At 48.2% G+C, this 71510-nt stretch overlaps 1 protein-coding gene and 1 pseudogene across 3 annotated transcripts; one reads left to right on the top strand and one right to left on the bottom strand.

The window, feature by feature from the left end:
* Positions 1-12358: 12358 nt before the first annotated feature.
* LOC144148831 (farnesyl pyrophosphate synthase-like) lies at positions 12359-33379 on the top strand (annotated as a pseudogene). Its single transcript, XR_013318074.1, has 4 exons — positions 12359-13439; positions 14334-14686; positions 17027-17239; positions 32928-33379. The product of XR_013318074.1 is annotated as a farnesyl pyrophosphate synthase-like (transcript).
* Positions 33380-42323: 8944 nt separating this feature from the next.
* LOC144149174 (farnesyl pyrophosphate synthase-like) lies at positions 42324-62891 on the bottom strand. Of its 2 annotated transcripts, XM_077680707.1 has the most exons (5): positions 62582-62891; positions 55924-56286; positions 49874-50086; positions 43844-44104; positions 42324-42440 (listed from the first exon to the last, which is right to left on the bottom strand). In XM_077680707.1, exons 1-4 carry the CDS (start codon positions 62858-62860, stop codon positions 43889-43891), a joined length of 1071 nt encoding a protein of 356 aa, XP_077536833.1. In that variant the 5' UTR covers positions 62861-62891; the 3' UTR covers positions 42324-42440; positions 43844-43888. The 2 variants fall into 2 exon arrangements, with proteins under 2 accessions (XP_077536833.1, XP_077536832.1); XM_077680706.1 differs by lacking the exon at positions 42324-42440 and having other exon boundaries at positions 42712-44104.
* Between the last annotated feature and the right edge of the window lie 8619 nt (positions 62892-71510).

Raw genomic sequence — 71510 nt, 5'->3', positions numbered from 1 at the left:
GCCTGAACTAAGCATCCCTACCGCTCCCATTGTAAAGCGGGTGACGCGTTAGGCAATGTTTCTGCAGGCGGTGTTGACTGCATTAACCAAACATACCTGTACGTTACGTTGGGAAATACTGTATAGGAAGTGGGAAAGAGGGCGTAGCATATGCAACAGATAAGAAACGTTTTGTTTCTAAAGCACGCGGCTGGCTTCAACGTAACGAATGTGGTTTCCAGTCGTTTATTTAAGCGGTTGAGCACGTGGACTACGCCAATATTTACATTGCCAGAAACACATCGAATCCTCTGCTCTGAAACCGAGAAGCAGCTTTGGACGATGTAGCGAAAATTACTTCATAGCAGCTTCCATGGCTGAACGTTGATTCGCACTTCGTAGGGTCGAATGGCTGACTACCTGATGAACTCCGCTTCATGCAGGCGCTTATCGTGTGACCTCGGACGTTTCGCTATGCAGCTAAGCCACAACAGTGAAAAGAGCCGTCAGATTAGAGACTCTACTATAACTATATACGTGCAGAGTTCGGTACGCGACGCACCAGAAACTAAAAACGAATTCAATGGATTCAACGACTTCACGCTCACGGCTTCCAGTTCCGAAACCCGAGCATGCACAAGAAACACGGCCCGTGCACCACTATAGCATGCGTTTCACGCAACTGAATGCCGTGTGGTGAGAAGCTACTGGACAGGACAAGGTAACCGTGAAGACAATGAAAGATAGCATCGACGTCCAAGCTCCAGTGCTGCAAAGAATTTTTAACTATGCGTTGCAGATGAGTGTTTGCCCCAACATTGTAAATCTTGCTATGGTGGTTCCCGTATTTAAATCCGAAGACGTCAATGACATTGGAAGCTATTGCCCAATTTCGGTATCTACTGTCGTAAACAATGTTTTTGAAAAACTTGTTTAAATTCAATTAAGAAATTATTAAGACCCGAATCTTATAATAATGAGTAACCAGCATGGGAAAATGGGTCGGCGTTCATTGCTGTAGGGTAATTAACCCAAAAAATGCATATCTCTTAGCGCAGTAGCCTTTTTCTTCATCTTAAGAAGGCACTTGATGCTGCGGAACACGCTTTCTTATTAGAGAAATTGCGAATCTATGTACTTAGCAGTTCGACATTTGATCTATTTTTCAGTCATTTATCGTGGAAAAAGCACTGTCTTCTCTTGACAAGTAGGAGTCCTCACTCTCCGCTATTAAAACTGGAGAGGGAAGGAGCGGTGGACCGAAGGTGTCGCTGAGTTTCAGGCGCGCATAAGCACGCAGTCGCAAAGTCGTCTTCATGGTGAGGGGGCTATCAAATGGAGGACACACGCACAATACATGCTTGAACTCTTCACGAACTCTACTAGCGTGACAGGTAGGGGCTGTAATTCGACGTGTCATGTGCAGTTAGTCGTTGGGGAAGCGACGTTGAGGCGTAATCGGCGAACAGTTGCTTCCTCTAACTTGCTAACGGCTTCTCTCTTTTTCGGCCCGCAGGCGCACGTGGGACGTGGTGTGCGGGGCGGAGCCAATGAAGAGGCGGTAAAGGCCGTCTACCAGGAACTGGACCTCCCGGTGCACTACGCCGCGTACCGCGAGGAGGGCATCCGCGATCTGGATGCCCACATCTGCCAGTTGACACCGAAGCTTGCCGGAATGCTACGCACCCAGAGGGACACGCTGCTCGGGTTGGACTCCTCTCCGCCTTCTGCCTTGGACGCTGGATGTACGGGGCTTTCTTATGCGACTCGTTCACCGCGGGGCTGAATCAATCAAGGTGCATGGTCAACAGCTTCGGCAGAACTACTCCCTTCTTGCTTGCCGATCATAATGCGTCTTGCGCGTGGTTTCAATTCCGAAACTATCGGTTTGCTTGGTCCTGAATTCTGAAAGCAGAGGGGAAATAAAATGAAAGATGCGTCCGGAAATGTTCAGTGTCGTTAGAGGGTTTGGCCCCCATCCATAGAACTAATAGCAATCACCTATAAAACGAGGAAGTAGTCCTCAACCTTCGAGAACTTGGACGTCCACTTACGTTATGAAACATATGATAGATATTCAACTCCAAGACTATACGCATTTTGTTACCCCCCTTTTTGTGCGCTGGGTGACCAGTTCAAATTAATAACTAATGAAAAATGGTGGGAAAAGCTACTCCAGGCGTTGCGTGATTTGAAGCAGCAGCTGATTCGGTCAAGAGAGCGAAAGAGAGAGAGATAAAAATGATTGATATGACCAGCGAAGCTTTTAAACGGACACTAAATACTTAATAAAACTTTGGTTTAACTGAAAGATCATGCGTTTCGTAGCTCTCTCGGCTTTTATTAGATGAGCACGGCTGCCTCATTGGTTGAGAAATAAGTAAATAAAGCTGTTATTATTCTCTGCCGTTTGCTTTCATTTTTTTGTGATTTAGCCATGCGTCACTGCCTTTTCATAAGAAATGAATGAATAAGTTTATTATAGAAGGGATGGCACTCTGGCCTGTTGGGGGAAATAGGGGAAGGGGTTCAGGGTCGATAAAGCTTAAGTTCTGTTGACGAGGTAAGCTTCCTTCACGAAGGCCCACAGTCCAAGTAGCACGTTGTTGGCGTTATTCCTTGGATAGAGCCAATCCTGCAGAGATGTGACGCCAGGGGGCTTGTGTCGTGCTCGGATTCCTTCCAGGACCCTACACGACCACAGCAAGTGGCTGATTGTCGGTCTATCTTGTTGGCACAGGGAGCACAGAAGCCGGTCTGGTGGAACTTGTGCGTTCTTGTGTTGGTGGTAGTGTTCCCAGCGAGCTACGATGTCTTCCGTAAGGGCGTAACCCGTGCGGGCCTTTGTTAGAAGAACTTGTGCAGCTCGTGGGATGTTGCGGGGTATCGGGTGCTGTAGCTCGGGAATCGTTGCTCTGAGGTCTTTCTTGCTTTCTTGTCGAAGTGTCTTCCTGCGTTCCTCAGGGGAAGGGTTATGTGAAAGAGAAGGCGCTGCAGACTCCGAGGGGTGGTTGAGAATTGTCTCCCTCGCTAGCCTATGGGCCTCCTCATTCCCGGGGTTACCTGTGTAGCCAGGTATCCACTGCACTTGTACAGTTGAACCTCGATATAACGAACCTCGATTTAACGAAATTCGCGATATAACGAATTTTTTCAAGTTTTCTAACAAAATTTTGCTAAATGCATGTATTTTTGTCTCGATTTTACGAAGTAATTTTGTGCGGCGCTTTCGATTTAACGAAGTCACGGCAAGAAAGGAAGAACGAAATTCCGGTCCAGGCACGTTTTATTTTGCCTCTCAGGCCCTACATTGAAAAAATTCAGTACTCAAATTGACTCTTGAAGGCTAAAATGAAAGAAAAGCGGTGAAATCTACGGTTAACAACAATTAAAAGCGAAGAACGAAGCTGCACAAACCGCTAGCGGTCATAGACGGTTTAATAGTCCACCCACTATTTTGAAGTCTCCATCGTTGCCTACGCCAGCGCCCTCTATGCTTAGGCTACCGAAGCCTACTTCAAGCTTTTTTTTCTACGCGTCATTGCTCACGGTGCTGCTGCGCTAGGTTGTGCTCGCTGATAACCAAATTAATATTTTGTTCGTGCATCGTTAGGTGAGTCTTGTAAGCAGCATGAGCACTCCAAGAGAAAGAAAAGTGTTCCGAACAAGAGCCTGAGGAAGCTCGGTGAAACTGACAGCCACCGAAGTGTGATGGATGCCATCGATGTTCTGCGGAGGCACGCAGGTGCACACGAATGTTTAAGACCTTGTTAGCGCTGTCAGCATACGAGCGTCACGTAAAGCCCGCCCTGGTCAAGAAACGCCAAGCACTGCTTACGGACTTCTTCACTACGGCTTGAACATCGAGTGCTGGTGGCAATAAATTGCTCTCTTTGAACGTGGTCATCTTCGTTTCACCAGCGTTCATTAGACAGCTGCGGTGCGGAGAAATCAGTTTCGTAAGGGCTCAGTGGGCATAAAAGTAATTGCTTAATCGAATTTGGCCGGAAGATTTTTAATGTAAGCTTTCCGCTTTCCGGATCACGTAAGCGCTGCTCCACACAGTGAAGCGGTCCGCGTGTACTCCGCTCAACTCGCAATCATGGTTTTATCTCGAGTGTTGTGGTTGAATCACGCGCCCATACTGCGGAGCCCTTGTACATGAAAAAAGTCTTTCGAAAGTTTCATAGCAGCCTTCCGCTATTGGCCCGCCGCGCCTAAGCCTACCACTGAATGGACGAAAAGAGGCGTAACTTCGAACGAGCACCTCGGCGGGGTGAAGTTCACGGGACATGGACGCGGGTTCAATTGACTAACAGCGGCATTTAGTAGTGACCGAAATGAAAAAAGAAAAAGTGGAAACCTAGTCTGCTATCATATTTAATGAGGCGTTGCGGAAAAAGCACCGGTTTTACGATGACACATGAACTACCGTCGGCTATCCGAATTCCATTGCCCAAGTGTTGAAACTCTTAATTCACACAATTTTCGCGGCCAGTTTTAGTACAAATTTCGCTTTAATTGGAGAGGTAACTACATAGCAGTTGTTGCCTGGCGAGGGCCAAAGTGTTAAAACCCCAATAACTGGTTAAATGAACTGTAAAATCGAAACCTCGATTTTACGAAATTCTCGATTTAACGAAATTTGCGGCCCCAAGTACGACTTCGTTATATCGAGGTTTAACTGTATGTCGATGTTATGGTCACGCTGGAAGGTTTCACAGAGTTCTTTTATACGATGAGGTGTAGTGTGTCGTCGTGGCGGGGTGCGTAACGCATTGATGGCTTCGAGGCTATCCGTGAAGATTATAACTCGAGTTGTATTTTCAGCTATAACGTCTGGGATCATCTGGGCACCTAGGAGGATGGCTTGCAGTTCGAGTTCAGTAGTGGAAATGAGATCATTAATTGAGAAACACTTCGTGCTCGTTCGGCTTAGGTCGGTTGCAGCAAGTGCTATGAGGAGGCGAGTTTCGTCTATGGACCCATCTGTGTAAATAGTAGCTCCTGTTGATTGCACATTACACGTGACAGTCGCTTGTGTCTTTTGTTGATGGGTGTGGCTAGTCTTGTGGGTCTTTGTTGGTAACGGCTTCGAGTGGGTAACCAGTACATCTTCCCATGGAGGTATAGTTGGTTCGAACGCTGTAGCTTTGAAGGAGCGGTCGTCGAGTTCCAACAGACGTTGACCTTGGGGTGTGAGTAGGCGCCTGTCGTGATCCGTTTGTGTCCGGTTAGTTACAATTTTATGGAGTGGAGGAAGCTGGCTGTACCGGTATAGCTCTTCTATTTTAGTATGGTGGGGTAGCCCGGTGATTACCCTCAGGGCCTGCAGGCACAAACGTTCCAATTTCCTCATCTGCACTTGAGTAAGGTGGTAGTGAATGGCTCCGTAACATGCCTTCGATATCAGAACTGCTTGCACTAGTGTACGTGCAACGTAGTTTGTGGCGCCCTCAAACTTGTTAGAGATGCGCTTGATCAAGTGTAGGAGTTTTTTCCACGTTGGTGTCAATTGGTCGAGCCATGTTTTGCCTCCACCTTGCGTATGTATCGGTATGCCAAGGATTCGTATCCAACCGTCAGAGGGTTGTGTTAAGGTGCGACCCTGCAGTGTGAGGGTCACATTTTCTTTTTCGATTGAGTAGCCCCCTACCGTCAGAAAGTGTGTTTTTTCAGGTGAGACTTGCATGCCAGTGGGGCCAGTTGTCTGTTCAACTATGATAAGTGCATTCTGGAGTTCCTCACATGCCCGTTCAGTACTTTCGTAATCGCCTGATTCTGTCCACAGTGTTATATCGTCCGCATATATTGTAAAACGTACAGTGGAATCCTTCTCAAGTGCTGTGGCAATTCGTCTCATGACCACGTTGAATAGGATCGGGGAAATTACCGATCCTTGTGGTACGCCGACATTATTACTGTACACTCGTGAGGTTGAGTTCCCATTATGTACCTCGTATGTACGGCCACATAGGAAGCTTTTAATGAAGTTGACCATTCGTTTCCCTGGGTAGGCATCTTCAAGAGCACTCAGAATGGCTTCATGAGTGACGGTGTCGAATGCCTTCTTCAAATCTACGGCGACCAAAATGTGCGGTATTTTTCTTCTATGTTTGCCCAAAATCCTTCGAAGTAGAAAAAGGCTGTCCGAGGTGCCCATGTTCGGGCGGAACCCGGTTTGTGCAGGGTGAAAGAAGCTGGTGGACTCTTCCAGATGGTGGTTCAAACGATTGACACACATTCTTTCAATGAGTTTGCATATGGTGGGGGTCAAAGAAACTGGCCTCAAGTTAGTTACTGTGCTCGGATCTTTGCCTGGTTTAGGAATCGGAGTGACGACGGCATGCTTCAGGTGTGGTGGCAAGTGGCCAGTGACCCATATGTGATTGATCGATTTAAGAAGAGCTTGTTTACTGTCCTCAGAGAGGTTTCGAAGAGTTGTCCATGTAATACTGTCTTTCCCAGGTGAACTTCTGACCCGGACTTGATCCAAAGCACGGACTAATTCGGCCATCATAAACGGACTCTCTAGAGGGTTAGTTTCATCTACATCAAGGTCCAGAGCATATACAGAGTCAGGAGGGGGCGAAGCGGGTTGAGGGAAGAAGGCTTGTGCGGCCTCGTGCGTTATTTCCATGATAGATTTGTTTTGCTTGAGTGCAATTGTACGAACTAGATTGTGAGTCTTTGTCTTTCCCTGCAAAGCCTTGAAGGTATTCCACAAGGTATGTAGTCCCGTCTTGTTGCTGAACGATGCACAGTGGGTTTGCCAGCGGTCTCTTGCGACCATTTTGGCATGCCGTCTTATCTGTGCAGTTTTTTGGCGCACTTTCAGGAGATCTTTATACCTGCGGCCATTGGCAAGGTATTGCGCATGAAGTTGTTCTCGTGTCTCCCATAAGTTTAGCATGTGTTTGTCTGGAGTGGGAAGTTCTTCGGGAAGGTCTATTTCTTGAGTTGCAAGAATCATCGCTTGCTGCATAGCCTCCACGAGTGCACTGATCTCACTAGAGTTGGAAGAGGGGTCGGCTAGATGCTGCCGAAAAAGATCCCAATCCGTGCAGAGGACTTTGCGTTTACGCTTTTTAAGCCCGTGTTTTAGCGAGACCCATATAGGGTAATGGTCACTGCCCCATGGGTCATTTTCACAGGACCACGAAGAACAGAGATTATGCGAAGTCCACGTGAGATCCGTTGTGGTACCCTTTTGACGAGAGTGCAGTGCCGTCCTAGTGGGAATGTCAAGGTCGTTAACCAAGGTAAGGTTGGCTGCTTGGGCTTCACGCTCCAGCTGAGCTCCCCTGGGGGTATTTCGAGGATATCCCCAGATAACGTTAGACGCGTTAAAATCCCCTCCAATGAGGATGGCGTCACCGGGAAAAAGGGAGCGTAGATGCGTCATCCAAGCGAAATCACCCCTGTTGGAGCGGCCCGTTTCGGGACGTAAGTATACGGGCACTAAAATTATCTTTTGTGGCGAGTTCAAGTCAATGCGTACTGCTACGACTTCCTCGAAGGCCGTGCAGTATGCTGAAGTATCCAGCTGACAGTGCCGAATATTTCTGCTGATAAAAATTGCCGCTTGTGCTGTGGGTTCAAGTTTTCCATCATGAAGAATGCTTGGCTGGAAGTAAGCGCGGTATCCATTTATACTGGGTGTTGTACCCCTGGTTTCTTGAAGTAGAAGTGCCACGGGTGGTGAATGCATGGTCCGTAGCCTTTCGCTCAATTCAGCGCCATTAGCTCGGAGGCTACGGCAATTCCATTGCAGGACTCTATTGGCTGCGGTCATCCTGGCGGCGTCGAGGTGAGCGAGAAAGGCTACCGTATGAACGTCGCCGTTCCCGGCGTTCCAGGGTCGATTTAAGATGGCTGACTTCCGAAGTCAGCGTGCCCAGCTGCGTCATAATAATTTCAAATTTGTTTCCCAAACTGTCAAGTTCTTCCGTTGCCTGTGCTTGCTTCTGGGTAAGATCTTTAAGCACTTGATCATGTTTCTGGACGGTGGTTGACATGCTTTGTACAGTCGGCACCTCAGAATTCAATCGTTCATTCACTATTCCTTCATCGTTTCTGTTTTTTATATTTGTTTCAGGGGCTGCAGGCTGCGATGACGATGACTTTTCATGGCTGTGCCATGATTTCGAACCTGCTGTTTTGGATGCAGGTCGGTTTGGTGTAGAACGCCATGGTTTTGACGATCGTTGTTCGTTTGCACGCACCAGCTGAAGGGGGTCATCTTGAGGGCTCCGTAGTTCGGTGTCCCGGGTTTGGTGAGGTGCTAGTACAGATACTTGCTGTGACAGGAGCTGTGTGAGACGCCGAGGTGCTTCCTCTATCATTTTTCGTAGAGCAGCGATTTCCCCTTCTATGTTGGCATGGAGGCCCATGGAAGCCTTGGAGGCGTAGCTATCTTCGTCGTTCGCGAAGCTGACTGCTTTGGGCGTCACAGGCACCATCGTTCCGGAGAGTACGGGATAGCTATCAAGATCTTGGGAGCCCTGCTGTGCCATTTTGGAATTGGCGGTTCTTCTACAAGAGCGGCTCCGAGAGCGGCGTTCCAGTCGGTCTTTGTTTTCTTTCAAGCGCTTGTCTTTTTCCGGCAAGTGGCGTCTGTCGCCAGGTGACCGTTCTTCTTACACGTGACGCAGTGCTTATCTTGTCTGTCACATTCTTTGTCGGTGTGACCGGTGCCACATCGACTGCATATTTCGTCATTGGGGCAGTACTTTTGCATATGGCCTTCTCCATGGCAACGGTAGCAGATCAGCATGCGTGCAACGTATGGAGTAACTTTGCACAATTTGCTGTAGTATTTGATTCGCTTCGGAAGTACAGGTGAATCAAATGTAAGGAGCGCCCTTCCGCTTTTTCCCATCTGCCTTGCCTCGAGCACATTAGCAGTTTCACATCTCAGCACACTGCGAAGTTCCTCGTTGGTATCATTAGGGTCCGTTGTGATGACGCCTCTTGAGACATTATGGCCATAAAGACGAAAAATTTCGACTTCAAATGTGGTCCCGTCCGTAACTTGGAGGGTGCTTACCTTGCACAAGTTGTCGGCGTGAAGTTCGTTGTACGTGGTCACAGTAACAGTGTTAAACTGGGCGTTGGTTTTACAAGTTGCGTAGTCCGCTACCTTGGCGTCCGGTGCCGTGGCTTGAATCAACTTATGAATCGTCACCTTTGGGATGTCACTTACGGAGCGGTGATCTTTCGGGCGGATGAGGACCGTTGTCCGTTGAAGCTTTGTGCGTTCCGCATCTACCTCGCGGTAGGTCTGCCGGGATCGCCGACGGCTGCGGGAGTGTGCGTCCTGCCAGGGTCCGTCATCTGCTGAATCTTCACCGCGTTTCTCGTTCATTTCTTCGTCGATGGTCGCCTTCTTTTCGTAGACCTTGTCGGTAATCTTTCGTTTCTTTTGCCGTTCTTCAGATTCGCTGCACGTGACGAAGTGCATCGCGGCTGGCGAGCTGAAATCTATGGGGACCGCCACCGGGGCGCCCGCCATCTTAGAGGCACGGCGGTAGGGCTGCCGTACTCGTAGCTAGGCCTACCCCGCTGGGTTAGGCCTAGGCGTGGTCGCTTTGTGCTGCCGGTCGTAGATCTTCTGTTGCTGAAACAGCCACAGTCCACTTTGCAGAATGGAGTCCTTAGGAGCTTAGGAGACACTGAACCAAAAATTACAGTGGCATGAGCTTTAAAACGGCACTTACAGCGTTCGATGCACAGAGCGACGGGGAACCATACGTGCACTGTTCGACGCCAGTGGCGCCACCCCCTCATAAGAAATAAAAATTCTAACGGCCCTCTTTGGAAGAAAGATGGTTAAAAGGCAGAGCTTTTCTACGATACAAGTGCAATAGTCCCAATGTATTCTGCCAAATCCCAAAGCTATGACACAACGCTTAGGTAGCCAAATGTGATGCTATGATTTTGTACCTATTAGATTGTGATTGGGTCATCACTTATCCGGCTATAAAGCGTTGCCAAGCGTGTTGTGTGATCAACGTGCGATCTAAGTGCCTGCTAGAGAAGGCTTCATCGTCATCCTCCCCCAACCAGATGACGCTAAACGGCATTCGTCTGCCACAATGGAACCCGTTATGCACCTTTGGTTATGCGGTGTGTGATTATGTACCCTTTGAGTGAAACGATTGCGTAAAGCTTTTTCAGACACCGCCATACGGGAGGCAGAGGAAAGCTTCGCTTTAACCAAATTGGGCGAAGAAAAATCTGAAGGATGCGGTAGAGTAGCGCAGCGCGAGGGAGAAGAGAAGAGGTTGGAACGGACACGAGGGTGACGGAATTGGGGAGGATGTAGATGGTCGGTGGGGACAAGGAGATTGGGAGAAGGGGGAGGTCAGATTCAGAATGGGAGAGGTTTGAGGTTAGGGGAAGGAACGGACAGGAGGAGGTCGCGAGGAGGAAGACGAATGGAGGAAGGGCGTTTTTTTTATAGAGGGGAAGAGAGGACAGGAGAGGTAGGATTGAGTCAGGTGTAGTAAAGGGAGTAGGGGTAAGGAAAGCGGAAGCGCGTTGGGGAAGAGCGTGAGGGGAAGAAGGGGAAAGAGGAGGTGGCGTTACGTGCAATCCCGGCCGAAACGCTTCTTGTGTCCAGGTAGCCGTTTTCTGCATGTGTATTCGCTTTTCGTTGGTTTTCTAACCATACGGAACTTTGTCGTGGGAACCACGCGCTAGTGTGGGGCATGGGCAGTGTTTCCTGTGCACGCTGGTGTTTGGCAACGGGCGGCATATGTGCGGAGACATTGAATTCTTTTTCAGTTACTGGACAGGCGCGCGGTGCACCTGGGACGAAAATGGAGCTGTTTTTATAGCGAAAGCTACAGTGCACTATCTCGGGCTGTCTTCCCGGGGTGACCAGTTTTGACCTTGAGAGCTAAATGTAAAATGCTTTCGCTTAAATGTAACGCGTATATTCATTTTAATGAAGTAAGAATGGTGGGGTAAGCATGGAAGCTACGAAAGTACACGCAAACATTGAAGTACCAGAGCGTGCTGTTGTTGGTACTGCGCACGCTTGGCTTTTCAAAGCTGCACAGCAGTATGGTGCTTTCTGGTTGTCTGACACGACACATGCCGATTAGGGCATGTCTTACGGGACCATGTTTGTCGAGTATACCCCATGTTTCACAACACGAGTACTTTTTACCGTAATAAAAACAAGCCAGGCGCAAATACGGTCAAAAACAAAGCAAAGCGAGCAAATGTCAGCCACTTTATGGTAGCGCCATCTGGGAGGACGGACGGTAAACACGGCTCTTTATTTCGCCGGATGTCTAGTGCCGCATTCGCGTTCCCTCCAAGGCCTGCTTTTCTGACGTCATCGCGGACGACCTTACGAAACACATGATTTGGCGGGATAATCAAAATTTTAACATGAATTGATTAATTTCTTAGTAAATAAACTATCTGTTGCTGCCGGATTAGCGCTGGGGGAAATCTAAAACACCAAATCTTTCGACTAAAACAAACTTGTACTTTGTCTTCTTGGCTCCATTAAATTAAAGAACGCCGTGCACGTGGCGAAAAAGAGGAAACACGCTACTGTTGCGTCCAGCTTCGCAACCTTCAAGTCTTGCGCGTTAGTGTGTTCCCTTCGTTTTTTATTGCCTAATCTGACGACTCTTTTTACTGCTGTGGCTGGCGGTATAGCAAAACTCCACAGGTCCCACATAAGGCACCTGCATGAAGTGGACTTCCCTCAAGTAACTCAGCCATTTGCCGGAATGAAGTGAGATTAATCGTTCACCCATGGAAGTTGTAATGAAGTCATTTTCGCTACGTCGGTCAAAGCTGCTTCTCGGTGTTTGAGCGGAGGCTTCGACGTCTTTCGGACGATGTAGTTATTCGCGTAGTTGATGTGTTCGACCGCATAAATACGCGACTGGAAACTGCATTCGTTAAGTGGATTCCGACGCAGCCAAAAAGTTTTTTTTTTTTGTATACGTTGCGAACTCGTTCAGACTTGTAATAAACTATTGTCCAACCTAACGTGAACAAATGTTTGGTTAACGCAGTAAATTCTTTCTATTGGTGTTCAGGAGTTAAAGGAAAGGGATTCGAAAAATATCCACATTTAAGTTTGTTTCGCCCAATACTCGTCACTGCCAATTCGGGCATGGTCACTTCCTTCTGTCGTTTAGCTGCGCGCAGCCAAAGTGCCGTTCGGAGAGTCAGAAAGTATTCACCGTAAACGCATATGTTATATTGCACGCCAGGTAGATTACATTTTTTTTCAAGCGCGCTAAGGAGAGCCCTGCGCAGATGGGCGCCGGGAACATGTACAGTCGCTCTACTGTTTTCCCAGACAACAGCCACCAGCTGTTGTCTGTAGCGCCAGAGCCAAAAATGGCACTCTGCAATTGCAGGAAGCTTGGGTGTTTTCACAAGCCGGAACCTGATGCCCGTAGCAGTAACGTTTCCCCTGAAGAGTGCAAGAGCCTCTTTGCTCACTAGCACATAGTTATCTGAACTACGCTCAAGTCACTGCGGCGTTGTCAGGGCTGTAACGACTTCTGTTCCGTTCGTAATCGTTCTGCGAAGCATCGAAGTGAGTGTAACCGTGAAGAGTCACTGAAAATGGTCGCACCAAGTTCTGAGCAACCAGGGTACTACCAGGTTAAACCAAAAGCATGCCTCGCCAAACGGGTTTAAGTGCTCCACTCGCTTATCACCCGCTCCGCCGTTTGTTTACCAGTCATCATTGACCATCCTGCCAATCCTTTCCACGTGTTCCATAACTTTACGGGGCGTCACTGTCTCCCATTTTCCCAGTCGTTTCCATCTCAAGCCAACATCGCCCATTACCGCAAACTTTTGAAGCTGCAACAAATTCACCTACAGTGCCGGAACGAATGAATATCACACTCTCACCGTCTTACGAAGTGCTGAGCACATAGCCGAACGAGGTTTTCCTTCAACAAGCACTTTCTTCAGCTGCTCTACTTGAAGGCTTTCTCGGTGGTTTCCATTAGTTTTGTACTGACGGCGTACGATTTGACGTGGTCTCGCCCGCGTAGGCTTTACGCCGCCATGTCTGGATTTCCCTCACAAACTAGGATCATTTCTTCCTTCATGAAAGTGCGCGTAAACAGGGATTGCAGTCTACGTGCAGGAGTTGCTGTTACTTTTTAACTCAGGTTGGCGGTAGATATGGCGAGCGAGGGACGTCGGCTTCCTACGGTATAAGTTCAGAGAGGGATCCCCCGGTGCGAGCGGCGAGAGAGGACCTGATGAAGATCATGATGGAGGCTGACTTCGGCGAGCGGGAGTTGGCCCCAGCCACGGAAGGCCTCCGGAACGCCTTGGAGTACAACCTGCCGGGCGGAAACCGCATTCGACTGCTGGCCCTTGTCCAAACCTACGAGCTCCTGGCAGGGGACAACGCACCCTTCCTGCACGAGGCGTGCTTGGTCGGCTGGTGCACGGAGCTGGTGAGTACCCCTCGCTGAATGTCGTAGCTGTCGGAACAAGAGTGGTTACGCACAGGTGTGACAAATAGAAGTGAATGTGATTGTTCCATCCAACAGAAGTGCTTCTTTAGCCAAAGCAAGGTATGAAGCACAAAGACCTAATTTTGAAGCTGCAGTAAACCCCCCTTCTCTTTGTGGGTACGTTGCCCCGCTGCTCGTTCCTACCCCTTTCAATTGAAGATTTGATGACGATGTATTTGGCTACCTGTATGTTTGCTCGCCTGGCTGCGTTCTTAAGCCCTTCATATGCACTTCATCGGTGGTGTACAGGCGTGTATGGCCACCTTTTTGCTTTTGCGCAGTTTAAGCTCGCGCTATGAGTCGCCTCAAGCTATACAATGCTTCAGGCACGTGGTGCGGGCGCCGCATTGCTGCGTATGGCGGGATTTCCTGCTAAAGGTTCTGTTTATTGATTCTGTTTATTGGCCACTACTTTTACTGCCAGAACTTCGGACATGGCACAACCTGTGCCCATTGTTATGAGAACGACCCTCGTGAGGGGAGGTGAAATAGCCAGATCAATATCAGTTCGCACTGCGCCAGGGTCAGATGGAAGGGGTAGGCAGGGACGTCGAAATGGGAGGATTGAGTAAGGGTGGGTAAGGGAGGGGAAGGAAAGCCGCACTCAAGTAAATGGTAGAAAGGGTTTCAAAAAAACGTCACGGGTTTGAGGGAGAAACGGGTGTGGGCATTGCGGGGCCTGATTGCCTTTTCGGCATCATTCTTAGCAAACAAGAAGAAGTGATTTAGGGGAAAGAAATTCACGCTGGCTTCTCAGTCAAGAATTTGTAACAGCATACTTCTATTTCAAAACCCATCTAGATTGACGATCGCCAGTGTTTACTGTTCCCGCAGATGTGCTGCTACCTCCTGGTCCTCGACGACATAATGGACAAGTCGCTGGAGCGCCGAGGCCGGCCATGCTGGTACACACGTCCTGACGTCGGCCTCTATGCCATCAACCACGAACTCTTTATGGACAAGGCCGTGGGCTTTGTTCTGAGGCAGCGGCTGAGGTCTATGCCCTGCTACACGGCTTTGCTCGAACTTTTCCACGACGTTGCGTGCTGGGTCAGGAACTCGACGCCATATCCGTCATGGCAAAGGAGGGGCAGCAACGCCCGTCCATCGACTGCTACTGGGCTACCCTGGACTTCAAGACAAGCTTTAACGCATTCCTGTTGCCCATTCGGGCTGGAATGCTGCTGGTGAGGTCTTCTCATTCAACAAAAATGTCTCGTGGTACTTAAGCCTTCGTACGTGCTTTAAAGGCCCAGTGATACTTAACAGATTTCTCATTTTTGCACCGTAATTTGGACTTTTTTGCTTTTATTTTTTTTTTCTTTTGGCGCGAATCACATCTGCACTCTAACTGGAACATGGCACAGCTTGCCTTAAATTTTTGGTGTATGACTGTTCTACTAACGTGTCATCCCGATCACATTTCTCGCGGCACGCACAAGATTTACGCACAAATGAACTGGATTTACGCAGAACAAGATTTACGTCCTCAGTTCATAGCTTTGTGATTGTTTTGAAGCCGACATTCTCGCATATAACATGGCAGTGATCTACAAAACGCTGCAAATAGGGGGAAGCTTGAATCAACTAGAAGGAATCCAGTCATCGGTGAGGGCAGGATGTACGCACTCAGAGACGAGCAGGGAAGCAGTACGCACAGCTTGGACGGTAGAATAAAGGCAGCAGAACGATTCTACGCCAGGCATTATGCCAGTGACGTTAGACCCGGGGCGCTACTGAGCGTACAAGCTCAACTTGAGGTGTCCCACCAGTAACTAACAAGGTAGTACGAAAGACTCTTAAAGGCATGAAAATAGAAAAAGCGGCAGGTGACGACTGCAAAACCGTGGATATTTTGAAGGAGGGAGGAGATATTGCACTGGAAAAACTTGCTGTGCGGTTTTCTGAATGTATAAAGACCCCAAAATTGCTCATAGCCTCTCGGCACGCTAGCTGCCTATCAACGGCAGAGCTTATGGCAACGACGCTGCGGTGAACACGGACATGAGTCTGCAGCGCGCCCATTTCAAATGAGCCGCTCATTTCTCAGCGTGCAGCGCAGGTTAGAAATGGTGGCGTGCGTGGTAACGACGCGGCGCAAGGATCACATCGAACGCTTTGCGCCTGAATACCGTGTCCGAATGGCGCAGTCGTATAGACGTAGGAATCATAACGCGAAATTCAATTAGCACCACTGGAGGCGTTTTGCTGCAAAGCAGTTTATTCCAGCTCGCCCTCTAGTTGCATGCCTCTGCCGGTAGAAGGCAACTTGCCCCGTTGGAACGCCGGCGTGAGCACATTATTCTTCTTTAGCTTGAAAGCCATTCCGAGCGATATTGTCGCATTGGCGGCCCTCATTGGCCAGATAGTCATAGTTCTTATGCGGAATAATAATAATAGATCTTAGTCTGGCCGCCTGTAGTCGTTCTTTCTCCATTCGCAATTTCTGGCCTATTGGGCGCCTGGGTTTAGGCGTGCACGGGTTGGGGGGAAGGGAGAGGGCATACACGCACAGCAGGGCTTAATGCCGCTACCGATTACACACCCGTTGTGGTGATGGTAAATTTAAACATGGGAGGCTCATGGCTGAATGCGCCCTGTCAACTGTCCTCCACAATCCAGCAGTTTGGGTCGGGGTCGGTGTACTTCACAGTCAATGAGATGCCTACGACTAGGCGGTGAAAGGAACACCCACGAGTGTGTCCGCTAGAATAAAGGTCGAAGACTTCGAGGTGTTAACTGGCTATGGGACGGATGCATGTCGTTCGCTTGGAGGAAGAGCAGAAACGTAAGAAGCGTCAGCTCGAACAGAAGCGTGAATTGGCGCAAAAACCACGGAGAGCCGTTGACGCGGCCGTTGCCACTTCAAGTGCTGCAGCTGGTCGAGTATTTGCGAACCTCTCTTCGATGAACAACATCTGGACCGCTTGGGACGCCGACGTGGGCCAATATCACTTGTTCAGCTTAAAGGGCTTTCAGAGCGACCGGTTCGGCAGTATCCTTCACTTCTAAGTACCCGTTCATGACAGGTTGCCGGTTTTTGCGTGCACAGGTTAGGAGAGGAGGGCGATGGTTGGGGGCAGGGGGGGAGAGGGCATGAGAAGCTGTAGGCGTCATGCCCTTACTGATGATATCTCTGTGTGTTGGCGTTAGGTTCAACGTGGCCATCAAACAGCTCAATACGACCGGTCCGGTGTCCTTTGTAGTAGAGTGGATTCAGTAGGCGTCATACACAAACAGTGAGATACCTACGACACGGGAGGGAAAGAGGCAGCTCTATGTTTGTCCGCTAGGACAAAGCTCAGGTCTTTCCAAATTTACAAGTATCCTTAGTCGTAAATTCAAACGTGTTTTCTTTCGTGCCCTTCGTGGAGGGCGTGCTGCTTCGTAGGTCATTCTTCTTCACAGAGTGAAAGGGCGCTAAATTTCTTTTCTGTGGGCGCTTGTCTTTGGGGGGCATTATCACCAGCTTGCACGGCATAAGTAAGTCAATGCAAGCTTCGCTTAAAAAATTGGTGCCGCTGCAGGCGGGCGTGGAGGACAGCTTGCTGCACGAGCAAGTCAAGGCACCAGCCCTGCACCTTGGACGCTTGCACCAGGTGCGTAACGACTATATCGACATCTACAGCACCCCGGGGCACCCCTCCAAGATGGGCACTGACATCGTGGAGGGCAAGTGTAGCTGGCTCCTGCTCACCGCCCTGGACCTCGCGTCACCCGAACAAGCACAGCGCATCAAGGTGAGATCCCTCTTCTCCCGAAACAGGTTTACACCTTAACTCATCGTCCGCATCACCATACGTGGCTTCTCACTGCTTTTATCGCGTTCTAGAGTCTCCCTCTATGTGCGCGCTTACTAAGGTGCAGCGGCCGGATTTTATTTACTTTTGTGTGTGCTAATGCCCTTTCTTTAGAAATTTTGCATTAAACAGGGCACCACTACAAAATAACTTTGCCAAAACAACAAACGAGCCATCAGAAACTCAAGCATCTCTATCCATACCGTGCAACACAGATACGCGATAAATATTTCAAAACTTCGAATTTTGCGCCACAGTAACGTAATATGGGCACGAGTGACGTACTTTGTGACGGCGCTAAAAATATATTTAGCAGTATTTTAACTGCATGTTCGCATTCAAGTGATACGAGCAAACGGAACTATACGCCTGATTACAATCGCCCAAACACGTTCCTTGGCGGTGGCTTAAGTGCACAGGGTAAGGAAATTTTTAAAAAATGTGGTTTTGTTTTCCATCGCAATTAGGGAAGTTCATCTCCTTATGCACATTTTCCGTATTCCCACTTTTCTAAGCAAGTAGAATTTCTAGCTCAAAAACAGTTTTTCTGAAAGCAAGTAGTAATTGACCACGCCCCTTTAAGAATGTTCTGCAGGTTTCTTGCCACCTTTTCCATCAGGAAGCTTCAGCTCCAGATAAATTCTCGTGTCCGGAACCAGATGTATTAAGAAATTGTCTGGCTACCATTGCATAGCTTCTTTTTTTAGCCAACGCAATCCAACGATGCTGCGGACATTTTTTCCACGTTTGTGCTTTGGAGCCGAGCACCAAAAATGTCTTTGTTGGTCTGTACACACTCAGGAGTGCAACTGTGGATGCTGTTCTTTCACTGAATGATGGTAGCATCGCATGAACCAACATTTTGAAATCATTTTATTTGAACCATGGGCCCCACACAACCATCAAGTGGCTGAAAGAAGTTGACCACCAGCCGAGATACTTCGCGTGCAGAGCGGCACGGCAGCTCGCAAGAGCGGCAAGGCACGACAGACGACAGGCTGAATAGCAAACAAAATATGACTTTGACGGTGATTACGACGTTGGTACTTACTAAATAAGTGACTCGGGTGGGGTTGGTAGTGAAAAAAGTATCGTTCTCCCATTTTTTCTTACTTTAAACTCAATTATCTCCAAACGAAGTTTTTTTTATTTCATAAGTACCGTTATATGCTGTATTTTACAGGATAACCTGTTGAGTTATTTTCCAGTCAGCTACATACGTTTTCACAGCTACTGAGCCAGAATTGAAAATGTGCACGTAATGGTTCTTTTATCACACAATTTTTAACATGCAAACAAACTCAAAATTTAGGTATGCTAGCTGCAAAAAAATTAAAAAAATGTAATTTAATTTTTGTTTAATCAATTCTGGTACAGTAAAAAGTGCAAAATTCTGAAAGGAAATACTATGTGCTTTATGTAGATACCCTTATGAGGTGCCTGGGATCAAATGTACCTCAAAATGGCCAAAACTGCATGGGAAATATGAAAAAGTATGAAAAGCATGGGAAACATATGAATTGTGGGAAGCCTAGAAACACCCAGGAAGGAGTGCCCTGTGTCCTTCAGTCGGCACTCGCCAGGCGCCCAATCTAGATTCTGTGAAGGCCTAGAAAAAAATTCCGCAAAGTGTCTGGGTCATAGACACTGCTTTATCTGTTTCCTTTAATATCGATTATTTGTTTTAACTTCCCGATAAAATTGTTATCGTTGTTAATATGGACGAAGCAGTCATTTTATTAGCAAAACTTGTATGTTGCCTTAATAGCCGAATGTGAACTTGGGTGTTTCTTAGGATGCGCGACATCCTTTCTGAAGAATCGAAAAGGCTTTTATAGGACAGCATTTTTATTAAAGTGAAATTATTTATGAACCCTTGGCTACACGGCTACACACCTGCCTTAGGATACGAGCACTACCAGCAGACAAGCGAACAGCTGTAACGCACTTTGTCTGAGATAATTGGCACCATTTCAGATCAGCAAGCATGACCAAAAGATCGAAAAAGAAGCCCCGCACTTACGCATGACTTTGTATACAAAATGGCCACGTTTTAGCACTTCTAAACCTAGTTATCTCGATCGAAAGCAAAGACCATGTACACAGTGCTTCGTAAAAGTAGCATGTTCTATATCTAAGAATTATACACTAGAACATCCATGTTAGCTTTACAGCGCAATTAAGACACACACAAGTACGAGTAAGGGACTTGTGTGTGTCTTTATTGCGCTGTAAAGTTAACATGTTGAACAAACTAGTCCAGACGTCAATCTTACTAGAACATCCAGCATCACGGCTGTCACAGAATCCCTCTTGTTACCCTCTATAGAAAAATAACGACTAATAGCACTGCTGTCGCACTTCCACAGACTGTGATCATCCCTATTCTCCTTTTCTGCATTCATATTAAGGACACGCATAAACATTTTTTGTGACTCAATCATCCTTTCATAGTCTGCTCCAGGTTTGCATGCAAAAACCTTCTTCGGCGATCACCCTTTTTGTTCCTATTTAATTTTCGATAGGCTATTTTCGATAGCTATTTAATTTTCGATAGGTAGTGCCTTTATTCAAGATCAGTAGTTGTTTGTAACCATTTGAAAAGCATTTTAAAGGCGCTTGTCTAAGAAAGTCGGACGTTTGTGCTTTCGACAACTAAAGGTGCATGTATATTTTCGTACAGACGGGATTTTCATCTCATGTGTTCTTTCTTTCTCTTGTGGCGTTTGGTAACCTCTACTACTACGTTCAAAGTTGCATTTGTATTGTAATTCTGCCTAAGCGTTGGAAATGTCTCGTTGTAGCCTCGCTGCTGCCCGATTCCTATGTAATGTCCGCAAGATTCTTTAGCGTGCCTAAATTAAAAAAAAAAAGATATATCTGCTGGATGATTGTATTCATGCTTTCGTTTGCGCTGAAGGTCATGCACAGGCAACCCAGCCACGACGGTATTTAAAATCAAATTTGGCCGACTGGGACCAAGCGGCGATGAAAAAGTCGTAAAACCCTAGCCTTTCACGTGATTCGCTTGCGCTGGCGCGCCCGCACAGAGTGTCCTGCCGGCGCTGAGCGATCAAGCACAGCTGAAGCAGCCGTTTCACCTTTCAAATATAAAACGTGAAACAAACAACCCTAAGTATAACATACTCTTTAGTTCTAAAGGTTGCTTCCCCGCAAGAACTCCGTGTATGCAGGGGTCACCCTTCACACGCTGCTTGCGGGCGACGGCCCCAAATAACCTGCGGGCGACGGCCCCAAATGTGCTCATTGCGGTCTGCACCGGGCCGGAGGTGACGAAACAGGGCGTGCACACCAAACGGGCAGTACTCGCTGCTAACAGCGAGATCGTGAGGCGCGGCAGGGAACTTGGGCTTGAAGTGATAGACGTGAACAGGTTACTGGACAGCATTGGACATAGGCAAGCTTTTCAGTTTGACGGGATTTAATTCAGCCCCAGTTTAGGAAACAAGGTGTGGTGGCGCTTAGGCGAGAGAGCGGTAGATTTTTTTAGGGGACCCCGGGCAGCTAAGGAAGGAAAACTAGGAGACAAAGGGGAAGGGAGGGACACCTGCGCACTCAACGCTGGGAGGCAGCCAGGCCTACAGCTAACCGGTGAACCTACAGAAATAACTGAGAACGTTGACAGAAGCGATTTAAGCGGAAACAATAGAGCGAATGATTTTGTAAAATACAAAAATAAATCCCGCAAGCGGAAAGGGAAAAACAAATGCAATAAATATTTAATCAGCTACATAAATATGTAGGGAAGCAGAAAGCCTGATAAGTGGGTGGAAGTCCAAAACCAACGTGAACGGGAAGAACTAGACGTGTACGCCTTAGCCGAGACTCAACTCCGAAACCTAGAAGCCCCACCTGTCATAAACAACTATGTCTGGGAAGGTTGCAAGAGGACCACAGGAATGAAGAGAGGGGGAGCTGTTGGCATGCCTATTAAACAAGGGACCGACTGGCAGAGAGTGCATGAAAGCTGTAAAGAGCATCTATGGGTTAGAGACACCATAGTGGGGAAAAATACATGGTTAGGAGTGGTGTATTAGAGTGGTGTAGGGAGAAAAATGAGGAAATGGTAAACTGCTTAAAAAGAGGTATAAACGAGTTTAAAGATTCGGGTGAAATAATCTTAGTTGGAGATATGAATGCCCATATAGAAGGTTTGGATGGATACACAGACCACAACGGTTCTCTAGTGATAGATCTATGTCAGGAAATAGTAACCATGGAAAGCAAATGTGAAAGACTAATAACGTGGGAAAGCGGCAACAGACAGTCCAGCATAGACTATAGTTTAGTATCCGAGACAGTATACGAAAGGTTGCGGGAAATGAGGATAGATGAAAACGGAACAGAGAGCTTAGGAAGCGACCACAAGCGGCTCACTTTGAACTTTGGAGGCGCAACCCGGACAAATTTAGAAAGAGGTACAATAGGAGGAACTAATTTGAACAATGAGCAGTTAAAGATCATCGCTGATAGAATGGAAGATGATATCATTAAATACCCAGACAAAAATTGGGATTACGACGAAATGATTGCGTTCATAAAGGGTAAGATGAATGAAGCAAAGCAACGAAACCGATGGAAAGGGAAGGGAAAGCCGAGAAGCTGGTGTTCGAACAAAGGCGTCGAGATAACATAGAGAAGCAAAAAGAACTGGTATGGAATCGGAGGTAGTGAAGGAGAAATGGGGTATCTACCGGAAGAAGAAACTAGAAGTGCAGAAAATGGTGCAAGCAAAGATCAAGCAGAAAAAAGAACAATGAATGGCAGAAATGCGGAAGAAGGACAAAAGCTACGTAATGTGTTGCCCAGAGCATGATGTCGAGCGGACTGCAATGCTCTCAGCGATTCGAAAGCTGGCAGCCCCACACAGCACGCTGGACCACATCGTCTTTCCAGGGGGACATTGGATGCTGCGAAGAGACGTGTCAAGCCTTCTCCTGAGCTTCCTTGAGGAGACGAAGCTGGCAAACTTGTGGTGAAAGGACACTACCTTTGGCTAATTAGGAGGAGTGTGGGCGGAGCGATTGCCGGCATATCCAGCCAGGCTAACGCCGCCTGATCCCCACAAAAACAACCACCACCACCACCACCACCACCACCGCATCCAAGAAGTTTTGGAACCATTTAAAATTTCTAAGCTCAAAAAACGATGTTTCATCAAAAATTTCTCATTAATGAGGAGGGGAAGCATTTAGAAGGAGAGCATGCGTTGGCGCATATTCATCGAGTGATTAGTGAGAAGCTTAGGTCAATAGGGGTAGGGAAGCCTGCACCAATAACATCAGCGCCACAGAAGACTGCGGAAAGGGAAATAAGTTTGAGCAACCTTGATTGAAAAAAAAAATTCCCCGCATTTCCCCGAGGTGAAGAATGTGAAAGTGCGAATGCACGAGTTGAATTTGCGCGGTTCGGTAATGTTCGCGAAAGAGAGATCACACACACACACACAACTACAAAGAAAGAAAGATGCATTTATTCACAGACACCTATTTGTGTTGTCGTTCTACTTGATTGCTAGAGCGGATCTCAGCTTTGAAATTTCGTGTCAGTACTCCTTTAAGCGGGTGCATTAGCCCTTCTCACGCCCGATTCCTGGCCAATCCCCCACGTGGGTATGTGCCATGCACAGACACCTATTTGTGTTGTCGTTGTACTTGATTGCTAGAGCGGATCTCAGCTTTGAAATTTCGTGTCAGTACTCCTTTAAGCGGGTGCATTAGCCCTTCTCACGCCCGATTCCTGGCCAATCCCCCACGTGGGTATGTGCCATGTCAGCAGGAACAACAACAAGAATGAGCCATGGGGACGCGGCCAGGCAGCGCGCGCCCATCTCCCCCCGTTGCTAGGGAAGACGAGGAGCGCGCGCACCCGCAGCTGTTGCTATGCGGACTACGGCGGCGGACGATTCAGGCTCGCTTAAGAAGTGCATTCGCACTTAAAAGCAAAGCAAAAGGTTTCCCCCAGACAGCAGTGGGCCCGGACGGAATAACAATGCAACTGATAAACCTTGTTGGATCTAAAACTAAGGAAGGGTTTATGAGGGCAATATATAAGGTGATACAAACCAAACAAATACCAGAGGACTGACTAGAAAATAGGATGAATTTATTATATAAAGGCAGAGGCGACAAAGCCAGTATTGATTCATACAGACCACTCACAGTAACGTCAGTGGTGTATAGATTCGTAATGCAGGCGATAAAATTAGAAATTCAAGCATAGATGGAAGAAAATGAAATACTTGGGGAACTGCAGAATGGATTTAGAGAAGACAGGCGATTGGATGATAATTTGTTCTTGATAACGCAATGCATTGAAATTGCGAAATCGCAGAATATACCATTATGGATTACATTTTTGGATATTAAAGGGGCATATGACAACGTAAGCTGAGAACTGCTGTGGAGAATGCTGAAACACCAGGGATTAGACGAAGAGTTAATACAGTTCCGTATAGCTATCTATAAAGACAATAGAGTGCACCTTACATGGGAAGGACAGAAATGCGCCCAGCAGGTGAACACCCATCAGGGACTGAAACAGGGATGCCCCTTGAGCCCAATACTGTTCATGCTTTACATGGCAGAGTTAGGAAAGAAACTGGAAGAAAGTCAAGTAGGGTTTAGCCTAACCCATATGCTGCAAGTCGAAGTGGTAACAACAGCGTATTCCGGGAATGTTATACGCAGACGACATTGTTCTTTATTAGCGGCCAGGAAGCCACCGACCCCGGGTTAAATTTTAGTGCAGACAAATCAGGAATAATGGTTTTCAAAGACGCTACCACTGACGCAGTGTCTATCCAGCAAGACGAATTACCCAGGGTGAAGGAATATAAATATTTAGGAGTGTGGATAAACGAAGGGGATAACTACTTAAAAGAACTCCCGAGGAGCAACCTATGGGTAAGGGAAAGCGAAACGCAGCTATAATCAAGCATAGAGCTCTGTGGGGGTGTAACAAATATGAAGTAGTGAGAGGATTGTGGAAAGGAGTAATGGTTCCGAATCTTACATTTGCGAATGCTATACTCTGCTTAAAATGAGACGTTATATCAGGCCTTGAGTGAACCAGAGAACGGTAGGACGTTTGGCCTTAGGAGCGCGTGGAAAAACAACTAGCGAAGGAGTACAGATAGATATGGGCTGGGCGTCGTTTGAAGTTCGAGAAGCACAGACTAGAATATGTTTTGAGATGAGGTTGAGAGCAATGGATCAACAAAGGTGGGCAGCTAAAATGTTTAGGTACCTATACTTGAAAAGCGGGGACACGCAGTGGTTAAGGAAGACTAGAAGGCTAACAATGAACTACGGAAAGAACAGTGGAAAATCCAAAACAGCCAAGATAACCAAAAAAGAGGCAAGGCAGATTCAGTGTTGTACACGCTCCTCTAAACCAGGAACGATAGCTCCTTCGTCGTTCCTTCGCAATTTTGAACCGAGTTCCCGTTACATGTTCCTTCATTGCGAAAGGAACGCGTTGCAGTTCCACTTCAAATGTTGGAATGTGTCGTTACATTAACGTTAAATTTCACTTTTTAAAATTAAAATATGGTGTCGGGTATTCCGGAGGCGAAATAAAGTGAGAAATTTAAAATTCACACCAAACTACGTATTTTATACGCATGGGAACACCGCCGGCAGCAGATTATCTGGACATAAAAAGAATCGAAAGAAACGCTCCTAGACGAATTTTTTCAGGGAGCACCGGACAAACTCAAGACATGTCTAACTGCGATTTTGCTGCTCGTTTATTATGGGTGCAACACATATGGCACTTTCCACTTCGGTCTTACAAAGGCGGCGTAAGGTTACTGCGCTTCAGATGTGCAAATAAAAATGTACTCACATGCAGGAACATAATTAAATTTCTTGCATAAGAAACTGTGTCGAAAGGAACAATACCTAGGCATTTAATCAATGGTTATTTATTATTGCAGTTTATTTAAAATACCTTACAGGCCCTTTGCAGGGAATCGAGTAAGGGAGTTACAAAAGTGAAGCTTTGCGGATTATACAGCACAAATTTGCGATTAACAAAACACAGCAGAACAAATAATGGCTACGAGGCTCGCAATACAAGGTTAAGTCGGTAGACGATAGCAAAAAAAATAAGTCAACAGCGTACCTAGTCACACATGAAATCTACGTGCAAGAATTACAAAGTATGCCGAACACAATCATGGTAGTAGATAAAGGAAACAACCACAGATAGCCAGATATGTGGACGCTACGCACAAATCAGTTGCTGTGTTTAGAAATACGAATAAAGGAAAAGCACAGTAAATAACGAGGAGCCTAATCACGTGCGTCAAAAACATTGACACTATAAAAGATCAAAGCACAGGTGGAAACAGACCAATTAAAGCAACTCGGAACGCTTGCGGTCCATGTTTGGGCGGCCTCTCTCAGGTGTTGTCCACACGGCGCGTCGAAACTATGCCCAACAATGACGAAATTCCTGTCCTTTGTCAACACGACACGTGCAATACAACAGGACCTGGCACTCCGTCAGCCCATTCCCGTAAGATACTGCGTGCGTACTCTGTAACTTCGAGAAGTTACAGCCCAGCCCTATTAATAGCCGGTGACCCTTCGAATGACCTCACAGCAACGCACCCGCGCCTCGCACGCTCTAATGCGGTAATTACCCTGACAATATACAGATACGGTGGTTTCACAAGGGACCTGTAGCGCCGCTAGGACTTAGGCAACATTTCCCAGACGCGCATCCTGGCCTCTCCAGACAAACGATGAAAGGTGAAAAGCATTCTCGCGGCTGCGCTATTCACCCGTCGAACGCCACGTGAGCTCGGCCGGCATGAAAGCAAGCATAAGATGCTACGCGCTTCGTGGTTACCCTTCTGCCTTTGACCTGCGAGGAAGCACGTTCCTCTGAAGGGCGCGGGCAAATTGGCCAGCTTGTATAGGAAGAGAAACACAATAGCGACTTGCGGATTTTTGTGCTCGAGCCTTGGCATCATCAGCCAAGTCCTAGCAATGTAACGTTTGCAGAATGTACGCCGTTCCTGCCGTTCCGTCATAAACCTAACGAGTTACCGTTACAGTTCCACCGACCCCTAATGGAACGGTGGCGTTCCTCCGTTCCTCCAAAAAGGAATTAGTCCCAGGAACGGCGTTCCTTGGCGTTCCAAGGAACGGTGTTCCAAGGAACGCCGCTCCGTACAAAACAGGGCAAATTGAAACGAATAAATGGAGAGAAAAAAATGGGAGATAAAACGTCGTTAGAGATGTACAGGGCTGAGAAATTGAACATCAGAAAGGAAAATTTCTATGATAATTCCCAGGGCAGTGCTTTGCTCTTTGAGGCTAAAGCAGGTTGCTTGCGAACTAAGAGCTTTTTGGCGAAGTATTCACAAAATGATGGGGTATGCGTGGTCTGCGGAAAAGAAACAGAAACTATGCGGCACATAGTGTTATAATGTGAGGGTATCCATCCAAATCTACATGAGGGAAATATTTGGGTTCCATAAGCCCTAGGATTTAAGGGTAGCACAAAAAAAGGTAACTTCAAGGCTGTCGAGGCGATGAAAAGAATATTAGAATGCCGGTGGACGAAAAGCAGAGAGGGGAATATTGCCTAGGACAGTTACCCCCTGTACCAGAAAAAAAAGTATTTTGTGCCTAATAAGCTTTTTGTGCCTGTCCTAATTAAGCAGCGCTAGTATTAAACCACGTGTATAAAACAAAGGTATATTAGTCCTTTTTGGTAAGATGACATGTCATCACCCCGCTACAAAGGGGACACCAAATAGCAATCATCATCATCATCATCATGCTCCGTTGTATTGGCATCATTTCCGTGACTGATATGACGTCAGTGAAATCTTTGTGTATCCGGGAATAAAACACTTTCGTGTTAAAAGACCTACAAAAGATAGCGGCCGTACACACACAGAGACAGATGATAGCAGCCATACATATAATTTGGCAAACAAGGAACATGCAGTGCGTTTTGTGGTGCAGTGTACTCCATCAAGCACAGCCCGCCCTGTAGTCCATTTCGGCAGACGCCTGCCTTGACAGGAAAAGTACGTCACGTGATAACAGTTATGAGGCAGCCATTCGAAAAGAGCGAACTTGGCGAGCGACGCCACCGGCGTGACTGTAATAGACGCTGTGGCCTAGTAGCCAATGCGGCAGCAACAAGAGAAAATTGCGGCCACCGGGGATATTATTCCCCGCATTTTGCCGCATCAATCGGTACTTGCCAGCCACCAACTTAGCGATGCAACAAAAGTTAGCGACGGAAAGTCCGGTTGGGGTTTAGGGATCGCGTATCGCGCTCTGCTACACTACTAGGTCACTGAACACAGACAGTAACGCCGCTTGACGCTTCGCTTCCCAAAACGCCTAATCAAGTCACACCTATCCATAATTTTTGTATTTTGGGGAAGGAAGGAATGAAATAAACTATATTTTTCCAAGCACCCTTAGTGCAGGGTGCCATTTTTTAAAGCTGCGGCCAAGGCTTCCTCCGCCCTGGACTTCATCAGCAGGGGAAGAAAAAAGCAGGCTACTTCGCTCTGTATTGTGTAGGGTCGATTTAAGGGTGACGCGCTAGTTGTGAGCCCTTTACCCGCACCGTTATTATTGGTGGTTCACACAGCCGCAATGTACAACACAGGGGGATAAAAGTTAAGTCGACAGGTACTTTTTTTAAATTGGACGCTTAGATGTACGTGAAGAGGCCAATGCTACAGTGAGGTTGTGCGCCATGGGGGACACACAATTAGGTGGTAACTATTGATGTCGGGGGCCTAATTAACTAAAATTGAATAATTAACTTTTTAGCGGCTGCCGTAAGCAGGCATATTTGTATTGAAGAGTTAGACGCAATCGCCTTTCTACGCAGTTTAATTTGTCCGAATTCTTCTAGTATATCCGTACTGCTAGATATCGAACTGCAAAGTTTAATTGCCGCTCGCAAGATGACGCATGCATGGCCGCGAGAAGCTCCTTCTAGCTCCTCTCTGGTGCTTAGTTTGACAACGGGGCCAATGCATAGGCAAAAGTGATAACTGCCCCTCTTTCACTCCCGGCTGGCGAAATCACGAAACAACAGCGGTTCCTAGCTCTGGAGTTTGCGATTGCGCAAGCCAAGACTGAAAGGGCGCAAGTTATCAGTTTTTTCTATGCCTCTACCCCGTTGTCAAACTAAACACCGCACGTCACAAAAGGGAGGAGCTTTGAGCCAGTTGTCGTGGCCCTGCACCTGTAATCTTGTGAACAGCAATTAAGTGTTGCAGTTCGATATCTTGGAGTACGGATGGGCTAGACGAATTCTGCCAAATGAGATAGTGTAGAAACGCGATTCCGGCTAACTTTTAGATACAAACATGCCGGCTTTCTGCAGCCAGTAGAATGTTTATTAATAATTATATTTATTTGGCCACCGACATTAATAATTACCACCTAATTATGTGTCCCCTGTAGTGCATAACCTCACTTGTAGATGTGGTCTTCACGTAGATGTAAGCGCCTAATTTTATAAACAAAACCTGTCGACTTAACTTTGATCACCCTTTATAAAAAAAGTGAAGGATCCTGACAGATACTATCTCATTTTGTATTTCGATATTTATTAGCAAGTACTGTTGACAATTGTATACACCACTACGACTGACAGGTCTTCACGTGGCATGCAGGATAAGGAAATTGTGTTTCGTCATTCTAAAGAATGCCTATGGCGCCTCATTCAAGCCAACTGACACTTTGCCGTGTTGCGCCAGACTGCACGTAATTGCCTCTCCACCGAATCAATCCCCCAAACGCCCTGCTCTCATGTGGCTTGGACAATCTAAACTACACAGAGAAGAAATCGAGGTGGTAAGGAAAAAAAATGTCAACAACGATGTATCAATCCTACTGCAGACCAACACCAGAAAATTTTCTAAAGGAATAAATCCAAACTACTTATCATCGACCATATAATTATTCAAAGATGGTACACTTCTTTCATGGTCATAAGTTGCAGATAAGTTCACTTCTGTTTTTGTTCTGTGTACGAACGAAAGCTTAACCAACCAATCCTAAAATGCAGCCCATAGATACATCAAGGCATTACGTGCTTATCACCCATGAATGTATTGCTCCAGCCATTGGTAGGCTTCTTCCAGCCAACGTTGCACCAGATCTGGAAGAAATAATCGTCAAACTATAGTTTGGCGCCTATATTTGCGATCATTAGCATCAGTTATTCAGTATAGGTATTTTTTAGTTTAGTCATTTCTATTAAACTAAAAATAACTAAAAGAGCCATGTCTCCAGGACTCGCTGCGCTATTTCAGCAATCCACATTCATAGGAAGCGTACCTTTGGCCTGAAAATTGCCCTTATCCTCCCCATCTTCAAGTCAGTTCGGACCCACTTGTACCTCTAAATTACAGACCGATTCTTTTAACCAGCACAGTTTAAAAACTTCCAGAACACATAATATCATCGGCCAATATGCGCTACCTGACAATACACAGCTTATCTCTTCTCAATCTACGCTATTTTTAAAGACGATAGTCCTTCTTGGGCTACTTAAACCCAGAAATTTGGGTCTGTCTGTATGTGTGTCCGTCTGTCTGTGACTCGATTCAGCCACCCGGCCAAAGTAAAATTGATATTGCGCAATAGTCGTATATACTCACAGCTAAATGTAAACGTCTAAGCCATGTATGTTCATACTTGTCAACTTTGTTGAACAAGAGCAAGACATTACGCAAATATAAGACTGGAAATTAGTACACAAGGGATACTTACAGTGTTCCTTTATTAAAAAATTCATGGATGCTTGGTTTTTCTATAGCAAATAATATTCTACATCTACTGCACAAAACCGTCGCCTCCTGGCGGCCTATGAAAAATCACGCGGCAACAGCAACGACAGGTTCCACTACAACAGGTTCCACTAGCTAGGTTCCACGTTCTGCTTGGAACGTACGTGGTCACGGCCACGCGGTTCTATAAACCTTGTAGTCGGCCGCCTCCATTCACGCGCGTCTCCGCCGTACTGCAGCGCTGGCATCGAGGAACCCGGCCTGTAGCAGTGGAACGCGGTAAATTCAAATCGCCTTGCGCAAACCTTTAGTTTGTTTACCTTGGGATAAGCGCGACGGTGCAGGAACACCATGAGAGGTGAGCGGGAAAGCAAAGGGGGGCATTTCTTTGGCAAATGTTTACAAAGACTGTCGTCTTTTGACGACATTTGGAACGAAAGGAGCCGACACGCGGTCAATTTTTAAACTTCGCTCCTCTCAGTCTTTCGAAGTAATTACTAATGATCATAAAGCAGTGCATTCGTCCTCACAAATAGATGCTATATTGATTGATTTTGCAAAGACTTTCGAGAACCTCCCTCGAGTCCGCCAGCTGAAAAAAGCTTACTTAATAACAACACTATGGGTAACAGGTGGATTACAGTCAAACCTTGATATATCGAACACGGGTATATCGAATGATTACCTATATCGAACACTTTCTATATCACGCAGAAAATTGCATGCGTTTTTAATTTTTTATTTCGAATTGGGACATGAAATGGTTATATCGAACTCCGCCACCCCAGACTGCCCAGACCGCTCGCGCTCTGTTGACAGGCGGCGAGCTATCCCGCAGTACCCTCGAGGATAGCGGTGGCGCGATGGGCGTTTCCGACTGCTGCGCATCGGTTGCACCGAAGAAGAATTGGACGGTGCAAAAGAAGAATGCGAGCTTGAAGAAACCTGGGGCCAGCTGGAGCGCTTTGTTGGTGCTGAGCCACGAAGCATGTGCATTGATGACTTTGTTGGCGGTGACGACAGCACCGGAACGACAGCGGAGCTGACGGATGTGGAGATCCTAGCGGGGGTTACTACTGAGCGCACAAACGAAGAAGCTGCCGAGGTTGTACCCGCAAGCACTGATAGTGCCCCGCTCCCGACTTCGACCGAGGCTTCAGCGGTTTTGGCCCTACCGCACCGCTACTGCAGCTGCTAGCGCTATAGAAGGCACCGGCCTGTCGCTTGTGGAACGTTTGGACTACGTTGAGTAAGTCGTGTATAACACGCCAGGCTACCTTGCTGCAGTACTTTAAGCCAAAAGAATAAATACTTTCAAGCATCAAGTGAGTATTTACTGCACAATTCGTTAATTCATTGATTTGTACCAGTTTATGACGCGTTTTTTACGTGATTTTATATATTGAATTCTGGTTATATCGAACTATTTCGCGGGCACCGCGCTGTTCGATATATCGAGGTTTCACTGTAGTAACTTCGTAACCAACAGGTAACTTCGTAACCAATAGGTATCAGTCAGTAAATATCAATGACCATTTCTTCCCAACATCTCAAGTAGCTTGCGGTGTCCTGCAGGGCTCGGTATTTGGTCTTTTCCTAATGATAATGTATAAGATAACATATATATATATGGCCATAACAGTAGTACGTGTTCTGCTATTCGAATATTTGCGGATGAGTGGGTTATTTAACACAAATTACAAACCCCCAGATTCCTTATTCATGCAAGCAGGCTTTATTAACCTGACGAAATGATGTAGGGATTGGCAGATGGAAATGAATGTGCCGAAAACTAACGCCATTACATTTACCAAAACTAGCATGTCAGAGCCTCGTCACTAGCTTCTTAATAGTATGCCTATACGAGTCGTAACCAGAGTAAAATAATTCGGGCTCCATATAACATATGCCCTAATTTGTACGATACCACCGATACAGTAACCGGGAAAGCATCTAAAATCACTCAGGTTTTTCGGGTGCAATCTGCATTCAGCTAGCACGTCCACAAAGCTTCTGGCCCAGCAAACACAAGTAAAACCAAAGATAAAATATGCAGCACTAATATGGAACCCTCACCAGTCGCATCCCCTCAACAAACCTGAAACACTCCAAAATAAATCTTTCCAATGAGTTCTCAGGAACTGCTCACAAACATCAATCATAATGGAAATGAAAAAAATTACTAAAGTGACCGCCCCTTGAATGTGGACATTTCGACAGAACTCTGTCTGGTTATTCTCGCGTACTAACCTATTTTTTTCTCTCGCGGCTATTACTTGCTATTCGTCGTTCTAATCAGCGCCCAGGTATCATTCTCACCATCATTGTCCATGACTCAGAAATCAAAGAGATACACTTATCTCTCAATGTATAAACTGTATAAATAACTTTTTGCAATGTTTGTGCCATTTTCGATTTTGTGCATAGGCATGTTCTAATTGGATAGTTACTGCCCCTATTATTGTGCGCCCTTATTCTGCAAGTATGCATTTCCACGTGAATATGTTTGTATTTGTATTTTGATGATTGCTGCTGTTTTTTTAACTATTTTTCACCCCCCCCCCTACCTAACCCCCGTAAGGGTTTTTAAGGTAAATAATAATAAAAAAGAACACTCTCAATCGCACCATGTGAAGCATTTCCGAAAGGTTCACTTGTATGAGCCCTCAAGACCAAGTAATGGAAGGCGGTGCTGGGTAGCTCACCGAAAATTCAGGAAAGTCTACCGGAATTGGCTGCTTCTTAACTGGCAGGCTGGAACTATGGTCACTGTTCCAACCAAAGCTTGGAATAAAGTTCTCTCTCTCTCTCGTCCCGCAGGCGCACGTGGGACGTGGTGTGCCGGGTGGAGCCGACGAAGAGGTGGTGAAGGCCGTCTACCAGGGACAGGACCTCCCGGCCCACTACGACGCTTACCGCGAGAGGGCCCTCCACGATCTGAATGCCCAGATCAGCCAGCTGCCCCCGAAGCTGGCCGACGTGCTTCGCACCCAGAGGGACACGCTGCTTAGCCTCGACTCACCTGCCTCGAGTGCATCCTTGTAGCAGTGTTTCCCCCTTCGGTGTTTGATTTACGGGGCTTGCTTATACAGCTTTTCCTTGTTCGCCAGGCTCAACGAAATAAAGTGGAGAGTCCACATCCTCGCTAAAACTACTCCGTTCCACTGCCGAACTGAGCCAGTCACTACGTGCCTTGAACTGATATTGATTCTGAAACTATCTGTTTGCTTGAGCCTTCATTCTGAAATCAGAGGTGAAATAAAAAAAATCGTCTGGAAGTGCACAGTTTGGTTAAAATGGCTGCTCACCACGCTTAGAATACCAAGCAATCACCTATATAACGTGGGAATTGTACTGAACCGTTCCGAATTTGGACGGCCATCCACTCACAGTATGTAAAGGTATAGATATTTAACTCCAAGACTACGTGTTTGGTTACCTGTATTCTTGTTACCATATGCGATCGACTCATAGGATGGTGAATTGCCACTGAATGAAGCAGTTCTGTGATCGACGGCAGTCGCTGTTCTGGGGAAGAGAGGGGTAAAAATGGCGGCATTTGCACTCCATGGATGATGGCGGGGGTGTGGAGTACGGGGACTCGAAATGAAATCTAAGTTGCGCCCCGAGTGACATCCGATATGCGCCCCGACCGTCATTCGATTTGAGCCCTGAGTTGGACCTTGATAATTACCTAAATGGAACTGCAACTCACGGCTCAAATCGAATTTCGCTTGATTTTCGCTTGATGGTGGTGTGCGCACGGATGGGCGCAGGCGGAGATTAAGAGGTCCTAAGGTACTCCGCACCGTTACAAGCGAGGGAGTAAGCCGGTTGATTCACGCGTACTAATTCACGGTCGTAGCCCAATGGGTAAGACGACTCACACTATGTCTGGTCGACCAGACACAGGCTCGAATCCTGCCGGTGCCTGTGGGATTTTTTTCGATTGTAAATGCTATGCGCATAACCGCGGACCGATATTGTGCGGTCCTAAGGTGCTCCGCACCTAACAAAAGTTTACGCCCCGAGGGGGCAATCTGGGCGACGGGTTACCGGCGTCGGTAGCCGGCCGGTAACTCTGAAAGCTCGCTGGATAATGGAAGCTGGACCTCGCGCTCTTGGCTGCACAACGTCTTCAATCAGCCAGCTCCGTCTACAAAATGGGGGAGTAGTTTAAGGCTAATTGCCATAAGCATTGATCCATGGAATCGAAGCATCGATGGCCGCGAAGTGGGGGAATATAAAACGCGGGACGTAATCAAGGGTAAATTAGGGTAAGTCAATGTCAGCAGCAGAGTGTGTAGGTCTGGCTGAGCCACCATCGCCGCTCCTTAGATTAGGAGGATAATTATCGGTCGGAGCGGCTGGAGCAGCTGCCAGCGGGAGAGGCCAGTGGTGTCGCGAGGTAATGTCGTGGAAGATAAGAAGGTTGTCGCGGGATGACGGCTGCGTGGAAGGGCTTATTTGAGTTCAAGGCCAGCTTGGACAGTGTGCTCTCGAGGGGCCCTGGAGGTGGTGCCTGTTTCCCCCCACACCGGTATGCACCGGAGTCCAAACCAGCTCGTCTGGGGTGGCCAGACAATTTTGACCAGGGATTTAAGGGACAGTGGCGAAATGGCACCCCTGACGAAACTTCGAACGGGCCTTACTGAATCGGACAATATATCTAAGGGCGGTGATCTGAGGCTGATAGCTGGGGCTATTGCCGTCTCTTCCGCTGTCCCCAAGGGGTGCGTGGTTACGGAAAGAGGGGTAAGCTGAGGGGCGTAAGGGGTATAAATGACTGCTAACTCACCAGCTTCAAGTCGCAGGTAGTTTCGCTCCGTTAATGCCCTCTCCGTGTGCTCGCTGCGAGCTCGATCAAGCTTGTGGTGCATACATCCCCTTAGATTCCAGATCGCCGTTCATCTTCGCAGGATACCGCACCTGGCAAAGCGGCAAACCTTCTTCTTACACGATACCCTGAAGCTGATATACCTATGACTTCATGATTCAATCACTGGCAAGAGGTAGTGGCTGTGATAGCGCAACTACCACGCAGGTTTTGCATCTATTCCTTGCTGTGTACGGCTGCACACAGTCCAAGCTCAACTTGTTCGCCTTGTCTGGCTTTCTTGCATTCGCGTGAAACCCGGCCTCTGGCTGTCGGACACTCTTAGTTAGCGAAATGAGGTCCCCGAATATCACGTGGAGTTACCCTGCCAGGAGTCGGTGAGGCAAAAATTATGCGACACCCTCTTGCCATAAAACCTGGTATTCCTCAACGACACCACGCAAATCACCCAAGATGCAGGAACCTCCAGATGCAATCCCATTCACCTCACCTTATCAAGTGGCTTGGTGCTCATGCATCTCCCAGTGGAAGCGGCAACCCGATTGCTAGGCCAATGATCACCACCACATCCACATCTCACTATCTCCCATTGTCAAGTCATGAAATGGAATTCTTTTCGATCTCTTCATCAAGTTCGGGTTGACATCTTCGACATCTTTGTTAATCTCTCCAAGGTCATAAGGCTGCGACCCTCACCTCTTGGCGGTTTTTCAAGGTGTAGGCTCAATAGCGCCAACGCGAGCTTCTGAGCGCATGAAAAGTGACATCCGCGGTAGCCCGTTCACCAACTCAGCGCTGCTGCACGTCGACATGAACGCCGTTTCCATAAGCAGCGCTGGATCGATTTACGTCCTTCAGTTGGCCCGACAACACGTACAGTATCCCTATGGCGCACTTTTCTGAGAATGAAACAAGGGCATCGTCTACAGTACCGAGGCTGCCAGTGAGTTCCTGGTGCCACGACGGGACGATGAAGAGGGCAACGTAGCGTAGCTCTGTTGTCCCAGCCCCCAGCAACCAGGTTGTGTGTATGGCCGACATGTAAATATACTGCAAACGCATCGTCGCCTATCTCATAATTGATGATCTATGTTGTGCCACCCGTAACAAATGGGGAGGTGCAGGATACATCCTCATCCTGTCCCCAGCTTGGCATCGCGTCAGCGTAGCCGCAGTAGTCGAGGGTGCTTAAGCCGTGTCGGCTAGCCCCAGCCCAGCCGAAATCAGAACTTGGCGACGTCCCCGACACAGTGTCTCGAGCTGTTGCACCATCGAAAAAGCCCAGCAGAGACCAGTCGATCATGCCAAGCCGGGACTACGCCATCATGACCTGAAGTCGAGACCACTTGCATCCGAAGCCGTGTTTTCCGACTCGGTGTCAAGCACTTTCATTGGTTCGTGGCGGCCTCCCGGGCGTTGCTTTTTAGGGCCAGTGTTCGTCGCGTTCGCCATTGCCATATTTGGTGGCCAGTACTTCACTGTCTATTTTCATATCTTTTTTTAGATGCAGAGCATCTGATTCACTCGCCTTGTCCCTCCGGCGTCGTCGTCGTCGTCGTCGACGGCGGCGTTGTCCGCCCCTCCCCCATTCTCCTCGCCGCGCCAGCTGCGCTCTCCGCCGCTCACCCCCTTTCCTCTCCGATAGCGAACACTCTCTCGCGAGGGGCATTGGATTGGATTCGATTGGATTGGCTTGGATTGGATTGGCTTAACTTGGCTTGGCTTGGCTTGGATTGGATTGGATTGGATTAAAGTGGATTGTGTTGGATTGTGTTGCGTCATAGCCGCGGCACGTTGCGTCATAACCGCGACAGACGCGCTGGGGCCGGCGCATGTGCAGTACTCTCTCTTCCGTGGTTTCCTCTCCTTCGGGCGCGCTGCGCATATAACCGGTGTGCCGTTATCCGGCGAAGCAACATCCACGCTTGCCTCAAACACCTAGAGTCAACGCCGCTTTACAAGTACGCCAACGTCGTCATCGACTGGGACCGGCTTACGCAGTCCCCTCAACGTTATGCGCGCTATAAAACGCGGTCCCTTCGCCGCTCCGCCTATGCGTTGCATCTACACAGGGGTTCCCGCGAGGGGAGGTGGGAGTTTTTGTTCCAACCACGTCGCGTACCTACTAAGGCTTCGACAGCGACAATCGCTTTCAACCAGGGTGGCTAGTTAGGATACGGCTATGAAAAGGGCATCGAGTAATACATGCTTGTCAAATGAATGCAAATCGAATTGACTCGGCTGGCACCACCGGAGAATAACCGGCTTAACCCAGCTTTCAAATGAAAATATTTTGTGAAAGAGCAAGGGAGATTTGGAACACCAAAAACGAAGGGACAAATCAACTTAAGCAACACCACGGCAAGTGGAGCAGGCGCGGGGAGACTCGCCTGATCTCCTCTGGAAAGCAGCGGAAAGGTTGAGTTGTTAGGGAATGGGTAGGAAGAGAAGGGAAAGGCTATGTGAATTTGGAAGGGCAATGAGGTGAGCGACATTTTGCTCTGATCCTCAGTTGTACAATAACTTTTCAGGATTGAAATGTCACTTCAGGAGGGACATCAGACTATGCCAATTGATAATTATGCGGCCCCTGCTACCAGTTTGCCGCTTACCCACCTCTGTTGATGACCGGGCTTTGATAGTCGAAGGGAGAGAAAAATGAACAGAGGGTGGCGACTTTGGCCCCTCCCACGTACCACCATCATGCCACCTTAGTGAGAGCCCCTCGAACCGCCAAGGGAGCTTCCCACTCACCTGGGTACTGAGCTTCCTCCATGCTTTTTACCGTCTTCGGGCCCCGGCGAACTCCTTCTGAATCCGTGTGATATGTTTTATGTCCTACGATTGTCAAATCCTGGCCTATTCGGAAAGGAGTCTTTGGGCTGCGGGTGGGATCCCAGGAAAGGATATCGGCCCGGCCCTACTATTCGGGACTCAGCAAGGAGAGCTTCCCCCGTATGTGTACTCGCTCCCTCTGTCCTCGGTTTCCCGAAAAGATGCGGGTCACGCTTTCGGGACCGGCCGCTTGCATGAGTGTCAGTTCGAACCCTCGCCACCATAAGCTCCCGCGAGGATCTGCTTCTCCATTAGCAGAAACTTTCGCGTCGGAAGCCAGGCTCACACTCCGCGGTCGCGGTATATTCGGATTTTGTCAGGAATTTTTCACCGTATTTCGTTCTGACTCCAAGAGCCAACCTCGGTAGCCGTACAGGCTGCCCGTGTGTGTCTCCGCATCAGGCGTCAGTATCTTTAGGGGAACTGGCCTAACCAATTCTGGGGAGTCGCTAAAGTTTCCCTAGGGTTTGGCATGCCCCGAGAGTCTGCCATCGGCTCCTACCCACCGCAGCAGTTGCTTCTGACCAAAGCTAGGCAGCCGCATTCGCCATTGTCCAGCCAGCTGCCGGGGTGAACTCGAGCAGGCTGACCGTTGGATCCTCTCTGATAAAATTGGCTTTGAGTAAATCAGGCGAAAAAAGCCTCGACCGCAACCCGCAGTATAACCAGTTTATGCCCACTGGTAATATAAACGAATCGCCCAAATGACCAGCGGAAATTTGACCACCCGAGGGTGGAGATAAAATAAAGGGCAAAAGCTACTCACCGACCCACAGGCAGGGGTACGGTACGTAGGAAGCTCCCCTGATCTCCCGTGGTTAGTAGCGGAAAGGGTTGGGGTGAAGTAAAAGGGAAGACGAATAAAGGAGTGGGTTACGGGAGTTAAAAATGAAATGGAGTCAGCGAGCTGTTGTACTTATCTAAAGATGTCTCTCTCCTTTTCAGGCCTGATCTCCCACCTCAACCAGGGCATCAGACTTTGCCAATTACGAAATTTTTGCGGCCCCTGCAACGGGGTTCAAGATCAACTGCAGGTGCTGGTTGCTAGACTGCAGCTCTTGGAGACCGAGGAAACCTAACACAAGGTGGCAGCACTAGACACTATGCAATCTGCGGAAAAGTCTGCGTAGTCTGCGGTAAAGAAACAGAACCTATGCGGCACATAGTGTTAGAATGTGAGGGTCTATATCCATCCAAATCTACATGAGGGAAATATTCGGCTTCCAGAAGCCCTAGGATTTAAGGATAGCACAGAGGAAGTTAACTTCAAGGCAGTCGAGGGGACGAAAAGAAGATTCGAATGCTGGTGGGCGAAAAGCAGAGAGGGGAATATTGCCTAGGACAGATACCACCTGTAACAGAAAAAAAAGTATTTTGTGCCTAATAAGTTTTTTGTGCCTGCTTTAAGCAGCGCTAGTATAAACCAAGAGTACAAAACATAGGTATATTAGAACTTTTTGGTAAGATCGCTTTTGAATTTTGATTACGCACATCTGAATGCGTTGTTTTGCCTGGCGGCGTAATAACGGCGCATTCTCGCGGCGTTGTCTATATTGCGTTGCTGTGCTTCTCCTTGACGACTGAAACTTCGGCGCTTTGCCTCAGCTTCCCGTCCCTGGTCGGCTCGTGTTTCGCTGCGGCATCCTCCACTCCTAGCGTCGTCCACCAGAGGTTTCCCCACATACCGGACGCTACCTCGCCGACGGCCAGGACCATGCTGTTAGTCAACCCCTGCCACTTGACCACTGACTGCCCATGGACTCTGACTGACTACGGACAAATCGTACATACCTGTACATAGTGCGTAGTGCATTTTCGTGCATTGCTATTTACATTAGTCATTTTACCGCACTTCACGCTGGTGAGCCCTGTAGCGACACCATCGCCATCGTCACCATCAGCGCCCAATCATCATCACGGTGCTTGGCCGGCTACGTCAGTGGTTGCACGTGCTAAAAGTGGAACGCGACTCAGAAGCTGGGCGGCCGCTCGTTCTGGCCGGGCCTACGCGACCGAAATAAATGTGGGAAGCCGCATCCGCTTCACGCCTGCTTCCTACAAATACATTGACTTGGCCATTGGCTCTGCAATTGTTTCCATCACTTCAGTGGGCCGTGGACACAGACCCATACTGTTTGACCACTTTCCTGCCTCAATAAAATATAGAGGTAAAAGTCCAAACAGTTCAACTCTCCCTAAAAGGTTCAGTGAAGCAAGAGCGAACTTGAATATATTTACAGAAACATTCAAACTATACACATTCATAGCATACCTACACTTAGAAGAAGCAGCCCAACTCCTCACGGCTCCCATCCTCAACGCCGCCTAAAGGTCCATTTCCCAGGCCTCCGGTGCCCCGTTGCAACACAAGGAGGCTCTAATGGAATAAGGACTGTAGGCGAGCGCGAGAGGCCCAGAACAAGAAGTAGGGTATCCGTCGGTACCCCATATCGCAGAACCTCATCTCCTTTAAACTGGCAAAAGCACTTGGGTAGCGTATGCGCCGTGAGGCAAAAAGGGAGAGTTAGCGCACCTTCTTGGCATCCATAAACTCATACACAGACACACGCAAAGTATGGACCGAATACGTAAACTCAAAAAACAACAGGCACACAGCCTTCCCCTGGTCAGTACAACAGGGAACACACTCGAGGACCCGGTTAACACACTCGCACAACACTCCCAACACGCGTCCAGTTCTGCACATTACACAAACACTTTCATAAAACACAAAACATACCCTGAAAAGAAGCCTTTGCGCGATAATACAGTCAAACCCGATTATAACGAACCCGGATAGAGCGAATTATGCTATACATCGAACAAAGAAATATCAGTTACGAAAATACACGCGAAACATATTCCTTATAGCGAACTTCACATCTGATATATCGAACTCGGCGCGCCTAGAATTGCCGCCAAAATGCATAGTCTCGGAGCGGCGATTGAGATTTTGATTGGCTGCGATGGAGATGTTGAGCCTCCCATGGAGCGTCGTGACTCCCGGCACTTTCCGTAATTGTTTCCGACGCACCTGACTCACGATTAAACCCTCCCAGTCAGCGAGTCCGGACCAAGATGGAAGCATCGATAAACTGTGAGAAGAGCTCGCCAACGTTCCCTATGTTGTGCTGAAAAGAGTGCCCTTCGAAGATTGCCTGAGTGTCGACGACGACGTTGCCTTCACTGTGAGCCCCTCGGACGCCGACACCGTCACCGATGTCATGGATGCTGGCGCTGCTGGAGGCACAGAAGAGGTGGAGGATGTCGCGAGTGAAAGCCGTCCGATGCTTAATGAAACGCTTTCGGCAGTCAATGTGCTCCACCAATATGCTGCGATATTGAAGGACACGGACTGAAGCTGATGCAAATGATGCCTCATGTAGAGCAGGAGGAGGGGGTGGGGAGTTAGGGGGTCCCGCGTATTGAGAACTCGTGACAAAAAACTCGTTATAGGCGGGTTTCGGCTATTTCTAACTATTGGATATATCGAACTAATCATGGCGCATATTGCAGTTCGCTATAACCGGGTTTGACTGTATTACATCGAACACCTCTTATAACGCCTCCTTTTCACTTCGTGAGCTCAAAATAGCATTCAGCACTTGTAAGCCTTCAGCTCCCGGTGCAGGCAACATTAACATACGCTACCACTTACCCGCAGGCACACCTGAAACACTCCTGCACTTATATAGTAACGTACGGCTTTCGGGGCACGTTCCAAGGTCTTGTAGGGAGGCCGGCTTTTCTGAAGGAGGGAAGGACTCATCTTTCCCCTCAAGCTATCGTCCCATTGCCCTGAAAAGCTGCCTGTGCAAGCTTCTCTAGAGGATGATGAACAGGAGACGTGTACTTCTCAGAGTACAATAGTCTTCTTGAGAGCTGCCAGGCAGGTTTCAGGATGGAACGATCCCCCAACGGTCATCTCGCGGCCCTTGAGAGGTACATCAAAGATGATGCCATCGTCCGTAAGCAGTTTTTCATAACCGCGTTTTTGACCTAGAGTAGGTGTACAACACCGCTTGGCGCTACGGGATCCTCAGACACTTGAAGCCATTCGGTGTTTCGGGAAACATGAAGAACACCCTTGCTAGTTACTTGTCTGAACGAACATTTCAAGTGAGGGTAGGCTGCGCATGCGCTCTCCAGAAAATACGTGCAGGAAAATGGCGTGCCTGAAAGAGTGGTGAGCTGCACGTTGCCTATAGTTAAGATGAATTCCCTTTGGAAGAAATTACCACCAGTCATCTCCTATTCGGTGTACGTAGACGATGTACAAATATGCTTCAAATCATGTAACCTATCAATATGCAAGCGCCAAGTCCAGCTTGGTGTGAACAAGCTTGCTGTCTGGGCAGACGAAAATGGCTTCAAATTTAACCCTGCAAAGATTACTTGCGTTGTATTTTCAGAGAGGCTTGGCATCTGGGTGGGCCCTGACGCTATACATAATGGTGACTCGATTCCTGTAAAAAAAAGGAACGCCAGTTTTTAAGAGAGGTGTTTGACGAAAAATCCACATTTATTCCACAAATTAAGCAACTTAAACATAAATTCCTGAAAACAATCAACATTCTGCAGGTCCTCTCTCACCAATCATATGATGAAGACGAAGTACTTCTTCCGCGGGTCTATACCGCTTTGGTCGGGTCTCGGTTGGCCTACGGCAGCGTCGTGCATGGGTCAGCCACAAAAACAGCACTAAAGATGCTTGACCCAGTGCTGCACTTAGGTCTTCGCCTTGCCTTAGCTGCTTTCCGTACTAGCCTGGCCCAGAGTCTCTACGTTGGATGTAACAAATGGTGCCTCGAACATCAAAGAATATACATATATTTGCTATATCCTTTGAAACTCTCATCATTGAATAACCATCCTTTTAAACCTGTGCTTAAAGACCCAGCCTCTACCCGGCTGTTCTTAAATCGTCCATCTGCTTCTCTGCCCTTCTCACAGAGATCGAGAGAGGAAGCTTCTAGCCTATCAATTTCGTTTTTTGTACGTGTACACATCATCCTTTACTGACATTTTACCACCGTGGCAGCTTCAGCCTGTTCCTTGGGAACTATCTTCTATGAAATTTAATAAGAACTGAGTGCTAAGAAGCGCGGTTTTGCAGCACTTGCATGTAGTCCTTGCAGTATAAATATCGAAGTGCAGAATTCTACACGGATGCCTCGAAAACTGCCAATACTGTTTCTTCTGCTGCTCATGGACCTAATTTTAATATGTGCGCTAACTATGTACTCGAGTAGCAGCATATTCCCAGCAGAAGTGTACGGCATTGTTCTTGTAGCGAATGACATTTTAAAACGTCAAATTACTAAGCCAGTCATATATACAGTCTCCCTGAGTGTCGTACGTCCTTTAGCATCTAAAATGTCATGTAGAAACCACATCATCAATCTCCGTTACAATGCCGTAATGGTAGTGTACAGGGAAAAACTGGAACTATAATATGCTTGGTTACTGGCCTCTGTGCGATTTCCGGGAAAGAGGTGGCAGATGAAACGGCTGCAGCTGCTGCTCTCAAGAACATAATAGACATTAATTACAGCAGTACCCTTCACCGACCTCAAGACACACATTAGACAACACATTCGTAAAAGATGGTAAGCAGACTGGAATAAACAAACAGACAACAAGCTTCACGTAAGCCACACTTGGGACCATCCACCCCCGGCGCACGCAACAGATACACAGAAGTCACCTTGGTTCGGTTACGGATAGGCCACACACACGCGAAACACTACCACCTGCTCACTGGCTCTCCAAGACCCTCGTGCAGCAGGTGTGAAGAACACTTTTCCGTGATCCACATTCTAATCCAATGTAAGGCACCAGACACAACGCAACGCAAACATTTCCCACAACTTTACAGACTACATGTTTTACTTCACCCTTCGTTCTTCTTGTTTGATGATGCCATAATTTCTTTTTGGCGGGTGTTCAAGTACTTGTCGGAGATTAATTCTTTTAAAGTGATATCATATAATGCATAATCAAAAACTGGCCATTTACATGAGCCATGTACATTGTCTTTATTTTATTGTAGCCAACAACTCACCAAAACAAATCTCGTAATCAAGCGCCCAATGATGAAGCGTGGCTACTAGGGTGAGCCAGAAGAGTCGAGCCCGATCAGCGCGTCCCTCTGGTTGCGAAGCACATCTGCCAGCTTCGGGGGCAGCTGGCTGATCTCAGCATCCAGATCCTGAAGGGCCCTCTCGCGGTACTTGATGTAGTGGGCCGGGAGGTCCAGTTCCTGGTAGACAGCCTTCACAACCGCCTCCTCCGCTCCGCCCGGCACGCCACGTCCCACGTTTGCCTGGGTTTTAAAGATCATCGTGTCCCCTGGCCTATCGAAACGCGAAAGTTTTGATGTCTGTCTGTCTCTGTCTGTCTGTCGGTCTCTATGTATGTATGTGTGTGTGAATGTATGTATTATGTATGTATGTATGTATGCATGCGCGTATGTATGTATGTATGTATGCGTGTATGCATGTATACGTGTATGCATGTATGCATGTATGTATGCATGTATGTATGTATGTATGTATGTATGTATGTATGTATGTATGTATGTATGTATTTGGAACTTTCGAAGGCGACGAAGACAACGCAGGCACGTGGCTCAACAGACGCATAGACGAAGAAGAAGACAACCAGGCGAGGCGACAAGATGGCTGTGCATTGAACGGTTCTCTGTAAATAGTGTGAATATATGTGCTTTCTACAGACGACGACCTCCTCCCTTGCCTCCCTGGACGTTTTCTACATGTATGTATGTATGTGTGTATGTATGTATGTATGTATGTATGTATGTATGTATGTATGTATGTATGTATGTATGTATGTATGTATCTATGTATGTATGTATGCATGCATGCATGCATGCATGCATGCATGTCACTAAAATCTGTCATAAATATTGCTAGTGAGCCTGTTTACAACTAAGTGCACGGGCTACTGACCCACTGGGAATAAATCGATCGGTATTAGGAGAGAAAGGCAGAGATGAGAAAAACTCGACAGGGTAAAGTGGAGAGGAGGATAGGAATTTGAATGGAAAGGAAAGGAGAATTGACAATGGTGATGGGATCAGAGGAGGGATAGAAAGATGGCGAAGAGGAGCGTAACGGAAGGTAGGAGAGAGAGCTGGGGAATAGGATAGTTGGGGTAAAATGGGGATGAAGCGAACGGAAAGTAGCGGAACTGAAGAAAAGCCGTCGGAAGAGGACAAGGAGTACGAGAGAAGAGCTTTAGCGGGAGGGGCACGGAGAGGACTCAAGAGTATGAAGTGGAGGGGAAGATTGCACTTGGAGGGGCATACGGATTAGGGGAGCATACGGATTAGGGGAGCATACGGATACGGATTGGATTAGGGGATAGGGGCATACGGATTGGAGGGGCATACGGATTAGGGGAGAGGGGAAGGATGGTTGGTGAAAGAGCTGGTATGACAGGAGGGAGAGGGGAAGGGAAACAACGGTGCGGCGGAAGAGAAAGGGGGAGTGGGATGGAGGAATGTATGAGAAGCGGGATGAAGAGATGCCCGGCTATTACCATACTCCCTAATACGAAATTTGTGCGCAGCGCAGTCTTCCCGGTCAAGGCGCATAGATTCTGTTTCAGGAAGTGATCGCGTGGTCGGCGAACGCATGGCGGCGCGCCCTACTCTGCCGTTATTTCGCGCCGCCGAGCGTGTTGTTGTAAATTGTGTTTGAACCTCCCGCGCAGATGTCACGTGTTTCGGATGAGCCACGCAACGAGGACGACGACGAAGGAAGCGCGTGCTGTGTTTCTGTGCTTTTTGTGAGCTTGAAAGAACAAGACGCTTGCTTTCACGGATGCCTGGTTTTGCGTTTCCTTTCTCAGGCGCCTCTAGACACCGAGGGCGGTTTTCAAACACGTGACTGGCGCGGCCTTGGTATACTGCCCTCCGCCTCACACTTTCGGAGGAGCGTCTCGCGCCGCTTCGTCAAACCGCCCTCCCCCTCACAATTTCGCGGCACTCTCCTCCTTCATTTTCTTTGAGTCTTCGGTCTTCCCATTCTTCGCTCGGTTACAACGCTGTCGCCGCCGCCGAACCATAGTAGCGGCGTCCAACGTGCTGCACATTAAAACGGTAGGAGAAGTGGCGGGGTCGGGAGAGACGGAAAGTGGGGATGTGAAAATAAATTAGTGGGAATGGGTAACTGCGAAAATAAAGGGGAAGTAGAGGAAGAACCATGGGCGTTAGTAAAGGGAACTGGGGGAATTAGATTACGTAGAAGGGAAAGGGAGATCGGAGGGAAAGAAGGTTGAAAAAAGGTGAAGGTGCTGCCGAGAGTAAAGAAAAATAACAATAGAAGAGTGTGAGGGAAATCACATGCAGGAAAATTAATCAGAGAGAGAGAACAATCTTTAATGAGACTGGCGATGTCAGCCGAGCTAAGCTGCCTGGCTTGCTACGCTGGATGAATGCGGATGAATGACAATGATGATTATAATTATGAAAAGGAAGACATATGATTTTAGCTATTTACAAAGTCTTATCGAGACTTCAGTCTTTTAGTACAAGAAAAGGTAATTATGATGGAAAATATACAAGGAAGGAAAGGTAGAGGAGTAGATGTACGGTGGAGGATGTTGTGAATACTGGGAAAGCGGAAATGTAGGAGTGAGGAAGCGTAGGGAAAAAGGTATGGGCCAAAGAAGAGAGAAATGTGAGGAAAGAGATGGCGATAAGCGTGAAGCTGGAAAGTAGCGGTATTGGGAGAGGTGAAGAAAGTGAGGGGAAGGCCAGGAAGGGAGAATTGGAGGGATGGTCGAGTTAGGACGACGGGCGCGTAAGATTAATTCGGGAGTAGTATAAAGGCACGAGTAGGAGAAGAGAAGGACAGAGCGGAGGTAAAAATCAGGATGAGAAGGGGAGGAGAAGACAGGAAGGGGCAGAAGAGGGAAGAAGGATTAGGCGCTATTTCAAGTCAATTCATTTTATTTTGAGTAAAGAACATGGCCCACGCTAATCAGAGAAGAGCTGGGTACAGATTGACGAGCCTTGATTGTATACCATTAGCAGTTTTTACAGACAGGGAAGTGGGAGTGCGGAATGTTGCAGTACACAAGCGAAAGAAGGAAAGAGAAAATGCAACAAAAGTGACAAGGGCGTCATTTGCACCAAAGCCAGCGCCCCGTGTTTATTTCCCACAACAGCTCGTTGCCGTTCCAAATGATAGTGGCTGCCTCCGGCGTGAGTCTGCCTGGTGCTCACTCGTTACGCAGTGTCCTCGCCCAAAAAGTATTTTTGCCCCGTGGTAGGAGCTCTGTCGGGTTCAGATAAGTTACCTCTGGCAACGGTACCCACAAAAAAAAATTGCAGCATAAAGAAATAATGTTTTATCTCTACGTATCCTTCGCCAACGCCTACTACGTTCTTCATTAGGTTTCTGTGAACAACAGTAATAGAAATGTTGCGGTGGATCCCTTGCAAATTCCTAAGAGATGAGAAAGAAAAAGTGCATGATTGAAGATCAGGCGATGAAGACCCAAAGCCGACAGTGGCTCAACTCCTATCATACCATCCTGGCGAATACTCCAGGTTAAACACGCCTTAGGCCAACTTGCACCACCTAGTCAACTGCCAGCAAGGCAGCGCCCATCTGCGTGCACAGAGCCGTGTCTCTGAGTCTACTCAGGTAGAAACCAGGGGGGCGCGTCTTTTCTTACCGTTTGATTTTTGAAGCACGCGCAATGAAACCAGGAATGTACCGGGCTCCTTGGTGTTTTATGCCCTATTTGCGGCCCTTTGTTCGTATATAAAGTATCTCGAATGCCAAGTTCCGCGTGGCATCGACGTATATTTGTCACTTGTCGGTCACCGCGCGTCTTCTGGTTTATTACAGCCGTTGCAGCGATTTTCAAAGAGAAGCTTTGAACGGTTGGTCGGAAGGAACATCTGGCGGTCCCGTGTACGTAGATAACTCATCCCGCGCAACCACATGCGCACGTGCCGAAAAACCAGATTGGAAAGGAGTTAAAAGTAAGGGGAGACCGATGAGAGCTATAGGTGACGTAGCTGCACTCCCGCATCACTTGTAAGTTGGAACGGCGCATCGGAGGGAGCGAACAAGAGTTTCTCTCGCAGCAAAGCGCGCGCACGGCGAGCTACTGCGTGAAGCCCAGTTCGAGAAATAACGGCAGGCAGGTCATGTCATACATCTTCTCTGATTAACCATCTGTACGGAATGCATGGGTGAATTTTACTGCGAAGCAGCAAGCCCCTCACCAGCCAAGGAAATTTTCGTGTCCGCGTCAGCAGACAACTCTCAGGCTACTACTGGCTACACAAAGAAACATCCCAGGCTACTAGCGGCTACTGGCTACACCCAGGCTCACAAAAAACAACTGACACCGCCAGGGATCGAAGCTGGGCTCGAAGAAAAGCGGAGTGAAAACCCGTCGTCTTGCCGGCTATGCGACACCCACAGGTGGAGACAGGGACACAGACGGAGGTTTGGATTCAGAGTCTGAGGAGAGGGAGGGCGCTTTTTGGAGGCGACACATGAAATGAGAGTGGAGGGGGGGGGGGGGCGCAGTGAGAGAGATCACGCAGTAGCCGCGTGTGCCGCCCTCCTCCTCACCCTTCGAAAGACGCTCCTCGCCGTTTTCTTTCTTCCAACGGAAGGCCAGGCGAAAGTGACACCCACAACGATTACCCAGGCGGCGTCACTTGAATTCGCACCCGTGGCTCTACAAAAAGCCAAGGCCAGGCTAGAGCGGCGGACGCCCGTGGCTCTTTGTAGAGCCACGCGTGTGAATTCAAGTGACGCCGCCTGGGTAATCGTTGTGGGTGTCGTTTACACTTTCGCAGTCAAACCACCTTCCCGTGGATTGGAGCCAATTTTTTTTTAATTGAATGATTTTTAGCGCCAGCGTCAGTCCCAGCTGGAGAGTTCGCCGGCTTGCTGGACACGGCTTTTGCGGACGCCCCTTCTGGACGCCAGCCGGACACACTCTTCGCCAAACTTATCAATAAGGCTTCCGAATTTGCTAAAAAATCTATAATTAGAGCGCGACATTGAAGTCCACATAAACTTTGAAAGCAGACTACCTAGCATAGCTTTGCTCCTACAAAAGTATAAATGTGTTTCACCTGGTGGTCTCATAAGGGCTTTCCCTCGACGTACAGAGGGCAACACACTTGTCTATAACACAGGTTTCGTACTTATAGCCCTATCTTGCCTCGACCGAAAACCATTTGAAGGAAACTATTGAGTCATTCTGAAATCTTAACCATATATTTTGACCTGAACGGTTTTTGTGAAAACTTTGAGTCCCCAGTTTTGAGAGGTCACTAGTTGAAGTTGAACACAGTGTTGTAGACAAGGGTGTTGCGCACTGTACTGCTCACGCCACGGCAGATAGACGCAGCCGCCAGGGATGGCTGTGTTTAACGGAGTGATTATGAGAATTAAACTGGAGCCCTGTTGGCTATCACCTTTTGTTTTTTTGTCTGGAAAGTCTTGTGTAGGTGCAGGGCTTCGTTTCAGACTTGAAGCTTTGCTTGATTGGCTGAAATGGAGCTAACCACGCAGAACAAGGGCATTTGCGTTATTTGCCCGTCTGCTCGTAGGGCTCGTGTCTTAAAGCAGTTGTGGGGCCACGTTGTCGTCGCAGTTTCACTACAATAAAAAGGCAGTGCAAAGACTGCTTTTCACAATATTCAGAAATGAATGATGCGGCTCCTACGCAACTCACAAGTTCGCATCTAAACTGGAGTCACCAAGCCTTACAGCGAAAATGGAAATGTCAGGACAGCCCTATAAATGTTTATTACCGGACGTCTCCTAAGAAACGAGCAGTATATGTTGCTCGTGGCATTTCATTGGCATGCGGTGGAACTCTTCTCCGTGACATTTCGCATTTGCGTGTGCTACAGTACACACAAATGCCAATGAAACGCCACGGAGAAAAAGTTCCGCCCGTGTATCCTAGGAAGCTCGCACAAGAAGGCAGACACTAGAACGCGCCAAAGCAAGTGAGAAGCCAGGCATGACGGCAATGATAAGCGAAAGGCCACAAACTGTTGCGGAGAGACCGGTATTTGCCGCACCTGGATGCGCTGTGCTTGCTCCGGCGACGCCAGGCCCAGGGCGGTCAGCAGGAGCCAGCTACACTTGCCCTCCACGATGTCAGTGCCCATCTTGCAGCGGTGCCCTACGGTGCAGTAGCAGTCGAGGTAGTCGTCACGCACCTGGTACAGGCGCCCAAGGTGTAGGGCCACTGCCTGCGCTTGCTCGTGCAGCAAGCTGTCCTCCACGCCCGCCTGCGGCATCGCCACCTTTTGTAGACAGTTCTACCCCCTCCACTCCTGATTAACTCTACAACTGTAGCAGATCCTCGCGTCCATTAGAGTTTCCAGCAATTTTTAAGCAAACAAGGATTTCGGGAGCGCTGGTTTGAGATAAACAAAATTTCAATTCCATAACCCAGTCGAAAAGACGAGAAGAAAAATTTGTGTAGTTTGTCGTATTTTCGAGTGTCGTAATGTCGTCTTGTCGTGTTCTTGTCGTGTCGTGATTCTGATGTTCTTTCGTGTGTCGTATTCCCGTCTTCATTTTGATGTTCCGTCGTGCCGAATTCCTGTCTTGTCGTGCTCCTGATAATCCATCAGTAGTTGCACATGGTTTGAACGGTATTGCACATTTGAAGAGTAGTGTAAATTACAGTTCTGTTGTGACTACAGGGATGTTTAAACAACGGCAATTGTCGTTGAGAAAATTGACTTTGTCGTTACGAAATAAATGTATGTCGTAACAACAGATGGCTTTGTCGTAACAACAGGACTTCTGTTGTCACAAGGCGTCATACGACAAAAATTCTTGTTCGGTTTTTCCGGTATTCCTGTTGAGATTTTAGGCTGGGAGTTGCCGTATAAAAAATGTTGCTGTGGCTGAACACGGTTAAACCAAATCTGTTGAGCGGTACGTTGGTTCTCGAGTGCAGTGAACACGCACACCATTGCACCGCAAGACAAAACACGGACGCCGCCGCTTGGCGCAGTCGGCGCTGTAGGCGCGCATGCGCAGTGGACTTGGGTGTAACCATAGAGTTTCATACTAATATATACTAGAGGGAAACCTGGCGCTGCAATCGTGGGCCGTCGTGGGCGCCGCCATTGCAGCTAGCGACGATACTCGCCTACTTGGCTTGGCTAGCCACAAAGCTTCTTTTTTGTCTCGAAGCCAAATTCAACAAAAGAGGCAACATTTTTTTCTTGTTCATCTTGCATGAATGTTCTATATAATCCCTGACAAATAAATATTCTTGGGACTTCAATTTTATAATAACTAGAAAAATTGTAATAATCTTTTAAAGTAATATTGTTGCTTTTTTGCAGCCAGAGGCAACTTTTCAGTCTGTTCATGAGCCATGCCAGGGACATGTGGAACGTGCCCGCCCGGTACATGACGGAACGCTCGCTGAAGCGCGTCTCCCCTAGAAGGTGGCGCCAGTTTTCAGTCTAGTATTTTTAGTATATAGGTGCAACCAGCGCCTTCTTGTATCATTTCCTGATGGCACGCACATTTACTCTTACCCCGGCCCCTATCTCCCTCTTCACACCCCTCTCCTTTGAACGAACGAGTGATTATACGCTTTCACTTACCCCCTATCTCCCTCTCTACACCCCTCTCCTTTGAACGAACGAGTGATTAGACGCTTTCACTGCGAAACCCCACGAGGCGCTGGCTTGAGCTTGGTCGAGCTTGAAAGTCACACTGACGCTACGAGGGACGGGGTGTTTTCTCCATGAGTTTGCACCTGGACTGTAGAGATTCCGCTGTAAAACTTCGCTGAACTGGGTTGTTGCCGAGAGTTGTCCATTGTGAAAGAAATTGTATTGCACGATACCCTTACGGCTGACTGACAGGGAGTTGAAAATACTTTCTCGGGGCAGGAATTCATTTGAATGGGATAGCGCGCTTTGCCCGCAGTCGGCATTGAGCCATAAAAGTCCCATCATCATCATTGCAAGTGGAGCCCGACATTGTCTGTACGTGTACTGTGCAGTAGAATACTGCTATAACGAATGCTGGTTGTATATAACGAACTGAATTGAAAAGTTGGTGGATAATAGTTATTTCAAATGTAGTTGTTGTTTTATCACAAAACCAATAAAGATAAGATCTGGCGCAGCTAAATCTAGAATCTAAACAAAGTTTAAAAAGTCAAAACCCCTCAAAACAGATTTCCAAATGAAACTATTGCCGCCCATCTGCCGCGCAAATGCTTCGCAATCCCATCACAAGTGCTCGCGCCATATACTGCATCTCATGGCACTCACACGTACATCTTTGTGAATTTAGTTTTCCCGCAGTGATGTCAACCTTGCATAGACCGTGCGTGTTTGTGGACTTAATTCTAGGACTGCCTTCTCAGTCGTCCTACCGTTGCTACTAAGTGAAGACTCGCTAATTACAGACACAAAAGTAGCTACAGAAAACGCTCTAGCGTGTCCGAACCAGAAAGTTTATTATGTCTGAGTCGTTCCACTATGCATTAGATCCCAAAATATACAATATGGCTTCGCGGTTGTTGTTTCTTTTTTTTAACACTTGTCAAGTTTTCTTATGTTCGGACACAGAGGAAGCAGCATTTAGGACGCAAGGGCGAGAGTGCGACAAGTCGCTTGGGAAGGCAGACAAGAAAGTCAAAGGACTCTTAAGGAAGGAAGGAAGGAAGAATGTAGAAGAAAGGCAGGAAAGTTAACCTGGCTAGAGCCTAGTTTGCTATCCTGCACGTGGGAAAGGGGAAATGGGCAAAAAAAAAAGAGAGGAAAAAAAGAGGAAAAGTTGGACCAGACACGTATGCCCTGCACTGAGGCACTGACAGTGATTGACCCTGGAGGCTCTCAGTCTATAGCCTAGTTAGTGTTCAAGTTCGCCGCCCGTAGAAAACGTAATAGTTCCTTAGTCGCCTTCTGAGCGGATGACTGAGAAGGCACAGAATCTTCTCCTCCGAAAATGGCCGCCGAGAGTCTAAGTTCCTCAGTGCTGATGACAGCTTCTTCCTTGCACGCGAGCACAACTGACTTTCTTAGGCGCTAATTGCTAGCTTTCGCCATGCCTTGATGGCTCTAATCTTTTGAGAAAAAAAACACAACTTTTGTTTGTTTTAGCGGCTTACGTCTGATCACAGCACGTGTGATGTATAAATCTACATCCGTGTTTAGCATTTATGTATGGTCCCTATAACCAATAGCTTCACCTATGAGCCTTGTGTATTAGTGCACCACTTGGTGATTATTCTCAAGACAAATGCCTTGAAAATTCCGCGCGCGTTGATCTGGCTTTCTCGTATACTACTTTGCATTAAATAAAGCCCTCGAGAAACAAAAATGATTGGCTATTATGTCACAAAATCTTGTTAGTGCAAGTGTTTTTCTACACGTACATGACCATTAACCAACTATTTCACAAGTAATTAGAATTTCGGAAATAAAAATCACGCTTCTAGACCCCCCCTGGAGATGAGACCCGCTTTCGCGCTCCAAGGCATTTTTCTTGGCATTTTCTGGGCTTATGGGCACTAAACTACCAATGCTGCTATATAGGCTAACTTATAATCATTTCTTAATGCCCCTTTCAACAAAATAACAGCGTCAACTTGTTTTTTGTTCAATTCGCAAGAACTAGATTTTGGTATCTCACTTAGCTCCATTGCAGACGTTTTTTTAACCAAAAAAAAATGCAAGAAAGTGAAAAACCTGAGTTTCGTGCTATACAGCGGCGTAATATGGACAGGAGTGACTTATTATGAGCAAGGATTAAAAACATTCTCATCAGTGTGTTAACCGCAACCTTCAGGCGATACGATCAAACGAAACTAGAGGCCCAACTGCAATCGCCCACTCATTTTTCTCCGCGGTGGCTACCGTAGGCAGCCATCAGTTGTACAAAAAAAAAATGAATTCGGTGACATAGTCGAAAAATCGCCGGGAAGTGATGGGTAGTCGTAACTGTTACATCTGTTTTCTTTAATGTCTTGAACATTAGCTTGAATTTTGTGACGAAATTGATATCATTGTCACCAGGACACAGCAGCCTCTTTAATGAACCAAATTTGTATCGTGTCTTGAAGGCCTCTTTAAAGGGGCCAAGCAGACAAAATACAAGTTTGTTTTATTCGAAAGATTTCGTGTTTCATGGCGCCCCCAGCGCTTGTCCAGCAGCAAACGATGCCGTATTCACTGAGAAATGAATCCATTTAGGTAAAAGATTTGATTATCCCGCCAAATCGTGTGTTTTAGTGACGTCGCTCAGAAACAAAGGCTGAGCCAAACAAATGCGGGCAGACCCATCTTGCAGAAAATCGGCTGGAAGGGGACGCTATCTGAGGACAGAGACCAGCTGCCAGATGAATGGCTGGAAGCCATCAAATCCAAGCCCATTCCCAAGAACATGAACCCAGCGTACCATGGCGGCAGGCGGGAGGCAAGAGCTCGTGCTCTCAACAGGCTTCTGGCAAATGAAGAAGGGGCTATCTTGACGGACGCCTCCATGAATGACGGTACGAACCGGTCAACAGCAACGGTGACAACCACGAAAGAGCTGCTGACGTGTGCATCCGCTGTAGTTCAGAGCATTGAAGAGGCAGAGGAGCTGGCGATTGCTCTGGCCCTTACTCTACCGGACAAGACCAAGGTAGTCACGGATTCCCAGCAAGCCTACAGAAGCTTCCAGTGCGGCTGGGTGTCCCGGTTGGCCCTCCGAGTGCTCAAGGAGGAAAAACCTCCGAAGGAAACCGTAGAATTAGTGTGGGCACCGGCCCATTCTGCGGTGAAGGGTAACGAGTTTGCCCACCAGCAGGCCCGAGCACTGACTTACCGGGCCACGTCCGCAGTAGAGGCAAAAAACCAACCATTCCTTACCTACAGGGAAATAACCACTTATTACAGGCACGACAGGAGGACGCTACCAGCACCACACGCAGCACTCACGAAGGAACAGCAAACTATATACCGGCAAATCCAGACAGAGTCCTTTCCGCACCCCCGTCTACTCAACCGGATGTTCCCAAACCAATTCGAAGAAGCTTGCTCAATATGTAAAAAACTAGGCACACTCCAGCACATGATAGGAGAGTGTAGGTTTAGCCCGCAGCACCCGCCCCCCTTACCCGAGTCTCGCCCCACCAACCCCACTCTACCCTTTAACGAGAGACGGAGGATCTTGCTGACCAGCCCCGCTCTGGAGGACCAGCTACTACTGGTCACCAGGGGCCACGCGGCGAGAGCAGTATATGGATTCCCGTTAACAGGGAACCACCTCCGTCCAGTGTGGATTTCGCAACGAACGACTCCTAAATAAAGTTTTTTCTCTCTCTTAGTGACGTCGCCATTAAGTCACAAGCGCGAGTATTCAAACGAACTTCCAGTGCGGCGCTAGGCTCTGCAGCCTTGCTTACCGTCAGTCCTCCCAGATGACGCTACCATAGTCAGCCGCTAGCAGTTCTCCGCCGTTGCTTTGTTTTTGACCATATTTACACCTGGCTTGTTTTTGTTACGGTAGAAAGTAATCGTTTCGTAAAACATGGGATACGCTCGACAAGCAGGGTTACGTAAGACAACGTCACTCACGCCAATCAGCCAGTGTCGTATAAGAGAACTCCAAAGTAACAGACGGCTGTGCAGCTAAAGCAAGCATAGTGCGCCCAGTACCAACAGCAGTGCGCATCGGTACTTCTTGTTTAGGTGTATTTTCGTAACGTTCATTGTTTACCCCACCATTCTTACGGCTGTAAAATTAATGTGCCCTAAATTTAAGCGAAAATAGCTCGTTCGGCAAGCTTATAAGCACTGCCTAATTTGCGTTCGCTTCTGCCGGCCTCAGCCAATCGCAGAGCTGGCACAGATGACGTCATGGGTTCTGTTTCGCGAAATGAGCTAGTGGGTCGCATGGCCATTTCCTTTTTTTAATTATGTAGCTTATTTGAGCACAGTGTGCGTTAAAAGTGGCGGCAGTGTGATTCTAACGAGGCAATATTTCGAATGAACCAAACTTGTGTTTTGTCTGCATGGCCTCTTTAAGCACGACTCCACGGCTCTGCAGCGCAGAGTGCTCCCCACCTCGGGTTGTTCCTGTTCGAACGAGAAGAGCTCACCAGCAGCATTCCAGCCCGAATGGGCAGCACAAAGGTGTAGAAGCCCGTCTTGAAGTCAGCAGTGGCCCAGTAGCGGTCGAGGGACTCACACTGTGGCGGTTCCCTTGCCATGGCAGATGTATTGTCGAGCTCCTGGCCGAGAACGGTGTGGAGATCGGCCTCGTGGAAGAGTTCCAGCAGCGCCAGATAACAGGGCATCGACTTCAGCCGCTGCCTCAGAACCCAGCCCACGGCCTTGTCCATGAAGAGTGCGTCGTTTACGGCGCGGAGGCCGACATCAGGACGAGCGTGCCAGCATGGTCGGCCTCGGCGCATCGGCGAGTTGTCCATTATGTCGTCCACTACCAGCACGTAGCACTGCAGCTGCGCACACAAATTAACACGCGTGAGCTTCGTTTGGTTTTGAATGTAGAGATTTGGAATTATCAAATCCTTGACTGCGAAGTCAGTGTGAATTTATTTTTTCTTATAAACTTCCAAACATCATCGTCAACATCATGAACAGCCTATTTATGTCCACTGCAGGACGAGGACATTTACCACTGACCACTACCCGCTCCTGTCCTGCGCTGCTCAAGTCCATTTTTTGCCTCCAATAAACTTGCTTATTTCGACACTCCGTCGAATCATTGGCCTTCCCTTCGTCTAGACCCGTCTCTCTGTATCCACTCTGTTACCCTGGTGGCCCAGCGGTTGTCAGTTCGTCTCACTGCATGGCCATCCCAAGTCATTTCTTTTTCTTACTTTGAACTGTATGTCTATCCGTCTATAGTTCATCTCACAAGCTACCTGCAGCACTGTGGAGGCTACATTGTTATCAATAGTGCGCCCGCTGAGGGCGCCTAATCCGCCGTGAAGGGGGTCCTGAAAGGACACTCCCTTCTCCCCTCTCGGCAAGTGGCACCGCACGGCCCCGGCGCTTTTTGTCGCTTCCTTCGCGGTGAGTTAGGCGCCCTGAGGGGGACAACAATGTAGCCTCCACAGTGCTGCAGGTAGCTTGTGAGATGAACTATAGTTTGCTCCCTGATCAAGGAGGCTCTTTTGCCATCCCTAAATGTTTCCACTGCCGTCCTTCGTTTCATAACTCGTTAAGTCGACCTAAGTGTTTTTCCAGTTCTTCTTAGTGCCAGAGGTATACCTTAGCGACCTTAGTTTTTATTATTTGGGAATGCTTGCCCAGTGTATACTCTAGCCTATACCTATTCTGCGCTGGATTTCTTTCTAGTGGTTTGGGTCGGCCCTCATCCCTGACAACTTGTTATACTAACATACTCGTTCTAGTGTTGTATTTCCTAAGCTGAAGAGTGCGTTCTGGATACGTCTATTTATCATTACTTTATATTTATTTATATTTATTTGTAGCCCTACGGCAGTGCTTTCTGATTGTAGTTCCTCGAGCATTTTTTCCAGGTACTCTGCCGACTCACTGAGCAAGGCAATGTCATCTGCAAACCTCTGTAGCCTCAAGTATTCCCCGTTTATCCGTAACGCTGCGTTGCCCAGTCAAGCTTGCTAACTACCCCTCCAGACATGCTGTGAACTGTTTTGATGAGATGGTAGCTTCTTTTCGCACTCCCTTTGTGATCCAGAACTTTTCGCCTTACTTGTGAAGAATTATCCTACCCGTACACACCTTATATAAGTCGTCTAGGAGTCTTATGTAGGTCTAGGCATTCCCCTCCCCCCTTTAAAAGATCCACGGTTATGCCATCGTCGCCTGCAGCTTTTCCTCTTTACATGCCCTTGAGGATCTCTCCTACTTCGTCTTTGGTTACTAGTGGGAGATCGATCGCTAAGCTTGTACACTCAGTAGTTCCCCTTTATCTAACGTCACTGGCGTAAGGTATAGTGCAGAATCGTTGCGTAAGTTTTATTACCTTATTCATGTTGTTCGTAATGTTACCATATTCGTCTCTGAGTGCGTACAACCTGTCTTTTTCAATAGCTAGCTTCATCTGAGCTGCTTTTAAGCTTTCTCCTCTCCCCAGAGTTTATTCGATCACTGCCATGTTGTACGCTCGGATGTTGGTCGTTTTATTTTTGTTTATCAATTTCGACAGCTCCGCCCATCCAAGCTGATCCACCGTACAAGACAGTTTCATGTTGCTTCGCATCAAATTCCTTAGTCATATGACGTCGCCCTGAATATCTGAGAGCTTCTCTAATACAGTCAAACCCGTTTATAGCGAACTGAAATATGCACTTCGATTAGTTCGATATATCCAATAGTTCGATATAGCCGAACCCGCCTATAACGAGCTGATTGTTACGAGTTCGCAATCCGCAAGAGCCCTTCCCCCTACCCAACTCCCCCATCCCCGCATGCAGAAACGAACACAGGAAAGTAGCCATTACCACACCCAAAATAATCCATCTATTGCAAGTAGTAAAGATATACTTTCTGCCCCAATTGCCTACTTTGCAAAAAAAAAAAAAAAAAAAAAAGCGGTGATTTTTGTTTTCCCTTTCGTTTTGGCGGCTTCAACTAGCATAGCATTCTCTACACGAAACATTGTTTGCACCAGTTCGAGTCCGCGTCCTCCAAAATCGAAGAAGCATTGGCGGAGCACATCGACTGCCGAAAGCGCTTCATCACAAGCGCCAGACGGCTTTCACTCGCGACATCATCGGGAACATTGGCGAGCTCTTCCCACAGTTCACCAATGCTGCTGTCTTGGTCCGGACTCGCTGACTGGGCGCGTTCCGTCGTGAGTCCCGCGCGTCGGAAACAGTTACGGAAAGTGTCGGGCGTCACGTCGCTCCGTGCGAGACGCAATGTCTCAGTCGCGGCTCTTGCTCCGTGGTCGCGGCCAATCAACATCTCAATCGCCGCTTCGAGACCATGCATTTCGGCGGCCATTCTAGGCTCACAGAGTTCGATATATCCGATGTGAACTTCGTTATAAGGAATATGTTTCCCATGTGTTTCCGTAACTGAAATATTTTTGTTCGATATATAGCATAATTCGCTCTATCCGGGTTCGTTATAGCCGGGTTTGACTGTAATGCAGCTAGGCTTTCCCCGTTAGACAGAGTTCGCGCGTTGAGCGTTGCCAAGCTCAAGTTCCAGAGGCGGTCTGTGAGGACCGAAAGATTCTTAGCACCCTCTGCTGTATCGCTGGCCTGACCGCCGCCGTGGTCAGGTGTTCTACAGCCGCTGGGGAGTGAAGGCCGAGAGTACGGTTGGTCGATCATAAGAGCTTCTAAACCACATAAATGTTAGTCAGCAGCTTTGTCTTTTGTTATAAAAGGAGTGTACGATAACGTAATACATGACGCCATTCTTGACTGCCTTCAAGATGCGGGAGCCGGTGGCCGGACATTTAGGTGGATACAAAGCTTTCTATCTGGAAGATATTTTTGTTGAGTTTTCGGATGGCCCCATATCGCAGTACTGTGTTTTTCATGGCGTTCCGCAAGGAAGTGTGCTTAGCCCTGCATTATTTACCCTCACGTTGATAGGATGTCTCATTGAAGCCCTCCCAACCAATGTCCACGCCTCCATCCATGCTGATGATGACATTTGCATTTTGACATCAGGGGTTTCATGTCGTCAGTTTGGGGACCGACTTCAGAAAGTCGCAACACTCACATGTTTGTTCCTGCGCCAACAAGGTCTCGAAATATCTCCAGAGAAATGTGCACTGGTTGCTTTTACTCGCAAAACAATGTCACAGCATAAGATTCCTTTGCGTATACACCCCATTTCCTACGTCAAAAGTCACCGGTTTCTGTGAGTTATCATCAGTCGGTATCTATCATGAGATCCTCAAATTTCATTCCCGAAGAAAAGACTGCAGTGGTTCAGATATTCACGTTTCGGGCCGGAAAGAGATGGGGTATCTGCGTTCACTAGATGTTGCGCCTATACAGTGGCCGGTTTCTCGGTATTTCCTTTACAGTCTGTCCATAATTTACCAACACGTGTAAAACTAACCTACAGGCAATTCAAGCCATACAAGCCCAAGGTCTTCGGACATTCTCGGTGCTCCACGTTTGGTCCTCCTTATCCTCCACACGTCTGGATCCTGCTCATCCTATCACAACCAACATGACAGCGGAGACGCTTCACCACCCCGTACCGTGCGTCCCTGCCTTCAACGAGACCACAGACATCTTTTTGTAAGGTGGCTCCCGCTCACGGTGGGAGCATACCATCGAGTACGCACTTCCGTCACGGCCAGATTCCCACTTTGGTGCCTGTTACAGCCACAACTGCACTTAACCATCCCGAAATAAAAAAAAGCGTACATTCGACCTTCTAATCTTCAACACCTCTCCTATACTGTTTCTACATGAGGCCTACAGAGACCGGTTCTATGTCTACACGGATGGGTCGGTAACACCCCCCAGTTCTGCCAGTGCTGTAATAATACCATAAAAGTCTATCGACATTCATTTCAAACTTCCCAACTTGGCAGTGTCAACCACTTCTGAACTGACAGCTATTAGGGGGTCTTTTTTTATTCGTACAGCGGAATCACCATAAAAATTGGCTGTGCTTTGAGACTCGGGGCCCGCTCTTCAGTGCAGTTAGTCTGCCCTTCGCCGCGCCGCGGCTCATTTGAGCAACAAGGGGGTTAAATCCGGCGCATGTGACTGATAGTAATAAGGCCCGGCCATGATACTATTTTGCAGTGGCTCCCAAGCCACTGGGGCATTACTGGAGCGGAAAATGCGGATAAAGCCGCTCATGACGCCCACAAAAGTGCCAGATAAGAGTGCATCCCTCTATCACGCCCTGATGCAGTAAGGCCACTGTGGTCCATTGCCCGTGAAGTAACGTGCCATTCTCGGACGTCACGTGACTTTGCCGCCTGTGGCTAGGCGTTGCCTTCTCCAGTGTTTACTTTTCCACTATCGGCAAGGCCAATCGCGGGATTCTGATGTGCGTGCAACGAATAAACCATTGAAACCGTGTTGTGCCGTTGTGACCAATTCACAACGGCGAGGAAGCAGCCCTCCACCACACTCCGTAAACTCGACAACCACCCGTTTACAGCACATAATATTTTAGGTCTTTGGCGTTGCCCGTCAGAGTATCAAAACGCTACAAAAGACACGGGCCTATACGGTGGTAGTAGCGTTACCATACCCAGAAGAAAAGTTAATTAGAACGGAAATAGCTCATCAGTGTATCACTCCGCCAAAGCGACGGCCTTTCGCACAGTGCACATATAACATCCATAAAAAGCTCTTTGAGTTGTATTTCGCACTAACGCATTACATCTTCTTTTCACTGCTGACTTTGCTGCAGAATTGAACTTTTTATTTTCTATCTGTAATAGGAGGTCCCCCTCCAGCCTCGTGCTCTGGGACCTCCTTCTGTATATTTTGTTATGTAAATATGTTTACGGCAAATAAATTTCTTCTTCTTCTTCTTCTCGGATGTCAGCGCGGGCGCGAGTTTTGAAAGGAGATTGCGCTTAATGCGTGGCATCGCCTACTTTTTCTCACGTGGTTTGTTTGTCATCGCTGCAGTAGCTTATAAACAGATTAAGTCAGAAAAATTACTGGAAACGATTGGCGTCATGTTCGAAATACTCGCACTAAAGCGCGCCTCGCGTCGCGCGGAGGAACAGCCGGCTGCGGTGATGAGGCACCGTGACAACCTCATTGGCGTTCGTATAAGTTGTCGTTAGCCAATTTTGTCAATTTACCCGTTTTGTTTTACGCATTTTCTCTTTTTCTCGCGCGCACTGCTGTCTTTGAACTTAAGATTTCCACGCCTCATTTCGCGCCGATCTGCGTGCTATATGGCAAACTTGCGTGCCATGGGCGTAGTTCAGACATTTGAAGGAGTTACCCCAGTCTGAAGCAGCACTTCAGTAGTATACCCCAGGCTGGCGATAGTTGGTTGTCCGTCAGTAAAGCGTACTTCAAGAAATTTTGAAGGGTTTCCTGAGGTAATTTGGAGCGAAGCTTTTTTGGTCTCACCGACGTCGTTCACGTAATCAAAACGGAGTGCAGGAAAGCCAGCTTTACGCAATAAGGGGGTATACTATGATGATGATGATGATGGTGGTGGTGGTGAAAGGGAAAACGTTTCCCGTGGTGGGAATCGAACCTGAGTCCCTCGCGTTATATAGACGGCGTCTATTCGATTGCGCCATTCCGACACAGTCGAAGCAGTTTGTTTTTAATCTAAGCTACTCCAATCTAAATAAATCGAATCGAAACAAATCAACCGCGAACGACCGCTTATTTAATTGCGCGTAGAGAAAGCTTCCCGCTTCAACCATCTTCCTCGTTAGATGTAGGGACTTCGTTTTGGTTCGATTCAGACTGCCTTGGTGCGGCCTGTTTCAGAAGGCCGATCGTTGGGTGTGGATAACATAAAGAATAAAGAAACGTCGAGAACACCTTAGCGCTTCTTGTGAGTTGGGAATATGAAAGCATTATTGTGTAACTGAAAGCCGCTGAGTGTGCAATCGAACTCCGCACGGCGCTCTTCCATGATCAGGGGTAGCTGCTACGCCGCTGAGCGACAGGGTCAAAAACCCAGAAGCTAACTCCCTCTGAACATATATATCGGCCCCATCGGCGTGCTTTTGCTAAACAGAGACTAGACTTGGCAAGAGAACTCGATGTTGGCTGCCTCACTTTCATCCCCCCATTCTGGCGCCAACAGCTACGGCATTCAGCGAGGAGTACTCACCAGCTCGACGCACCAGCCGAGCAAGCACGCCTGATGCAGGTATGGCGCGTCGTCCTCCGCCAGGAGCTCGTACGTTTGGACTACGCCCAGCAGTCGAGTGCGCTTCCCGCCCGGCAGGTTGTACTCCAAGGCCTCCCGGAGGCCTTCCATGGCTGGGGCCATCTCTCGCTCGCCGAAGTCAGCCTCCATCACAGTCTTGATCAGGTCCTCTTTTGCCACCTGCACCGGGACGTCACTCGTGGAAGTTACCGTAGGAAGCCGACGTCGCTCGCTCGCCATGTCTACCGCCGTTCTGAGCAGGGTAGCAACAGGAACGACCGCACGGTGCCGACGATCTTTATTCACACGCACCTTCAGGATAGAGGAAGTGTTTTTCGTCGGTTGCGTCTCCCCAGGCGGTATATACGGAAAGCGTATGCCAGCATATTAACAAGGCAAACAGTATGCCATCACTTATACATCTACTAAATCCAGCGGAAGCCTTCTGCACCACCGATAAAAGTTTCAACAAAGAAGCATTCTTGAGTTAGTCGCTCCCCCCTCCTTGGCGACGGATTACCTAACCATCCAGAGACACTTGATATCCAACAGTGGACCGTTTGTCTCGTGAAATATTCCGTGCCATCAGAGAGCGAGAGAGAGAGAGAGAGAGAGAGAGAGAGAGAGAGAGAGAGAGAGAGAGAGAGAGAATCTTTATTCACAGTTGCAGTGAGCATATTTGTGGTCGGGGTCTTCAGTCCAAGACTCCGTTGGTACGGCCATTAGGCACTTCGGGTCAATAGGACCTTTTATCTCGTTGGATCTTTCGTCTCGTTACATATTCGGGCTCGACTTGATCTTTCTTCTAGGTGACTCTTTCATGTCGGCGGACATTCAGGCTAGATTGGATCTCACGCGTTTCGTCTCCCATGTACCAACTGAAAGTTGTTTTTGTAATTGTCATCCCAAGTTAAACAAACAGCTCTATAATAGCCTTCAATGTCTGATTAGTGCAAAGAGTACTATTGAGCGAGAGCAGCCGTGTTTTTTTTTTTTTCATGTAGTTATTTGACTTCACCTAATTCAATGCTAAATGAAAATGACGCCTTCTCCACGCATCTCGCATTCTCACCATAAAAACTCGACGCGTTCAGGGATGCTGATTAGAGAGAGAGAGAGAATAAACTTTACATCAAGGAATATTAGTGGTGATGAATCATGCAAGTGATGCTACGTTGATGGCTGTAGGCGTTAACTGGTCAGCCACCTCGGCAGCCCTGGCAACCAAACGGACCTGCAGGTCCGGGTCCGAGTGGCGCAGCGCGACCTCCCACCGTGCCTCGGAGGCTAATTCGATTAGAGAAGTCCAGATGATATGGAAAAGTGTGGCAATACCACTAGCAGTAAGCCAAAGTAGGGCATAGACTTGGGTGGGAGTGCGTCAGGACGGAAGGATTTGCAAAGGTGCCTGCCTGGGGAAGGCGTCACGTGGGGATTTTAGAACTATTAAATTGTTGTCTGCCGGAGGATAAATAAAGCGGGAGACCTGGCGCTCCCGCGCGGATCGCTCCCCGTGGTAGAGATGGAGGCTGGGCCCAGCCCGGATCGTGAGTCCTCGGGCGTGTTCATTGACCCCCTCGTTCCCTTCGAGCCCGGAATGCGCGGGCCTTAAGGTCAGAAGAACTGGTTGTCTTCGGGTTCGGGCAGAAGTTCTTTCTGCCAAAATTTGGAGTGCTTGCTATGAGATGCGTCCGGTGGCGAAATTTTGAAGTGCAGTTTTTGAAGAAGAGATGATCTTGCTGAAAGTGGGATAGGGCGTTAGCGATATAGCCTCCTCTTCAACCGTTTCTGGGCGGGTGGATCGAACGGTGGCCATATTGAGAAGCTCCTTGCGGTAGTTAGTGGCTGTAATTGTGTATGCAGCGTGGAATCTGTACTCTGGCAAGTCGACATACGCAACTTGGCAACTGTTGGCGTACATTTTGTGGAGTGCCTTCACTCGCTTTGGTCTCCTAGCAACATGGTGCTTTGGTTGCATATTGCGTGGTAACGGTTTTATAACCAGATGGGTGTGGATTGACGCGGGGATGGGATGTAGTTGCCCGAAGTGTACATCGTGACCAATACCGACTTCCTCCCCTTAACAGTTCGGGTCAGCCGCAAATGCTGACTCGTTAAAGCTCTTGAGCTCTATTGTGAAGACCCATTCCGTCGAATCGGGCAGTCAAACGAATGTTTCCTAGAGGCCAAGCGACTGGCTCACGAGAGGTAGGCGTCCTTTTGCACGTGAAGTGCAGAGAACAATGAGGCCAACAGAAGAGGCGAAGGCACCTTTGAAATATTTGAAAACAAAGTGCGAAAACACGACAATGGACGAGATAGATGAAATTACGCGAGTTAAAGTGCGCAACCCGAGCGTTCCTGTAACTCTTCGCTCGCGTTCTTTGATCGGTGCTATAAATTGGCGTTTTCGTGGGATTAATGGGAGAGGACTTTGCCTTGCAGTGGGCTTATATAGGCTGATGATTATGGTGGTGATGATGATGACGATGACGACGACGACGACGACGACGATGATGATGATGATGATGATGATGGTGGTGGTGGTGGTGGTGGTGGTGGTGGTGGTGGTGGTGGTGTATTAACCGCGAAGCTGTTTAAACTTGAGTTCCATCCATGCCGTCCGTCGCTCGAAACTCGGCGCAGAAAAGTGGGGAGGAGGAAGATGCTAGGCCAAGGAGTGTGAGGGGAAGTGGCGAGCAGGCAAGGAGCCGACGAGCAGGTGTGGGGAGTGCGCGTCACGGCGCAGATGCTCGGGTGGGGAGGCGCACGCTGTGGATTGGCTGCGCCCAGTGATAACCTAAGCTCTGAAGTGAGGTGTTCTCCCAGCTGAGGGAGACGGCGTGCGCTCGGCGGACTGAGTGTCCCACCTATCGATAAGATTGGCAGACCTAAGAAAAGCCAAGTTAGAGCTGCAGTGAAGGCCATCAGCACCGGTGTTTACTCAGTCTTCGTATCTCAATTGCGAAGGTGGCCGAATCTTTGTTTAAGGCGGCAACAGTGAAAGAAGCTTGAACACCAAAAGTGTAAACGCAGGACCGTTCCAAACTACCAAAAACTGGTTCCATAGCTCAAAAATGCCCACATTATTGAGATCAAAGGAAAGCTCAGGCATATTTGTGGGAAAATGTGGGCACACAAGCGAGAGCATTATAATTTTTTTAGTTACAGCATACGCGTTGAATTGGTCTTTACAATATCGAAAAACGGTGACCGTTATCCAGTTCTTGACTGGTGCTATGTATTCCCTAACCATAAATTATTTAGTGCTCAATTTGTGGTTCATTTTGTTTGTTGTTTCCCGTTGTAAAATTAAAGAAGCTCACACTAACGCGCAGACTTGAAGGTAGCGAACCTGTATGCAATGTTCGCGCCTATGACGAAGGTTTAATCAACGATTGCCGCCGATTTGCTTCTTCGCTGCCACAACGACATTTACTCCAACATTGTTGCTAGAAGTGTGAGCCTCTTCCATTTTAACACGAAGTTGTTTTATGCCGGGGTACACAAACCTCACCGACGTCATATCCGTGACGGAAATGACATCACCAGAAAAAGTTCATTGGCGCGGCGGCGTTAGGTTTCGAGCCCACGATCGCTATGGCCGCAACGGGAGCTGTGAAACGCTGTGCCAACTGAGCCATGAAGTCATGCCAGAATATCTCCACGAACGCGCCTTATGTCCTTCCCTCTAACTTCTCCATTCATATCATGCTGCCGTCTAGGAGAGGTGAAGCGAAGTAGTGCGTCATGACGCTAATGAGCGCTGATAGTAGGCGCCTCGATAGGGCAGCGTGTAGCCATAGAGTTTCTTACAATATAACTAGAGGGGAAACTGGCGCTGCGATCTTACGCCTCAATGGGCGTGATGGGTAGTTGTGGATTCGGATTGGCGCTCGATGGCTCGCGGAACTTACTATGGATTGCAGGCAGTTTCGTTTTCGTGTTGGATTTACATGAACGCATTTGCCTAGGCGGGGTGTTAGGAGTGATCAAAAATACGTTTCTCCTTGAACTGCATGCCTCGCGTGCACTGACACCGCCCTGAGTGGAATGTTTTATAACCAGAGTTGCCCATTGGGTGGGTTATCAATGCATTGCCGCACAGCGAGCATGTAAACACAAATGACGCCGCTCTGTGCGGCGAAGTTGTCTGCGAATTAGGAGTTGCGGCGCTGCTCATTCGGCAGAGCAATGCATTGTCAAAGCTGGTCAAAGCTGACGGCGGTTGCGAATCACTTGGAACAGCCACACCTTTCGTGCGAACGCCGGCTCTATACCGCGTAGAACAGCAGCACCGGCGGCTGATAGGAACGCAGGTTGATGTATGTCACTATATAACTTCTCCAAAGGTAATCGGTTTCTTTTTTCTTATGAGCACAAAAATTCTCTTACTATTACAAACCACCAGCGCCGAAACTTTTACAAGTAGTTTTTAAAGAAGTCCGCGTCCTGCTGTAGTTGGCGAAAAATGGCGAACCTGCTCCACAAACCTTCTCGACTCCGCGTCGGCTTTTTATTTAAACGCGCCGTTTTATTTCGTAAAAAACCAGTTTTTCGTCACTAACTTTCTTGTTTGCCATGTAATTTATAAACGGAGAACCGGGCAATGAGAGCTTTTTTGTCAAAAAACACAATTTGCGCAGCCATAAGCCCGTTTTGATCCTACGCAATCCGGTTCCACAACTACCCATCATTCCCATTGAAGCGTAAGCGCCGCTGCCTTGTTCGCGTTGACACTAGCGCCAGTTTCCCCTCTAGTTATTTGTATGAAACTCTATGCGTGTAGCCGCGAAAGCTGCTGTGTTTACCCCTCGGCCGCCTATGTGGAACGCTGCTCAACTTGTGGAACGCCGCCGCGTTCCACAAGCTGAACTCGTCGCAACGCAAGCGTCTGGCGTACACACTACGGAGCAGGACCAATGTGGTCAGACGTCGCTCACCAAGCACACCCACAAGACTGCTGCCGACCCGCAAATCATGCTCCTTTCGCTGTAGCGTACTGTGACTTCACCAAACGTTTCGCTGACAACCCGTTCGGTTTCATTCGCAGGGTTTGCGAGCGCCTGGGGTTTCAATCGTATTTACGCAATGCTCCTGCGCGTGTAAGCCAGTGTCTAATGCTGATACGTTTAACGGTGTCATACCGATGAAATATAAATACCGATGTGCAAGTTCATATCGATGCACAATAAACATTCAAATGCTCCTGTGGTCCCTCCCTGTGGTCCAGGAGGTCCCTCCCCAGTCTATGACTAAGGGACCTCCTACAGTTATTTATGCACTGTACCATTTCTACTGAAAATATAAACTTAAACTGAAACTGAAACTGCGAAGGCACATTTCACTTTCGTGTTTTACCGATTCCTATGAAAGAAGGATCAACCAGATTTTTTCTTGGAAGTGATAATCCTTGGACGTCACCTTGGAGGGGCGTGCGTTATGACGTGTCTTTCTCCTTCCGAGCAAGTGTGGCCGCGATTACGGCGAACGCTGGAGCTTTTTTGGGCTAATCTTGATCAATCTCCCTAAGTGAGTGGGTATGCTTGGCTTGACAAACGTGCGCCGGGGACGCTGGGCGGTCGCCGGTAGGCACGTACACATGACCACTCGACATGTCGACATGTTCTTGGTTTAGATGCCGAGCATCTTACGGTCGAGGCTATGTGCCTCCCTCCGCCGTGCGGCGTCCACACAACCACTGCGTATGCCTGGAGTCACAAATGAGACCGCCGCTGGGCTTTGTTTCAATACTCCTCGGCTGTGCGGCGAAGCCTCCACTACGAGCTCCTTTCAGGCAGTCCCCTGGAAAGAGTGTTGTGTGTGTCTGTGCCGTTCATGTCGGGTGCAAAATCTTGAGGGGACGCTTGTTTCGACCGTTAGCGCTTTGGGTATAAATAAGTACCCTCCAAGCGCTGTAGTTCATTCCTGTTTGAGCAGTGAATCAATGCTGTCACTCTGCTCGAGTACTGCACTGTAACCTCGCCCGTAGGGGCATTGTTCTTTGACTTCGGCTCATCTTTCGCTATGAAGTAAACGAGTTACGTTTTGCCTACGGCTTCTGGACTTCTTCACGGCATCAACACTGGCTGGCCGCTCGCTTCAAACCACGCTACCACACGTATGTCGGAGGCGACGGAGCTCGGCTCGGGTCGGCCTTCCCGTACGCAACAAGGGTTGTCAGCGGTGAGATGACAACGTACCCAACACTGGCCAGGCACCGCCGATGGTGATTGCAGCAGGATGCCCCTAGGGATTGGCCTTCGATGCGGAGCATCTTATGGTCGGGGCTAGAGCCACTAGATGAACGTAGCTTATTTAGTGGCTCTAGTCGGGGCTATGTCCCTCCATCCGCCGTGTGGCGTCCACACCCCCACGGCGCATGCCTGGCCCAGGCACCGCTGATGATGATTGTGGCAGGATGCCCCTAGGGATTGGCTAACCAAAGAATCCCTCACGAGATAGCTTCGCGTTCAACCACCGTCGCCATCTTCCCTTAGGGGAACCCTGAGTAGTTCCCGCTGATGACGGGGGGGGGGGGGGGGTGATTGTAACGAAGAGTATGAGCGGACGCCCCAGAGCAAGTAGAACTAACGCAGCGCTATCCGCCTATGCGGGTATGCGGTGCATCGGTGTAAGAAGACGAAGAAGCAGAAGAACGCTCGGCGTCTCGGCTCGCGGAACCCTGCTCGGCTCTTGCGTGTGCACGTCTCGACCATGAATAAACCCCTCTCTAAGCGGCTGCCCGGGAGTCGGCTATCTCCCTTACAAGTGGTGGAGGTGCCTGGATGACGCCGCCGAGTGGCCTGGCGGGGAGCCTTCTGAAGGGACTGCTCGCCCAAGGCCCGCCACCGGAGTGGCTCGATGACATCGCACCCTTCTTCGAATTTGTCACAGCCTTCCCTTGCTGCGGTAGCCGCTGCATACTCCGCTGCGGGGCTCCACTGCAGCTCCGTGGTATGAGGGAGGGAGGAATGCCCTTAATGATGAGAAGTCAGCCTGGCAGTGAGCTTGGCTTGCTACTCCACATGAATATGAGAGGTGCAAAAGTGAAAGGAAGTGATGACACAAAAACTCATACAGACACTACAAACACAAATAAGCACACACGAACTGACCGACGCAGGTTCGCGCACACAGCACACGCACAGTGATATGGTTAAGGCAAACGGTCACAGGATTTTGTTCAGGCCGAATGACTCATTCCGCTCCCCTCATTCTCCTCCCGCAACGCCGCGATGAGTCAGCGTCAAGGTCAGCGCCGCGGACAGCGCCGCGGAGAAGAGGGCTCGAGCCGCTGCCCCGAAACGGCAGCGGCGACAGGCCGATCCCGAACTTCGGGCTCGCGAAGCCGAAAGGAAACATCAACGCCGCCAAGAAGCTGGTACTGATGCAACGAGGGCTCGCGCAGCTGAACTAATGGGAACTTGAGTCGACCCCATGGCTGCTTCGCATACTACTCAGGGTTCCCCTACGGGAAGATGGTGATTTTTTTTTTCTTTTTACGCACGCAGTATCATACACACAAGAAAAGAACGATATGACTGAGTAAACAGATGCAAAGAAACAGGTGCGCAGTCTTTGCGCACATCCATTATGTTTTGAACATTATGTGTTATGTGAACATCATGAAAATTATGTTTTGAACAGCGTGCGACTTTGGTCCAGGCTTGCACATATGCATAGAGACGTATTTTAACGTCTCGCGCTTTAAAGATGCGTGGAGCCTCAGTAGTTTTCGTTCGAAGACATGAAAATACACGGAACTGTATACCCATATAAGCTTCGCTTAAAAACTTCCGCATTAGTAGAAAATTCGCAAAATTTTTGTACATTTTTTAGTTGAATACGCGATGAATTCGGGGCCATCCACTGCTTACAACGTCAGGTTTTTCGCTTCATGGGGCATATCATGCTCTCGCTTTAAAAACTGGCGGGAGCGAAGAGCAGGCGTGATTAGTGCTTTGGTGAGACCACGTGACACAGCAGGCGCGGGAGATAGATCGCTCCGACCTTAACCACGAGCGCGGAGAGAACGAGAGCGTTCCTCGAGGGCAACGAACGTGCCGGTGTGTTTCATCGGGGCGCGCTCACCATCGAAGTTGTCGGCCGTGCGAAGGGTGGTATGGACCCACGGAGGAGGTTCGGAGGCAAGAAGAAGAACCGAGGGGGGAGGAGCAAGGCAGTATCGTTGTAAATAGTCATTTCATGTAGTGGGGGCAGTACAGCCCTCTCGGTGCAACATGGACGCTTAAAGAGGTGCTAATATCACCCGCCCGGTACCATAGTCATCAACCATCATGTACACAGTAGCGGTCCCAGAAAATGGTTTTAGGGGGGGCGAATGTTTTTTTTTTTTTTTGGGGGGGGGGTCCCTTTTTGCGCAAATTCTGCGGAGGAAGTGATAAACATGCAGCCATGTGCGCGTATGCGGTGTAACCCACTTGCGCACAAATCACTTGGCGACACAGTGCTTTCTAGCGCCCGCTAGGCGGTGCAACGGCTGGCTCGAGCCCGCATTTCTGATAATCGCAACATGTTTACGGCCGCGCACAAGCGGGATTTAACCTCGCGCAAGTGGAATGCTTTAAAAAAACAAAAAAATAGGAAGCTGATGACCTGTTTGGGGGGGGCGATCGCCCCCTTCGCCCCCCCCCCCTTGGGACCGCCACTGCATGTACATATGTCATGAATAAATATTTCCGGAAAGAGCCCCGCAACTCCTTCAACCACTAAAGAAAAACTAAAGCAAGAATTGAAAAAAAAAACACCTTTCTTTTTCAGCCTGTCGTGGGCGGGGCGGTAGAAATTGTAGGTAGATCGCATGACAATGATTGGTTATCATTTTGCTGGCCCGAATTTTCAAAGCTGAGATACTTATGTAGCGCAA

This window comes from Haemaphysalis longicornis, unplaced genomic scaffold, assembly GCF_048455015.1.
Source record: "Haemaphysalis longicornis isolate Haplotype H1 unplaced genomic scaffold, Haemaphysalis longicornis Haplotype H1 scaffold_8, whole genome shotgun sequence".
Taxonomy (NCBI): Eukaryota; Metazoa; Arthropoda; class Arachnida; order Ixodida; family Ixodidae; genus Haemaphysalis; species Haemaphysalis longicornis.
This window is presented reverse-complemented; position numbering and strand designations above follow the sequence as displayed.

What these genes read in the sequence shown, in the direction of transcription:
- LOC144149174 (XM_077680707.1), bottom strand. Translation starts at nt 62,860, where the DNA reads ATGGCGAGCGAGCGACGTCGGCTTCCTACGGTAACTTCCACGAGTGAC. An exon ending in TCGGCTGGTGCGTCGAGCTG is followed by an intron (nt 56,287 to 62,581) that starts GTGAGTACTCCT and finishes TTGTGTGCGCAG; the next exon opens with CTGCAGTGCTACGTGCTGGT. An exon ending in TTCGGGCTGGAATGCTGCTG is followed by an intron (nt 50,087 to 55,923) that starts GTGAGCTCTTCT and finishes GCGATGCCGCAG; the next exon opens with GCGGGCGTGGAGGACAGCTT.